The 72,089-nt window shown below is 44.7% G+C and overlaps 1 protein-coding gene and 1 long non-coding RNA gene across 2 annotated transcripts; one reads left to right on the top strand and one right to left on the bottom strand.

Annotated features, from left to right (window-relative positions):
- Nucleotides 1-32,166: 32,166 nt before the first annotated feature.
- Nucleotides 32,167-41,875, bottom strand: DYNLRB2 (dynein light chain roadblock-type 2). The gene is given in 4 exon segments (XM_039227057.1): nt 32,167-32,411; nt 33,175-33,342; nt 38,965-39,040; nt 41,791-41,875. Coding segments are annotated over 4 exon segments (291 nt in total). The 5' UTR covers nt 41,794-41,875; the 3' UTR covers nt 32,167-32,367.
- A 140-nt stretch (nt 41,876-42,015) lies between these two features.
- On the top strand, nt 42,016-65,974 carry LOC120228986. The gene is made up of 3 exons (XR_005527645.1): nt 42,016-42,124; nt 52,102-52,255; nt 65,818-65,974. It is a non-coding gene; the product is annotated as an uncharacterized LOC120228986 (long non-coding RNA).
- The last annotated feature ends 6,115 nt before the right edge of the window (nt 65,975-72,089 follow it).

Below are 72,089 nucleotides of genomic sequence, written 5' to 3'. Positions count from 1 at the left end.
TTTGGGTCTGTCTCATCTTTCCCCGTTCTGAATCTCAGGCTATGTGTTTTTGGCAAGATTGGCAAGAAGTGAAGTTATGTCTTTCCCAGGGCCTCATATCCAGAAGCACACTGTCTACTTGTTCCCGCACTGGTGGTGCTAACTTGGTCCGTTTGGGTTTCAATTTCAAGGCCCCTGTTCTTCCTTTTGCTCCATGTTACATTCTGATTTCTGTCCACTGTACTCAAACCGTCAGAACTGATACTGCCGTCAAAGCAGTGGAAAATACTATTAAATGCTGTTACAACTCAGGATGTTGCCTTCTCACTGTAAGTTTCCTTGAGAGAAAACACCAATTTGGAATTCCTATTGCTTTTATATCTTACGTAGAGAAAGAGCCAAGATGATGTTCATTGAATGAATAAAGAAGTAAAATAATGAACAAATGAATGAATGAGATTCTCAGTTCAGTTTCCTCTTTGAAGGCAGGAAAACAGACCCTATGTCTACTTTTATTTTCTGTAAAAAGTAGGTACTCAATTAAATTTGAGTGAATAACACTAAATCCTCTGGTGGATATTTCCTTACTTATAGGAGGAAGGAAAAAAGGGCTGTTTTATCTAAACAAAAATTTTTTGCAGCTCTTTTTCTTTTCTAAATAAAGGCGTTTCTACTTTGACCCTCAGTGTATAAAAATAAATTATTTTGTCATCTTTGGTTGTTCCTGGTGTTTCTGGTGGATGGAGACTGACTATTTAGTTTAAGAAAGCTACTTAATGATCCGGGGCTGTGGTAGACAGAGTTCTGAGATGGCCTCCAAATTCTCACCCTGTGATGGTCATACCCAGCCCTTCAGTGTGGGTGGGCCTGCCCCAATCAGGTGAAGCTTTATGGGACTCAAGGTTGGAGGTGGAAAGCTGAGAGATTCAGGGCTAAAGCAGATTTTCTCCTGATGGCCTAGAAGGACAGCATGGAGACAGTCCCATGGCAGGGAATGGCACAAGGCCTCTAGGAGATGAGATCAGCCACCAGTTAATGGCTCTCAGTAGGAAAACAGGGACCTCGGTCTTACCAACACAAAGTGCTGAGTTCTGCCAACAGCCTGGAAAAGACTAGAAGAGTGAGACCCAGGCCCGACAGACACCTTGATTTCAGTCTTGTGAGACCTTAAGTCAAGTGCGCAGCTGTGCTGGGCCCAAATTCCCGACCCAAGGAGACAGCAGCATGACAAATTTGTGCCACTGAGTTTGTGGTATTTCGTTACACAGCAGGCGTTATGCCTTTTCCTGAGTGTCACAGAGTTGGAATCGTACAGTGCGTGGCCTTTTCAGATGGCTTATTTCACTCAGCGTCATGCATCTGCATCCTTCCATCCTTCACGTTTTCTCTGTGACTTGGTGGCTAAAGTAAAACCTGGGACTGTGAGTCACCCACTCTGCGAGGGTTCCGCGAGACGAGCGAACGTTCTAATAAGTTTTAACTTGATAAACAAGCATTGTCTTGCAAATATGAGTAGTATGTGATGCCGTATGTCACATGATCTCTCTCTCTCTCTCTCTCTCTCTCTGCGGGATTGTGGGTGACTGTCTCCCATGCTCAGATGCTCCGTCTCAGGCCGTGGTGTTCGGCAGAAATCAGTGATTTTTCAGAGCATTGGAAGGTGCCCACAGCTGGCACTAGTGTGTTTTTTGTCACTTCAAAGCAACTACGGACAGTCCTTTGCTTTTCCAGACAAGAATGAGCTTAGGAATGCTTGGCTTCATTCTAGGTCAGGCTGCCTGCAGATAATAGACCGTTTCCTCTGCAGCCTTTTTGCCAGTTACATCAAATACAACACATGACAGGAGTCTATTAGTACCGTAGGCAACATCCGTGTGAGCATATACAATGGCTCCTGTGCAGAAAATGATTCCATTGAGCCAGTAGATAGCAGTGATACCGTCAGTGATAGTGAAAATTGTCCTACGCGATAACCCTCCTCTCTCTCGTCTCCCTCACACCAGCCATGAAGGATTTCAAAGGTAAGTGCAGGTTAACTTGTTTATTTTTCTTTATATTTTGTATTTTCTTTATTATTTTGTATCCTATTACAGTATTGTATTCATTTTCATATGAATATGTTTTGGGTTGTGGGACAAATTTTCTGAGTTTCCCTTATTTCTTGTGGGGAAATTCACCTTGATATACAAGTGCTTTGGATTACAAGCATGTTTCCAAATGAATTATGCTCACAAACCAAGGCTTTACTGTAATCTCTTTTCACTGCTCAGTAATAAGTAATATCTCCTTGTCTGGATGTGCCGTACTTTGTTGATTTCGCCTTCTGAAGGAAGGACATCTTGGTTGTTTCCGAGCTTCAGCAGTTAGGGACAAATCTTCCGTAAACATTCATGTGCAGGTTTTTGTGTCGATATGTTTTCAACTCACTTGAGTAAAGGTCGGAGCATGTTTGCTGAATAGCATAGTAGGACTACGTTTGGCTTCTTAAGAAACTATCAAGCTTGTCTTCCAAAGAGGCTGCATCATTTTGCTTTCCCACAACGGTGAATGGGAATTCCTTTGGTTCCACATGCTTGCCAGTGTTTGGCATTGTCATTTGGGGGACTTTAGCCACAGAAGGCACTTTTCAACTTCACTACTGCCAGGAGAAGCCCTCTCTCGCCTTCCCATAGTCCCACGTCTGCCTGTAACCTAGGAATCACCAGCGGTGGCTCCCAGGTGCTGTGGTGACAACTTCCACTTCTTTCTACCCCTTGTTTTCAAATTTCTTCACGGGTGAGGAAGGTACCTCCCTGATCAGCAAGAGCCCAACACCTACTGGACTATGTTTTCCAACGAGAGACTGGGTCCCCAAAACAAAACGTCCCTCTCTCCCTCAGGATTGAGTGTGCCCTCTTGGGGAGAGGGCTGCCATTCTTTCAGGGGACAAGGAGTAGGTTTATTTGGGGTGGCAGGTAGGTAGGAGGCACTGTGGTGGCTTCTAGTCATGTTTTATCGGGGGGTTCCGCTTGGAGAGTTGTATCCCACAGTCAATCCTGACAAGCCGTTTTTTACCTTTTGTGTTTCTCAGTTAGGAAACTGAGAGATGTTAGGCTTTCCCAAATCCTCAGTGCTATCCATACCACCACCACCACCAACCGCAATTATTCCTCACACAGTTATTATTTATGGTATGCAAACAACCACTGCCATTGTTGACCATCTGTAGTTATGTTGGGCCCCATAGTCAATGCATTATCTATGCTATATCACTAATCCTTGCAATGAACCCAAGAGTTGTGTATTATTACCCCAAACAACTCGAGGCTCCCAGAGGTCACACAGCTGGGAAATGGCGGAATCGTATTTTGAACATTGCTTTAGTGGAGTCGAAGCCACACTAGTTCTGGACGTCACAGCATGGCAGAGCATGGGGGAAGGAGGTGAGGGAGGGCACTTCTTTCTCTCTCTCTCCAGTCTACCGTACATCCTATCCCTGGGATTCCTCACTCAGAATGGTTTTCCTATCAGCTTCTAGTTTAGATTGTTATCAAGGGAGGGAGATCATGAATTGATTATCTTCCATGTACTGGATGCCAAGCTGCTTTTTTCTTATCACCCATCCCAGTTGGTTGGGTAATATTATGATCTTTTTCATACAGATGAGGAAACAGAGCCTCAAAGAGGTTAAGTAACTTTTCCAAATCCACAACTAAGTCTCAGGAGTAAATAGTAAGTGCCAAGTTTGGAGTGTGGGGTGATCTTATTTTAAACCCCGTGATCTTTATCAGACTATTTTGGTCTCAGGCCCCTTTTATGCTCTTAACATGGACTGAGCTGCAATCCTTAATGAGTTATTAGATTTAAATAATGATTAGCATCCCTGGTAATTTCACCAAAAGGGAGACAATGAAACATTATCCCACACTCCCCTCCCCCCCCCCATGACAGAACACAATACTACTTGCTTCTAAATTGAACTTCCAATGTCCAGGAAATATAGGGGAGAGATATATGGTAAACAAAACTCCATCAATGCAATGAGTCAAATCTAGAATGTGGAACACCACACAACGAAGTATTTCAGCATTTGGTTCCTTTACCAAATGAATTTCAGAGAAAAAAAAATATTAATGGGAGGAGGAAACTAAGAGAGACATTGTCTACAATTCCCATGTGTAGACTACTTCAGATCCTGATCTGAACAAAAAACTGTGTGTGAGATGTGTGTGTGTGAATATTATGAGCTTGTTGGTAATTTTTTGGTGGGATAATGACACCGTGGCTATGCTTTTTAAAAATGTCCTTGGGGAGCCTGGGTGGCTCCATCGGCTAAGCATCCAACTCTTGATTTGGCTCAGGTCATGATTTCATGGTTCGTGGGATCGAGCCCCATGTTGGGCTCTGTGCTGACAGCATGGATCCTGCTTGGGATTCTCTCTCTCCCTTTCTCTCTGTCCCTTCCCCGCCCATGCACACACTTTGTCTCTGCCTCTCTCTCTCTCAAAAAAAAAAAAAAATTAAAATTTAATCAAAGATAGTTTAAAAAATGTCCTTATTGGGGCACCTGGATGGCTCAGTTGGTTAAGCATCCAGCTTCAGCTCAGGTCATGATCTCACGGTTCATGGGTTTGAGCTCCGCTCTGGGCTCTGTGCTGCCAGCTCGGAGCCTGGTGCCTGCTTCAGATTTTGTGTCTCCCTCTCTCTCTGACCCTCCTCTGCTCACACTGTCTGTCTGTCTGTCTCTTTCTCTCTCTCTCAAAAATAAATGGTTATTAACAAAAAAACTCTTAAAAATGTCCTTGTATTCTATAAGTATGTAATTAAACATTTAATTAATTTCTATGTGCTTTACTTCTCACGCCATTTCCCCGATTTTTTTTAGATGAAATGACAAAAACCCAGAGAAGCGATTTGCCAGGTTCACACCTGGTACATGGCAGAGCTGGGTCTGAAGGCAGGGGGGTGGAAGGAAATCGCTGTGCCTAGTTACAGCGTGGCACCAGACATTTACAGTCTCTGGTCAGCCTGGGGCAGCTACAACAAGACTTGTGCATTGAACCACGAGACAAACGTGCAAGTCTTGGAATTTTAAACTGCGGCTTTAGCAGGATTCAGTTTAGGGGTTTTACTATGGAATTCCCTATATACAAGTTCGAAAGATACGCAGAGACAGCTCAATGCCAGGAAAGGAAATGCCAAAAGCAGCCTGATTAAGACCGAAACTCCAGATGTCACCAAATTTCAAGACATGTGCAATTTCGTGGTGAGTAAGAAGCGCTCACCAGGGCTGCTGACTCACAGGCTGGGAGCCCAGCAGCCCGGGTTGTTTCCTGCACAAACGTTCCTTCAGCCAGTTGCCATCTTGATGCTGCTGTGTTGGTCTTGGAGGTCAGGCTCTTTTCACAAGTTTGATGGCTGGCCCACACCAAGGGACACTGCTTCTTTCCAAACATATGCAGAGCTCAAGCACATCTTGCTTTGGTGTTTCTGGTTGATGACTGAGAAGCTCAGCTTCCTTCCAGTCAGCCCATGAGGTTGGGGACATGGAACTGAAGAGGTGAAGGCATGATTCTGACCTTACGTGAGCCCATTACCTTCCTGACGGATGCGTGAATTCATGAGGGAAATGCAGTCTCGATCATTGAGCACTTATCCAACAATCACTCATCACGAACACAGAAGTGCTCCTTATGCTAACCAGCTGCTTCACCAGTGCAGTTTCTGACAATAGCAGAGAGAGGCTGTGGATGAGTCATTGCAAAACCAACCAGGGACTAAGAAGATAACTGAAAGATTTGAGCAGGATTGCAACTCAGCCCCTGTTGAGAGCCTGAGACCAAAAAAAAAAAAAAAAAAAAGGTATGGGAGGCTGAGGACCACCAGTATGGAGTAAAGCTCACGGGGTTTAAAATGAGACCAACCTACACTCTGAAGGATTTGTGGTTGGCAGGTAGCTCGAGCTTCTGAGTGGAAGTCCCAGCTGGGCAGGACACACTGTTGGCGTTTGACATAACTGTTTATGTTTAGGAGTCAGAAATGTCTGGTCAAGTCTCGAAGACGAAGGGGTGGCCTTCCGGGATTATTTGCTTGAGGCCTCTGAGAAAGAGCCAGTCAGAGGGAAGACTGAGTCCAGACCAAGAAACTTGGTGCAAGAAGCGGTGGGTGTGTAAGGAACACACTTACCAGCTGAACTTCCCAAGGACGAGGTGGCCACAATAAAGCCGGGGCACACATTCAGAGACTTGCTGCACATCAGAACTCGGTGAGGCATTGAGAACCCACGGCTGCAGTAGTTTGTAACCAGGGAAACAGGATGTGGACAAATTGGGACAGGTACTTTCCCAGTCAGGGTGACTGTTAAAGCACAGAGTGATGTCACACGAGAAGGCATAGAGCAAGGCAGTGGGATTTGGGGCCCGACAGTGACCCTCCCATAGAGAGATGGAGTGAGGGCTGGCCAGGAGAGAGATATGGGGACTCCAGGGCGTACCCACGACCGGCATGTTCTTGAGCTCATGCACAGTGGCCCCTGTAGACCTAGCTGGGACGTTGAGTAGCGTATCATAGGGCCGATGTGAGGATTAAATGAGAGACTAAGAGCTCTGATACTAGTATTGCTATTTTATATTTTTTATTGTTGTGTCAAATGAATCCTGGTTCTGATATATGTATCTTACTTAATTGAATTAAATTATATAAGATAATTTATGTAAATCCTTCAACCCAGTGTCTATGCATAGTAAGCACCCAATGGCTGTTAGCTATCATTATTAATTATTATTATTACAATTATTAATGGAGATAATGGTACTAGAATAACAGGAGGCATTCAAGAAAAAGACTAGATGCAGGGAGCCTGGGGGGCTCAGCTGGTTAAGCATCTGACTTCGGTTCAGGTCATGATCTCACAGTTCGTGGGTTTGAGCCCTGCATCAGGCTCTGTGATGACAGCTCAGAGTCTGCAGCCCGCTTTGGATTCTATGTCTCCCTCTCCCTCTGCCCCTCCCCTGCTTGTGATCTCTCTCTCTCCCTTTCACTCTCTCTGTCTTTCTCTCAGAAATAAATAAATGTTAAAAAAAAAAAAACAACCCAAACTAGATGCCACTCAGTTGTAGACAGGGGCCAGGGTAGAGAAATACCTTTTGATTATAATTACCATTACCCCTGTTTTTATGCCCAGACTAAAAATAGAGCCTGGAGCATGCAGGTCATATTTGAATAAATGTGTTGTTGAACTCAGTGAAAGAGGGACTTTCAGGTTCCACTTTGCTATCATGGTTCGGCTGCGCGGATTGGGTGCCCCTCCTCCCCACATGCCGCTGTGTTAGGAGCCCTCTCCTTCGCATCAGACTTAATGCTTGCAGGATGTTTCCCCTGTGAAAGGTCGGGAATCTGAAGCTCAGGGACCAGGAGGTGCCCAGGGAGGCCCCTTGTGCCCTTGGAAGAGACGGGGAGGTGAAGGCTCACGCAGGCAAACTCGCTTGCCCAAGGGTCTGCTCATGGTATCGATGCAGTGCCTGAGACAGAGGCAGCCTCGGGGCTGGCTGCAGATTTTAGGCTGGTGAGAGTCAGCAACGAGTGCCAACGGCTGAACCCTGACCTCCGCCTGCAGATCCCCTCCTGCCCCGCGGGGCTGTCTCAGGTGTGAGAAAGGCCCGGAGGCCCTAGGGCTCAGCGTGACGGGAACAAAAATGGAGACAAAGTGGGTTGGGATCTGGGCTCCCATCTGTGTCCCTGGCTCTCAGAAGAATGTCCTGGTCCAGCCAAAGGGAGAGATGCTGGGGGAGCCGGAGTGTTCTAAATTTAGAAGGGGACTTGGATGTGCCCTCTGCGGCTTTTGGCTGGAGCCAAGCTCAGAGCGTGTTGGTGTTTTTCCTCTTTGGTTTCCCTGTGGGGCGGGGAAGCTGTTCCCCTCTCAGGTTCCCGAGGGCTCAGACAGCGCTAGGTTTATAAATACCCTCTCCCTTCCCTGGCAGCTCCGGCCCCAGCTGATGGCTAGTAATTTCAGGGTTTCTCATGGAACCTCTGTGCTCTGATTCCCTGGGGTGATAATCAGGGGTAGTGGGTCACCCCCAACCTCAGGGAGGCTCTACGGCAGAGGCATGGCATGACCGGCCAGGGCACCGCTTCAAGGAGCCGCTTTCCTCCTCACCATGGCCTGGCCAGGCAGTCAGAAGTCATATGGGGAAGCAACACTTCCCTTGGTCCGACTCAAACGTAGGGGTTTGGAGGTTCGTGTCATTAAAGGGGCTGGGGGCATGGAGTAAAGATCCCAATGGGAGCATCCATATGGTGCTGTCCATTTGCCGGACTTGTGCAAAAGCGATTTAATGCTAGTTGATGATGGGAGCTGATATCGAATGTTACACGTGAGCCAGCTCCATGTGACACCTGTCCCATGGACTGTCTTTCTTACTTACCCATGTGATTCCCCATAATCTGTACGAGATCCGGCAACTGAAAGTGTCCTGTTTCATGGGGGAAGTACCTGAGGATCTGAGAAATGCCCAAGTTGCATGGCTGGTGCATGGTAAACACCAAAATGCTTTCTCTTTCTGCACGTCATGTTGAGAGCCACTGTTATCTCTAATCCGTAGCATGCTGGGCAATTAAGCAACTTTAAAGGTTTTAAAGTTTTGTAAACAGGGGCTCAAATCATAGCACTACCACTTGCTCTAAGAATCTGGGCAGATCCTCTAAACTTATCTGAGTCTCAGTCTTCTCATCTGTCAAATGGGAATGAGAGCAGAGTTAGTGTGAAGACTGGGATCATGGAAGACACTAACTTGGGAAGCCGTGTGGCCCAAATAAATGGTAGTGAATAGTTATAAGAGCTAACATGATTCCATCCCTCCCAAGTGTCAGGCTGTGCTCTGCATGTTATGTATTTTGTTTCTACTCTGAGCCACTTTAGGAAGACATGCTTTTCTTGACCTTATTTTTCCAAAGAGAGAGCTGAGGGTCAAAGGAGGAAAGCGACCTGCCCGTGGTCTTGTAAATGGTGGAATGTGGGTTTGAATCCAGAGTGACTCCAAGTCCATATTCTCCCCTCACGTATACTACTTTCGTCAGCATCACCATCATCTCCACCATCACTATCACCTCCACCATCACCACCACCATCATCTTTACCATCATCACCACCACCACCACCAACATCCCCACCATCATCATCACCATCATCACCACTACCATCATCATCACCATCATCACCATCATCTCCACCATCACCATCATCATCACCTCCATCACCACCATCACCACCATCACCACCACCATCACCACCACTATCATCACTGTCACCATCATTATCACCTTTGTCATCAGCACCACCCTGGTCATCATCACTATCATTCTACCATGATTATTGTTGTTCTTTAACTACCCCTCTCAGCCCCAGACTCCTCCAGAATAGGGCCAGTTCAGGCCCAGAACACAGTAGGGTCTCAGCCTATGTGTGTGAATTGGCTAGATGACCTATGACTGACTGGAAACACAAATGGGGTAATCCTCTGTGAACTCAGTTCATCCAAGAGGCTCCCCTACCCCTGTACCCAGAGAAGTCGAGGGCTAGTGAATCTTAAACCTGAACTTATTTAAAATTAAATAAAATGGAAAACTCAGGTCCACAGTTATACTAGCCACATTTCAAATGCACCATTACCTGTGGCTAGAGGCTACCATATTGGATAGTGTAGATATAGAACGTTAGTATTGTTGGAGGCAGTTTTACTGGTACTATTCTAGAAGGTCATGAATTTTGGTTCCCTCTGTGTACACTAATCTTTCCAGGCCAAGAGGCTAATCTGGGGCTTAGGAAATGTGCTCATTGTGGCCAACACATCAGTGGGATGGAGAGAGGAGCCAGAGAGAAGTTTCTAGGGGGCCCATCAGTCTTACTAGTATCTCTCATAAGCACATTGGGCTTGAGGTGAAGTGGTTAGTCATCAGCATTGGGGCACCTGGGTGGCTCAGTTGGTTAAGTGTCCAACTTTGGCTCAGGTCATGATCTTGTGGTTCGTGGGTTCGAGCCCTGTATCGGGCTCTGTGCTGACAGCTTGGATCCTGGAGCCTGCTTTGGATCCTGTGTCTCCCACTCTCTCTCCCTCTCCCTTGCTTGTACTCTTTCTTTCTCTCATAAAAATAAAAAATAAACATTAAAAAAAAATTTTAAAGCCTCCAGCATCGGAGTCAGGGTCCACATCTCCATTTTCCAGCTGTGCGACTGTGGGCAAATTAATAAACCTCCCTGGGCCTCAGTTTCCCCAGTTGTGAAATAGTTATGGTATGCTTCTGCTGGCTTCCCAGGGGCTTCTGGGAAAATCGGATGAGCTTGCACAGAGCAGGTTGTGAGGAAGTGTTAGTTCTCTTGCCCTGCACTGGAGAGAAGGCCAGTTGGGTTGGGGTCAGAGCCGGGTGGCCGTGTAAACTGCATAGAAGCTCCTCCACCCTCACCTCAGCCTGCCTCTTTCGACCTCGTTGGTCCTGTTTATTGTTTTTAAACTTCATAGTTAGAGGTTCGGGTGTTTGTTGAGCCAGAGAATCAGTTGTACCTCACTGGTCCACAAAATATAGCACTTTCTCCAAAGGAAGGAGTGCAGAGGAGAGTTATGGGCCGGAGTCCTGGCGGTCACAGCAATGGGCTCCCTCCACCTCGCCAGGCCTTTCCCTTCCTACCCTCCACCCTCAGCTCACCCCGCTGGCCCCACACCGCCTCCACGTCTCTAAAGAAAATTGGCACCTCTGTGGTTCTGAATTCCAAAGTTGATAAGTAGCAATCGTAAACAGATCCGCTGTTTGTTGAGGTCCTTGCTGAAAGGTTCAAAGGTGTTTACATACACTGTCGTAAAAACCCTCTGGTGCACCACATTAGCAGCCCATTTTACAGATGAGGAAACTGAGGCCCAGAAAGTTGAACTTACACACCCAAGCATGGATAGCAGGTGAAACAGCAGAGCAGGGAATTCACGTGTATAGGAAGCCAGAGGTGCTGCTGTTCCCATCATGCCGCACTTCCTGTGGGGCTCAGAGGATGCTTGTGTGAGAGGGACTGGCACAGGGTAGGGGTTTTATGACTGTGACAATGGTCCAGCTTGGGGGTGAAAGCTCAGGCTTTGTGGTATCAGTTCAGCCTGGAAGTCTGGCTCTGTGCTGCCCTGCAAGGAGATATTGGGCAAGTTGCCTAAAAACTTTTGAAAATCACTTTAAGTTTGAATTTCCCTCTCTGTGAGAGGAGGATGGCAATTAAACCTCATCACAATGTTTTTTAGGATTTGCTGCTCAAGGTCTGTGTTTGACCAAGTGTTTGGCCCACCGTGGGTGTCTGGGGCGCATCAGAAACTTCTGCCTCTTGAGGTTTCCCCTCATCCCTGCCCAGAGCCTGGCCGCCTCGGGACCATTGGCTACTGAGCGGACCGTTCTTTGTGGCTGTCCTGTGCATTGCAGGACATTAAAGATGTCCCCAGACTTTGCTAACTTTTCCTGGGAGGGAACATGCTCCCTCCACGCCCTCTGGGTGGGAACCCATGTCCAAGTCAGACTCATCCCGATCCACTGAAAAAGACACAGGTGCCTTTCCACGCCAGAACGCTGTCTGTGCCACTTCCCGCAGCAGCAGACCGGGGTGGGGCCCCTGGCCGCAGCCTCATCTGCACGTGGCCGGCCGGGGGCTGCGATCAGCCTGGGGTGGCCCCCGCTGGCGCCTTCTGAGAATTGGCACCCGGCTCCCCGTTTCAGCTAGCAATTATCTGAACAGAAGTGCTCTAATTGCCTGAGGATCAGGTTTCCTCTGGGGGTCATTTCTTTCAAGGCTCCTGTTGCTGTTTATTTATATTCATCCCAATAAAAAGCATGTGCTCAGCAGCGTGGGGTATTAATGATGGAAGGGTCGCTCCAGACGGCCCCCCGGGAGGCGCGTCCAAATCCACCCTGCAGAGGGGCTCCTCATATGGTGGGTCTCCCTGGCAGGGCCCCGGTGGGGGGGGGGCGAAGTGTGTGTGTGTGTGTGTCCCTGTGCTGAGAGTGGGTATTTGTTATACCCCCCCCCCCAAGGAAGTTTCTGTCCTCACATCTGGCCACCAGACTGGGTCTCTGCCAGCTCAGACTTTCTGCACCCCCATCTCAGGCCCCTGTGGCTTTCCAACTTGAACTCTTGGGGGATGCTGAAACCCAAAGCCATGCAGCTCCCTGTCCCCCTGGAGGGGGGCTAATGAAGTTAATGAGGCTGCCACACATGTGTGCAGGGCTCCCTTATTAGCAACAAGCTTTCTGCTGGTGATCATCAGGATGAGGATCATATTAAATAAACCGCTACGGAGCACTGACTTTGTGCCAACCACTGAGCTGCTGATTAGTTCGTTCGTTCGTTCGTTCGTTCGTTCGTTCATTCATTCATTCATTCATTCATTCATTCATTCATTCGAACTGACAGATACTGAGTATTTCTCTACCCCCGTCATCATCTATAGTAGCAGAGCAGTGAGGGACAATTAAACAATTAATAGCTCCCAGGGAGGAGCTGACAGTTTTGGGAATGTAGAGTGGCAACCACATAATTGTAGGCAAAAAAAATCAAAACAACGAAACAAAACAAAAAACAAGATAATCTCAGTTGCTGATAAATGCTGGGAGGAAGATGGGGGAATGGGACAGAGATTTGCTGCTTCTTCACCCTGAGGGTGTGGTCAGAGAAGACCTCCGGGCAAGCCCTTAAGGACCAATGGCTAAAGTATTCTTGGAAAAGAAACAGCAGCAGCAAATGCCTTGAGGTGGCAACAAGTTTGAATGACTCAGGGAGCAGGAAGGTGCCCGGGGCAAAGTAGAGCCTGGAGAAGTGGGGCCCATGGCGGTGGGGGGGGGGGGGTCCCAGGAAAGAGGAGGTGGCCAGAGAGACCAGCAGGGGCCAGGAACTTCTTGGGCTACGATAAAACGGTGAAACTCTATTCTAAGCACAGCAGACGCCGTTGGGGGTATTACACACCAGATGGTGTGATGTGATCTGTGCAGTTGAGGCCCAGATCTGCTGCGGCGGACGGACTGGCGGGGGCCGCGGGGGCCTGCGAGGCCAGTGAGCCAGGGGCCGCAGGGAGGTGGGGTAGGGCCCTCTTGCTGCTGCACATTTATTATCCCACTGTCTGGAGGATCCAAGTGCCAAGGAGTCTCCCTGGGTAAAGTCAAGGCTGGTTCCTCTGGACGCTTTCGAGGAGAACTTGTCCCTTGCCTTTCTTTCCCAGCTTCCGGAAGCCACCTGCATTTGCTGCCCTGGGGCCCCTTCAGCATCTTGAAAGCTGGCACTGTCGTATCCTCAAAGCCCCCCCCCCCCCCCCCCCCCCCCGCCATCTCCTTCTCTGACTCTGATCCTCGCACCTCCTGATGTCGTGGGAGCCACTCAAACAACCCAGGGCTGTATCCCCCCCACCCCAAGATCCCTAACTGCATCACATCTGCAGGGCCCCTTTGGCCACGTCAGGTGACACATTCACAGGCTTTGGGAGTTTGGACGTGGGCACCCCTGGGGGGCCGTTGTTCTGCTGACCGCAGGAAGCGAGCCGCGATGGAGGCTGGGTTGGTACCAGTAGGGTGAGAAGAAGCCAGCAGACTCGGGGTTCTTTCCAGGGCAGAACAGATAGGGCTTGTTGATGGATGGGCTGCGAGGAAATCATGGCGTCAAGGAGGCTCCTTTCCTGCTACGGGAAGGCGGCAGCCTTGGGATGGGGACTGACCGAGAGCTTCTCTTGGCCGTGTTTGTGCTGAGGTGCCCACTAGACAGCCAGGCAGAAATATCAAGTGGTCAGGAGTCCGGGTGAGCCTAGCATTGAGGGTGGAGGCTTGGGGGGGGGGGGGATATAAATGTGGGAGTCACCAGCCTATAAATAGAATATAACCATGGGATAGGATGAGGCTCCCTATGAAAAAAGGTTCAGGAGGAACAGAAGGTAATGGGCTGTTCGAGTGCAGTAGAGGGGGCGCCGGGGGGGCTTGGTTGGTTGAGCGTCCGACTCTTGGTTTCGGCTCAGGTCATGATCTCATGGTTCATGGGTTCGAGCCCCGCGTTGGGCTCTGTGTTGACAGTGTGCCTCCTGCTTGGATTCTCTCTCTCTCTCTCTCTCCCTCTCCCTTTGCCCCTCCCCCCAATCTTTCTCAAAATAAATAAATAAACTTAAAAAAAAATAAAGGTGTGGTAGAGAAGGAGGAATCAGCCAGAGAACAAGGCTCCCAAACGCAGAGCCGACCACAACGCCCTGATGCCTGTGCACCCCCGGTTCTCTGGGCCCTACTCGCCGCATCTCCTCTGGGAATAGAGAGGACGCGTCACCCCCATGGGGCACTCACGCCAGACCAGGCAGAGTTCTAAGTGCTAAGTCCCATTTTGGCACCACAAGCAGCTAGTGGAGGGCGTAGTATCAACATTTTACGGGAAGGGGGTCCACCTGGCCGAGCTGGAAAGTGTGTCGCAGGCCCAGGACTGAGCGGCTGCACGGCCTGGGCTCCTTATTCCTCCCCCGGCAGCATTTCGCGTGCCTGTGAGGCTTTAGTTCATTGGTTACCATTCACTTTTGCACGCGTCTCTTCCCCACCACACCCCAAGCCTCGGGAGACAAGGACTGTCATTGATGCTCTGTTCCCGGCACCGCTGGGTGAGTGACTGGCTCCGTCCCTACAATTCTCCTGTCCCGCCTGCCACACGGGCTTGGGGTGGGACCTGACACAGAGCCAGGGCTGCTGTGTCCACTGTGTGAGCTCAGAGGGGGATGAGGGCGAAGTCCCGGCCCCTCCTACAGCTGCTCCACGCTCTGTCCCCGCCCCCCGATGACCTGCACTGCCCACAGCACCCATGGGGACACTTGCTCTGCTCTGGGGAGGCTGCAGGGCCTGTGAGCACAGGTCGTCACGCGCCCGGTCCCTCAGCAGGCCCTTAGAATCTTCCAGGGGCTGGCGCTGAGAAAAGCAAAGCCGCCGCTTCTTTGTGCAGGAACTCACATCCTCCGTAGGCAGACTGCCCCTCCTTCCTGCTCCCCTTTTTCTTCTTCCTTTCCCCCCCCTCCGCCCTGCATCCTTACTTCCCCTGCCTCCTCGTCTCTCCCTCCCTTCCTTCCACAGACACAGGCCATTTGCTCGGCCTACAGTGCGGGCGGAATGCTGACCTCTTCTCTGCCTTTGTGCTGAAGGTCAAGCTCAGTGGTTCTCTTTCCTGGTTGAAGAGCAGATGTCCAGTCATGCCCCAGACTGACTGCATTGGAAAGGGGTGAGGGGGCGGTGTTAGAGTCAAATTGGTGGGGTAGGAGCCAGGCTTCTGCACTGTTTGAAATGTCTCTAGTTGATTCTAATGCCCAATTGGACTGAGAAGCCTTGGTCTAGGGGTCCAATGGGTTAACCTAATGATTCTCTAAATATTGTAAAACTGCAGCCCTGATAACTGTTTTGGGGGTGTGGGGTAGAGTCCAGAGAGGATATCTGGAGGATTTGACTTTAGGAAGTCAGGGTAGACTTCTCAGAGGAAGTGGCTTTTAGTTGAGATCTGAAGGACAGATAAGTAAGAGTGAACAAGGTAAAGAGGTGAGGAAGAAGCACATGCAAAGGCACTGTGGCAAGAGGCAGCATAGTGAGGACATTGACAAGGCCCTCAGGAGGAATCCGTGTGGCTGGAGCCAGAAAATGGGTTCGAGGGGGAGGTAAGGATGAGGAGGAAGGGTAGGGTAGGGGTAAGTTTAAGGTGGGGAGGGATGGGGGAGATGGCAGATGGGACAGGGGGTCAGGAGCTAAACCACTGAGTCTTTGTTGGCTTGTCAGCCAAAGTAGGAGCTTTGTCTTTGCTGAGAGATCAACAAGAAAGCACGAAGGCATCGAGCAGGGCTGGCTCACCTGCACTCGCAAATATGCTGCAGGCTGCACGTGGAATGTGTCAGGAGGGGGTTACAGGGTGCTTTTTAGGGAGACCCATTAGGAGGCCACGCCGCGGCCCAGAAGGAAGGCCAGGAACTTGGATCCCAGTACTAGCGGTTAAGAAAAGTGGCCGGATGCCAGAGGCTAAGTCACTTGGCTGGATTCACATGCCAGCAAGTTCAAACCCAGTTCAGTTGTCCTGCGAAGCCCACGTACTAAGCCACCGAAATTCTAACTGCAGATTCTCCTCTCACGGATTCTTGACATCATTTCTGTGGGTCAGACCAACATTTGCAATAATAATAATTAATAATAATAATAATAAAATAAAGAAAAAAAGAAAAGAAAAAACAAGATAGAATAAAGTATAGGACAGGGTATTATTGCAAATCGTAAAGGTAAGGATGCTTCGCGTGGAGGCGTTTCTATTTGTGTGAGTCGATGGTGTGCCAGGCCGTGATGTCAAGTGTACTTCTTGTGGCGGGTCACTGCCAAGGAAGGATGGAGACCGTGCTCTCGAATTCGCCCTCCGTCTCCCCTCTTGCTGACTCTGGGTCCAGGAATGAGTCACAGCAGAGGGCAGTCCCCCACTCTCTGAGTGCCTCCTGCTTCCTCATAAAGCAGTACTGTGAATGGGGGAAGGCTGGGGTGGGGCAAGTCCGTGACCCAGCCGCCACGTCAGGGGCACCTGGGGTGAGGGGAAGGCCACCAGTGTCCTCCTCTGTAACTCAGGCTCTGGCCGGCTGGACCCTGCTTCCTGGGAGCGCAGCCCCCCCCCCCCCCCCCCCCCCCCCCCCCCCCCCCCCCCCCCNCCCCCCCCCCCCCCCCCCCCCCCCCCCCCCCCCCACCCCGCCGCCCCGTCAGGGGCACCTGGGGTGAGGGGAAGGCCACCAGTGTCCTCCTCTGTAACTCAGGCTCTGGCCGGCTGGACCCTGCTTCCTGGGAGCGCCCCCCCCCCCCCCCCCCCCCCCCAGTCTGCTGCAGGATTCAGCACTTCCAGCCCCTGGCGATGACTCAGAGTCCCGATGGCCCCAGCAACATCCCTCCATCTCCGGCTATGAGGCAGGAGCGAGAGCAGAGCTGAGAGGCCTTTAATTTGTTTGATGTAAGACTTCTCTGCCAGACGACGTGCGATGCCAGCGAGGCCGGGCTTGGCCCGGCCCCTGAGAAAGCACCCGCACGGGTCTCACAGGACAGAGCCAACGAGGGAATGAGGGCCTGCTTCTGTCTCCCTCCCCGGCCACCCTCTCCCTGAGCCTGGCCTGGGGAGGGGACAGAAAGACACTGAGCTTCTAAGTCCCCTGGAGTTGGTTGTGAGCCCCGGCTGTGTACCTTCAGGCCACTTAATCTGCCCCGGCCGTGGTTTCCTTGTGTGCAGGCCTCTGCTATTCACTATCGTAGCAATTATCACTCTGAGAATGATATGAACAATGCTCGGATTCCAAATACAGTCTCAGTTCGGTTGAAAAGAATGAGAGAGGAGACACCTCCCCACCCCCTGCCGAAACTGTATCTGGCTCTAATCATCTATTTATTTGACTCTCTTCTCGTCTATTTAAATGTTCGGCACCTCTTGTAGGCAGTGAATTTCAGACAGAAGTTTCTGGAAAAGGCTTCCCTTCTCATCTAAAGCCTGGCTCAGAGAAAACCACTGGTCACTCCCCTCTTCTTTCTCTAGATGAGGGTATGATGTCTGGAGGCACAGCAGCCATCTTGAGACCACGAGGGTGTGTGAGAAAGATATAAGAACAGAATGTTAGAAGCACATTTGTGGCATTGTGACATAGACTTCATCTGCTCACCTTCAGACTTCTTACCCATTTAAATACTGAAATCAACTTCTATTGCTTATGACAAATACAGTTTTGGACTTATATAGTGTTTCATTCACGTGGGAGCCTTATCCCTGAATTTATTCATTCGACATTTATTGAGTCCCTTCCATGTGCCAGATAGCGGCACCACAAAGGTCAATTCAGATTTTGATACCAACTTGAAAGGGCTCAAAGTCTCATGTGAGGGGTAAGACATGTGGAATCGTCATAGCTGAGGGGGGCTTTCTGCCCCCCAAGATCTAGTTACAATCAGCTGCAATGCCTGTTAATTCCAGGGTAGATTTACAACCTCAAGTTCAAATAAGATCGGATTTCTGGCTTCTGTTAGGAAGCCCCCATCTCTAAATCTTATCTCTGTTGCTTTATTTCTGCCAGCGTGGATCCAAATGGGAAACATCTTTTATCCACCAATCAACCTGTCTGTGCCAAAAAAACCCAAAAAAACCACAAACCAGTTCGTGCTCACCTGGAACCTTTGTTTGTATAGCAGACTCGACTAAAGGTTTGGGGAGGCACAGCCCACAGAGTTAAAAAATGAAAATTAAACACTCTTCTTAAATCATCTGTGTCTCTAGTAGCTCCCCCTCTGCCCCCTTTCTTCCTGCCTTGCCCGCCCCCAGCCTCAGTTCCCCTGATGGAAGGTTACATCCTTGCCTAAATATACTCAAGGAAGCTGTGCTGGTGGGGGTGGCGGGGCTTTGAAGTCAGCCGACCTAGATACCACTCATCTAGTTTGTCTGTGGCTCACTTTTTGCATCTGCAGAAGGGAGGTCGTACCCACCCCTCCCTGCAGAATTGGGGGAGAGGAGTCAGTGAGGTGGCATTTAGCACAGGGGCTAGGGCATTTGGGGTATAATCCATATTCTAGTTCTTGTTTTTTTTCCTAAAGATTTTTTAAAATGTTTTTTACTTATCTCGAGAGAGAGAGAGTTGGGGAGGGATGGAGAGAGAGGGAGAGAGAATCCCAAACAGGCACCACGCTGTCAACGCAGAGCCCAGCGTGGGGCTCCATCCCACCAACCGTGAGATCATGACCTGAGCTGAGATCAAGAGTCGGATGCTTAGCCGACCGAGCCACCCAGGCGCCCCCCGTACTCTAGTTCTACATGACTTACCCTGCTGGGACCCCCACATAAGTCATTTAGAAAAAAAGTTTCCATCTCAAATAGAAAACCGTCACCACTAGGCTTTATATTTGTGTAATCCTGAGCAGAAAGAGCAGAATATGTGTCTTCACTGTGATCCAGTGAGCAGAGAGGTAGAGTATTTCCCCAGAAGAAGATGGGGTGTTTGGGGCCACCGCCATATTTGGCCCACTGCGCTCCATTCCCTAGACCAACACCTGTCCCTCAAATTCTGTTACCATCATGGGAAGATTTGAGGGAATGCTCTTCTCCCCATATGCATGCATCTCAATGCCCATCCCATTTCTTTCCTTTTTTATTTTATTATTATTTTTTTAATGCTTACTTTCCTTTTGAGAGAGAGAGGGAGAGAGAGAGAGAAAGAATGAGTAAGGGAAGGGCAGAGAGAGAGAGGGAGACACAGAATCCAAAGCAGGCTCCAGGCTCTGAGCTGTCAGCACAGATCCTGATGCAGGGTTTGAACCCATGAACTGCGAGGTCATGACTTGAGCTGCAGTCAGATGCTTAACTGACTGAGCCACCTAGGCATCCCTCATTTCTTTTACTCTTTAAATGTTTGTTTGTTTGCTTATTTAGTTATTTAGAGGGAGAGAGAGAGAGAGAGAGAGAGAGAGGCAGAGAGAGAATCCCAAGCAGTGACAGCACAGAGCCCCATGCAGGGCCCAAACCCATGAACCATGAGATCGTGACCTGAGCCAAAATCAAAAGTCAGGCGCTTAACCGACTGAGCCACCCTGGTGCCCCCCATTTCTTTTCTGTAACCAGCAGACATCTTCCTTTTGCAGATTTGAAGAGCCTGGATTCCTCTCTGAGACTTCTTTTTTTTTTTTTTTTTTCCCATTGAGATGTAAGTCGCATAACATAGAATACACCCTATTCAAGTATATACTTGGTTGTGCTATGATCACCACTGATTCCAGAACATTTCTCTCACCTTCAAAAGAAACGCTGTTCCCACGAGCAGCCAGTCCCCATCCACCCTCTGCAGCCTCTGTGCTATCTTCTCTCGGCGTCTAGGAAACTTCTGGCACCAGTGTCTCAGCTTTGGCCCTCACTCCCCATCTCACCTGTGCTCCTCAAGAAGCAGTTTTATTCTCACCTAAGAGCCACTTGCATTGTTTGCCCACCATCTGAATGTCCTCCCCAGATTTGTGCAATTCCTTGGTGAATGGCTTGCTGTAGGAGGCAGCGGCCGCCTCTCTCTATTAAAGTGAAAAAAACCCCAGGCTAGCAACGTGCTTTCCCAGAGTCCCTTGCAGCTAGACCTCAGATGTGTGAGTGAGCTCAGCCAATGGCTTTACATCTGGAGCCCGTGGCCCCAGAAAGCACGGACAGTAGAGAGTCTTTCCTGGTGACCGTGGTGGCCTCAGCTCTCGGCAGCCACGGCAACGGGTCCGTGGCAGTCGAGCCTTGCTCCGTGGCACCAGTGTCCTCACTGGGCTGGCTTTGATTCTGAATGCAGTTCTGGTCACCTCTTGGCTTCCCTCACCCCTGCCTGCTCTTCCCACCAGGCTCTCCAGCCTTTCCCAGCTGTCGGGTGTGTTAGACCCTATCATTAAAATAGACCCCCTGTTAGCTCACATCAGAGTTTGTTTCTACTTGCCTGCAGTTGAGAAGCCGGTCTCGGCTGGATGCAAAGTGTTTCATAGGAACCATGCTCCGAGCAGGTTCACGGAGGTTTTGCCCGAGAGAAGGCGTCACGTTTTAGAAATCCACTGTCCCTCCTTCTTGTTCTTACTCATTCCTGACGCAGTCCAGCGGCGAGCCAGCCTTTTCCTCCGGGGCCGCCTCCTTAGTAGCAGGGGGACCAAACGGAGGTGTTGACTCGAGATCGAAGGCACCCGGTGTCCGTCGTGGGGCCCCTGAGTACAGGAGACAAGCCTCTCCTCACTCTGTCGGCGTCTCTTTCTTTAGAAGCTGTGTTTCCAGGGGCGCCTGGGTGGCTTAGTCGGTTGAGAGACCGACTTTCGCTCAGGTCATGATCTCGCGGTTCGTGGGTTCGAGCCCCGCGTCGGGCTCTGTGCTGACTGCCGGCTCAGAGCCTGGAGCCTGTTTCAGTCTGTGACTCCCTCTCTCTCTGACCCTCCCCTGCTCACGCTATCTCTCTCTCTCTAGAAATAAATAAAACATTAAAAAAAAAACACATTAGAAGCTGTGTTTCCACCTGTTTGTCCTCTGCTGTGAGTTGAGTTGTGTCCCCCAAATACGCTGAAGGACCACAGCCCTACTACCTGAGAATGTGACCTGTGGGCGAACGGTTATTGCAGATGTAATTAGTTAGGAGGAGGGCAGACCGGGCAGGGTACGCCCTTCACCTCGTGTGCCTGGATGTCCTTTTAAAACAGGAAGATGGCACAGAACCCAAGGAGAAAGGCCACTTTATGACGGAGGCCTTGCTGCAAACCGAAGATCCCCAAAGACTCGCAGCCACCGGAAGCTGGGGGAAGGCAAGGAAGGACTTTAGCCTCCATCGCTGCCAGAGAATAATTTCTCTTGTCTTAAGCCTTCCGATTTGCGATGCTTTGTTACAATGGGCCGTAAATAGGAAAGTAAAACCCCCTTTGTACCTACGACCATGGCAATGGCTTTGTTCAAGGCAATGGCCTTGGAGGCTAGGTGGTCTGGAAGAGGCCATTTACGTCCTTAGAGCCTCCTTTCCTCGTCTGTAAATCAAAGGCGAACACACCTCCTTCAAAGACTGTTAAACGTTTGAAGCAGAGCCTTGCACACAACTGGGCACTGTTCACATTAAACAACCAGCCCTTGTCAGTGTCTGGCTCCCTCCATGGCGGGGCCATGAGTCTAAAGTGTTTTCTGAACACAGATCGACGCCATGGCTTTATTAAAAAACAACAAATTTTCTTTTCAAAAGAAAAGATAATTCCATGCGTGCCATGTTTTCTTTCTCTCGCTGTCTCTTTAATATCCTTTTGCACTTCTTAGCTTATGAGGCAGGAAGACCCCCTTCTCAGGAGGATTGAGGCTAGCACACAGGGCTGCCCACCGCTGCCCAAGGACAGAGCCGCCTTCCCTGGCAGCAGGGGGATGGGGTCAAGGGGGGTACAGATCCTGGGGAGTAGCTGGTGAGGAATCTGGCCTCCGATCTGGGGAGGCTCAGTGCTGCCGGGGGCTTTAATATCCGCTCTCCACAGCTTTATCTCCACTCAAGATGGCCGTGCTGATTGTAGCCCAAGAAAGCTGGAGTTCTGCACGGGGGCCGTTCTGTGGTCCCCGGTAATTGCATTTAGAGGCTACCGTCATACTCTTCAGGGAGAGACGGCAGTGATTCAAGGTAATTCAGGACTCCAGGAGTCCTGGGTGTTTACCGTTCCCTCTCTCCCCAGGGATTTTAGGATTCGAGGTGTGTGCCACACAGCGAAGCTGGCCGGCGGCTGAGACGAGGAAGAGATTAAACAGAGGCCAGTACCTCCTGGGTGTCGGGTGGTGTATACACAATTAGCCATGTATACTCCGCAACAAACCTTAGGGTGCCTGAGGACAGGTTCCCTAGAAGGGGGCCCTCCTCAAGGATTCCTGCACTTGTAGTTGATTCAGGAGGAGCTTCAGGGAAACCAATGGGGAGGGGGAGCTGTGTGGGAAGGGGTAGTAGCCCAGCAAAGGTGCGATTTCAGGCCAAGACCATTTTGGGGGCAGCAGTCGGCCTCTGGAGGGTGACCTGCAGCTCTCCTGGGTACGCGGGGGCTGGACTTCCACACTCCTGCACCCGGCCCTCCCTGGCCGACAGCCTTGAGGGTCAGCGTGAGGAAACGCCCAGGCATTAAAGGTTCTCTCTGTGTGCTTACAGAGTGGCTCCAGTAACCCCAGGGCAAAGCAAACTGGCCTCGCAGGCTCGCAGGCTCGGCTCGCAGAAGAATACACGGAAGTGATTAAAAAAAGAAAAGTATCCAAGGGCCTCTGGGTGGAAGCCAGCAGTGTCTGCTACAGGGAACAATTAAGACCTCCCATTTTACAGATGATAAGACTGAGGCTCAAAGAGTGAACCAGAACCAGCACTCCCTGGAGAGGTTAGTGGCTGAGTCAGGATTTGAAACTAGCCTTTCAAAGTGGAGGTCTTTTCCTCTGCATGGCGATGGTGGACCTGTTGGCTGCTGGGAACCAATGGCTGAAAGCATCGACCTTTCTTGTTTGTTTTTATCATCTCCCTGGAATACAACAGCCCTGGCTTCACAGAGCTTCCTGCAAGGAAGAGAGACTCCCTTTGCCACCAAAGGAAAAAAAAAATTGAGTAGCATTTTCTATGTGTGAAAAAGCAATAAGCAATGATAAGGATGAGAGATTTACTGCACACACACAGCACAGACGAGTTGGGAGAAGCTGGACACAGAAGTCAGATTCAACTTATTCAAAGTACACAAAGAGAAAAAACTAACCTCTGGTGCCAGAAGCTAGGCTCTGAGTGCTCCTTGGGGTGGGTGAGAGACCTCCAGGAAGCCCAAAGAGCACTTCATTCCGTTGTTTTTGATTTGGGTGCTGGTTACATGGCTGTGTTCAGTTTGTGAAAATTCAGCGAGTTAGGTACTTTGTGCATGGTGTTTACATGCATATCATACTGCAGTAATATTGAAGTTGCAGGAAAAAGTGAAGGAAGTAGAAGATGAAGAAGGGGAAAAGGGAGAAAATAAACTGAAGCATAATCCCGCCCACCCAGAAATCACCCTTGTTAATGTCTGGTGTGTATTTCTAAAGATCTTTCCACATAACATGTGCGACAGAACTCCTGGCTGTGTTGGAGCCAAATATCTTCATCTTGAGAGTATGATGGGCTGTTTTCGGTACTGACAGCAACAGAAATAATCATGGCAACCCCAATTTGGGAGTCAATATTTTGGCAAGCGCTGGGAAGAAAGAGGTCTGAGAGAGCCCTTCCATACATCTGGGAAGTGGAGGCTCAGTGATAAATCTGCCCTTATTTATTTAAAGTCTGTGCCTTATTTGTCCCCCAGATGAGAAGTGTGGATTATATCCTACACAGTATTCTTCATCCAAGCTTTCTATGCCATGTATCGACTAAATGCTGGCTCTGAATCTTGCACGGGGCTTGTAATGATCAATAACCCTATGGTTCTGACTTCAAGGGGCTATGAGCTGAGTACTGTGACTCTGGGCAAGATACAGCCTTTATCAAGAAAATGGGAATAATAAAACCTACCAGGGGAGAGTCCTCTGTGTGGAAGAGCCATCTGATTGCTGACTGCAGTTTGTACCTGGGTAAGATCCTCGTCTGTAAAAACTGAGAGGGTCGGCTTCACATGGTCCTTGAATAGAAGGACTCCAGAAAGGGGAGTGAGACGTTTCTTTCTACTACTTTTTTTTTTAAAATTTTTTAAAATGTTTAATTTATTTCTGAGAGAGAGAGAGAACATGAGCAGAGGAGGGCCAGAGAGAGAGGGAGATACAGAATCTGAAACAGGCTCCAGGCTCTGAGCTGTCAGCACAGAGCCCAACATGGGGCTCGAACCCACGTACTGCGAGATCATGACCTGAGCCGAAGTCGGATGCTTAACCAACTGAGCCACCCTGGCGCCCCCTCCTTCCACTACTTCTGAGCAGACCTCACGGATGGTGCATTTGTGGCTGGCATGGGAGGAGATGGTGAGGGGTGGTGCCCATCAGTATGGTAGCTCCCAGGGGTATCTGTGATGTTCAGAACACAGTAGTTCTGGTAGGAGTGCCATCGTCCTGGGGACATGTCAGCAAGGGACGGAGCAGGTGAAGGTGAAGGTCATGGGGATGCTATGTGGACACCAGCTGGACTGGCTTGTTGGCAGCCCGAGGTACCCTGGGGACCCCCAGATGCTTGGAGTGGGAAACCTGGCTGGGGAATCAGCTCTGGTTTGATTTTACAGAGTCTCTTTTCTCTGTCTTTTAGTTGGGATTGGAGTTGACACCCTTTTACTTATTTCCCTAGTTTTTCTTGGCGGTGGCTTTGAGTGGCTTGGGTTGGTAATAGAGGAAGATTTCGAGAAGAGAAAAAATAGTACAGTGGGAGTGTTCCTAAACCAATCCAGTCCCCCAGGGCACTTGCTGGGGGAAATAGATTTCTGCGTCTGGGGTAGCACTTCTCAAACTTTAACAAGGGAACAAGAATCTGCTGGAAATCTTCCTAAATGCAGATCTCTATTCGGCAGGTCTGGGCTGGGCCCCCTAAGGACTCTTGTGTGTATGTGTGGGGTGGCGAAGGACAGAAGAGGAAAGAATGGAAGAGGAGGCTGGCCTGCTTTGCTCGCCTCTAAATTAAGGTTGTGTGGTGAATGAAGGTTGCTATTCCTAAAGCAAGGTTTGAAAACCACTGACCTAGAATAAGCCTGGCTCGGCGGTTCCTTCCGGCCAGATCGCTCTCGCCCCGTCCTCCACATGGTTAACTCCTATTCTGCCTTTGACATCCAGCTCCGCCATGTCTGCTTGAATGTAGCGTTCCTTAAACACCAAGCCTTTATCACTTCCTTATCTGTACTGCCTGGGCCTCACACATGCTGCCTTGGTTGCTATTATCTCACTGTATTGAAAATGCATTCTTTGCACACCTATCTCTATTATACACCAGGAGCTTTCAGGGGCAGGGATGACGTCACCCATGCCTACTCCTGGGCACAGAGTGTGCCCAGCGTAAAGTAATTCCGGGTTAAATGCTTGCAGAATGGTCACTGCCTGGTTAATGCTTCCCTGATAAGGAAGCGCACCTTTCCTTTAAATTCTCAAACGGAGCCTGTAGTTTTATTAATCTGAGATTTCATAAATGGTCATTAATCTTAGCTTGCATCTCTCGGAAATTGCTGGGCTTGGCAAGAGCAGGTAAACATATTCAGATAATATCCTCCTTCCCGTCCCCCTGACTTCACTGACGGTATTGTGCTTTTTTTTTTTTTCCCTCTTGGAGACATTAGACATTCACTTTCCCCCCACTTCCCTGAGACATGATCAAATACCCACCGAAAGGCCTGGAGTTTGTGAACGACTTAAAGTTTGTGTTGGATAAAGGATCTGGCTGACAGCAGCATTTGGGCCGTTGTAATTGGATGATGCTGGTGCCAGCCCGTTCCCCGGAGGTGTGGGATTTGCCCATACAGGCCTCCCAGCCCTGCTCGGCAGAGGGTGCAGCTGTGAGTCCTGGATCCTATTCTGAGGAGCCAGACCTTCTGCCCACCTGGCATCGATGGGGAGGCCCCAGGTAGCTCCCCGGAGCTGCTCAGGAAGCAGGAGGTGTGTAGGAGCACAGGACGAAGGAGGCCTGTGAGCATCAGTGACCTGCCTTCATTCATTTCGCAGTCTGAATTGAGAACCCCATTTTGCGATCTGAATTGAGAAGTTCTAAAGCTTCTAATTGGTCAGAATCCCATCTTGAGTATTCTTGGGGGATGTAGGTAATTATGTCTCCTTCAAAGGTGCTCGTTAACGTGGTGAACCCCTTTGCAACCCTACCCGTGATCCAGGGAACTGTGTTTCTAAGATAGGGCTGGGAAGGGATAGAGATATGGACTCTTTGCCCCACAAACCCCGTGTCAGATTTTCGGCCAGGCACTGAGGTGGGAGTGTGTGTTTAAGAATAAGCCAGAGTTTGTATTCTTAAGCCATACAGATTGTCAAATGCACAGCTTCTCTTGAGTGGATTGTTGGGTAAATGCAGCCAGTTAATACGGTCTAGAAATTCAGTCTTATGGATTGGATTGACTAATCGACTTATCAATCCAGACTAAATAGAAAAGCTGGTTAAATGTGTAGGCAGAGTGGGGAGGGGGAAAGAAGGAATGGTTCAAACTGATTACAAGTGTGGACAGAGTGGGGGGTGGGCGGTTAAAACATAGGCTTGGTGAACACACAAAACAGTAGGTGTGCTATCGATGGGGAGGTTAGTCCTCTGAGCCCTTTCCGATATGATGGGATCGCACAAAGGGGATAGTGGTCTGACATCCTGTAGACCCAGACGGACCGTTGACTTCTGGGGATTTGAAGGATTAGGGGCAACTACTCTATCTGATGAACTCTATGGCAATTGTCAACTGTCCACATTGTGACATGGATCACATTTAAAATGATAACCTAACACCCTGATGGCCATCTCCCAGTACTTTCTGGTTCTCCACGTAGTATTGATGAGGGTGAGGATGCTAATTGTGACGACTCTTTGTTGAACATCTGCTAAGTGTCAGGTGCTTTATGTCGTTTTTTTCATGTCTCCCAACAGCTTGCAATGTAGGAGCTATGGTCTGTCCTCTTCACGCAAGGGTTCTAAGGCTCAGCGATTTTAAGTTCCTTGTCACAGGTCTGGTGAGTCAACGATGGAAGGGAGTGGTTCAGAGTGTGTGCCTGAGTCAAGTGTTGAGGTTGCCGGTGCTTCCTCTGACACTTAAAAGGTTGATTGACCTTGGGCAAGCTGTGAGACTTCTTTTAGCCTTGGTGTTCTTGTTCACAAAATGAGTCTGTTGTGAAACCCTAAAGCGCCTGTCACATAGGAAGTGATCAACAAATGTTAGCTGCTGCTGCTCGTTCTCTCTTTTCTTCCCCTCCCCCCTCCTCTTCCTTCCCCTCTTTTCCTTCCTCTTCTTCTTCCAAAAATAATAACATAATAGATTATTATCACCAATATTATTGTTATTGACGGCAAAGCTGGGAGTCACAGAAGACCTGTCTGGCTACAAAGCAGTATCCTCCCTCGACGCTGCACTGCCTTCTGGGCACAAGGGGAGAGTTGGCTGCCGAGTGAGTCTGTGCTGTACTTCTTCATCCCTTTTGTCTCTCCGATGGCTCTCCTGCCACTCTGGACACCCAGGGCCACCTGGAGTGGTGCTTTGAGAATTCATCTGCCCAGAATCCAGGTGGCCAGTTCTCCTTCCAGCCAATGTCCGAGGCAGAGGCCCCGAGGCAGGTGGAATTGAAGTAGAGACCCTATACCTCAGTAAGAGGGAAGTCTCAGTATCTCTTTCCCACCCATGGCTCTGCTCCAAAAGAGCCCAGCAATGGCTTCTCCTTCTGTCCAGCCAAAGCCATGGGGTGTATTTGGAAGCAAGGGAGCGGGTGGTCACATCCATCTGTTCAGGGCCTCTGATTAATACACACTTCCTAGGGAGCCACTGGGCTCCTGGACCAGCTCTGATGAAAGCAGCCAGGGGTGACCCAAATATAGTGCAATGGCTAGGTAAGGACTTTTTGGTTACAGGCCTCAGACGGGCAACAGATGAAACCCACCCCGGTAATCTACACAAGGGAGGAAATTACGAGTGGGCTTTGGAGGCGCTTCATAAACCGAAGGGTAAAAATGTAGCTGAGGACGTGGAACATGGCAGAGAACCCGCGGAATGAATACCCTGTCCTTGCTCTGTGTGACAAAGCATGGCAGCTGCATTCCTTCCTCCTGAGAATGGGCTCTTTCTGCTACTCTCCTGTGAAAATTGGGGCACCCCAGCACCCTTGCATCATTCTAGCCACGTGGGGACTTTCTTTCTGACGGTCTTCCAAATCTAGATACCAAGAAAGCATCTCTCATTGGCCTCCCCTGGGACACTGAGAACCTTGCTAGAATTGCATATAGATATTAAGGAAAACCCCAGATAGGAATCTGGAACTCCCTACTAAATGATAAATAAGGAAATTAGAGAAAATTGTGTGTTGCACAGGATTATAACTCTTTAAATCTATTTATGCATGTGGTTAAAGATTAGAAGAGGCCACAGTGAGGTATCTTAAATGGCTCGTGTTCTGATAAACTTGTTTTATGTTGCCAATATTGCTAATAACAACGACAACAATTGGCATCTATGCTATATAGTTTGGAATGTTAGGCCACTGCAGGTGGATACATTTGTGGGCAAGTAAACTGAGGGCTAGAGAAGTTTGAACCCAGCTAATCAGTAAATAGTAGAGTCAGACTCTGGGTCTCAGGCTGTTCCAATTGCACCATGTTGCACCTCATCTTGTAAAGTTGACCAAAGAATGAGAATTTTTTAAAATCATTTCTGTGTGCAGTAGGGTTGTTTAATGGTGGCGATATCTAGAGAGTGAATCCTGAGGTCATGTATGGTGAAGGGAAACAAAGGCGTGGAAGTTTCCTAGAGAAGGAACCCCGGAGGGAGAAGTTCGGTCTTCTTTTCTCTGTGCTCAAGGAATGGCTGAGTACATGGCTAACTCAACCCTCTGATCACATTTTCATAAGAAATATACAGAAAAGTGTTACTAACCTGCAATATTTAAGATACTAAGAATATTCCAAGCCACCACATGGATGGCTGAGTTTCCATTACTAGAGGTGATTTCCTATTATGGGAGCACTCTTAGCTCCAGGATTTCAGATTCTGATTTATCACTTTCAGGCTCGTAATTGGAGATGTTACCACTCTGAAAGCTCTGTTATACGTTATAGCTCCAAATATGATTTTTTTTTTTTTTAAAGAAATAGAATGTAAGAGGGGCGCCTGGGTGGCTCAATCGGTTAAGTGTCTGACTTCGGCTTAGGTCATGATCTCATGGTTCATGGGTTCGAGCCCCACGTTGGACTCTGTGCTGACAGCTAGCTCAGAGCCTGGAGCCTGCTTCGGATTCTGTGTGTCCCTCTCTCTCTGACCCTCCCTGCTCATGCTGTCTCTCTCTCTCTCTCAAAAATAAATAAAAAACATTAAAAAAAAAAAGAAATAGAATAAAAGACCAAATAGTGGTTGACTGAATGAATATCTGTGGCCATTTCACCTAAACGTACTCTAGTTTTCTATTCAAGGGCAGTAGATTCTTTTCTAATGTCAGAAAAGTAAGGATATTTTGCCCCAGGTCAAAGACATACTAGAGATCATTGTAATTGTCAAAGACTAAGAAAGGGGGGAAATCCAAGTCTTAGTCTATGGTGATTTTTATTTTTGAAGAGGATAGGTAATCTAACTAAAAAACCAAAATGTACCCAGTAAAAGGGACTGTGAGAGGCTGTACTTACAGGAGCTTTGGGCAAGCTCTTGCCCATTCTCTACCAGGATGGCCCTGCTATTCAGTGATGAAGATTTGGGAGCTTGTAATGCTAATGATGTATAAAGGCATTTTCAGCTATTTTATTAAGCTGGCATTTACAGGTTCATTATCATTAATATTTATAGTTGGGATATGTTCCCCCAGAGAGTCTGCAAATAGCTCTCCCATTGTTCAGGTAAAGTTTATAGCAATATGGGGAGGTACCAGTGAGCCCAGGCCTGTACTTCTCATAGGAAACAAAAGCTTTGGCAATGGTTTTACATGGATGTGGATCTCTTTAGTCTATGCATTCAGGCACCTTTTAAATAGAGTTAATTAACGATGCTGTTATGAATCCAGGGGGGGATGTGGATGTCTGTGTGCTGGAAGGCAGAGAGAGGGGTGGGACAAATCCCCCGAGATCATATCCGCCTCCATTGGAATTGGTGTTGGCAAGTTCTACCTTTTGTTGCCACAGTCTCTGTCTCCAACAAGGGTTACAGTGTCCCCTGGCTGCAGAAGTGAGGGCAGGATGAGAGCAGAGTTCCCTGCTCAGGAGGACGGAAGGGGCTTCTTCCCAGGAAGAGCCCACACGGAGCCTGGGCACTAGCAGTGGCGTCATCTGCCACTGCCGGAGACTTCCCACTGCTACATCTCAAATGGGGCTTGAAATCTCTGGCTGGGTCGGGAGGAAGGAAGTGGCTTTGCCACTCAGCCGTGCATCTGCTGGTGAGCTCTGGGCGGGCCGGGAAAACTATGGCGAGATGACAGATTTAGGAATTGGAATCAAATGTTACCTCTGGTACATTTTATAACAATGAACTAATTTTTACTTCCTAAAAACACGTTTTTGGGAAGGGGTAGAGCCAGTCTCCCAAGAGCATAAGCACCAATTCCATAGGCATGACCAGTCCAATACGAACCCACATGCCCAATTCCTGAAAGTCACCTGACCCATGATCAGGTGAAATCCTCACCTGTAAAATCAAGGGGTTGGATAGGTCATCTCTGTGGTCCTGTGCCTCAAAAGTGCATTTTATTGCCATTTGAATTCTAACAAGACCTCGTTTATGTTTGGAACTGTCAGCAGATGCTGAAGCATCTGGGTGAGTGAGTTATGGTACCAACACCTCTTTGGTCTGAAGGATGAGGTTGGGTCCAGGATGGTGTGTCTGGTCCAGGTCAGGATGTGGAAGGAAGGGAAGGTCCGTGACTAAGATCTGCTCTTCAGCTAAATCTTCTCTATTTACAGGCTGCATCTGGGTCCTGTCTGGAGGGGCTTGGGTGTGGCGAGCAGGTGGCACTGGGGATTCTAGGGACAGGAACACAAATTCGATACCACCTAGAGGTGGAAAATAGAGAACAAGGTGTTGTAAAAACAGCTTAAAAATTAGAGACACAGTAACCAAGTGCAACACACGACCCTTGATAGAATCCTGGATTAAAATAAAAAAGGCTGCAAAGGACATTACTGGGACGATTGCGGAAATTTGAATATGACTGTGTATTAGATGGTATTGTATCAATGTTAAATGCCTTAAATATGAAATTGGGGTTATGGTTATGTGTGTGTATGTGTGTGCGCGTGTGTGTATCATGTATATCTAGAGAGAGAAATTTACTTATATCAAGAGAGAGATGAAACAAATATAAAATATTAAAAGTTGGTGAATGTGAATGAAGCTTATGTGAGTGCTGACTGCTGTTCTTTTTACTCTTCTGTAGGCTTGAAGTTATTGAAAATGAAAAGCTGTGGGAAAATTACTCAAAAGTCAAATATGCGCTATAGTTAAGGGAACTGGGTAAAAGGCACACAGAATCCCCATGTTATTTCTTACGAGTTCATGTGACTCCTCAGTTATATCAAAATAAAAGGCTTAATTAAGAAAGGAGAGGATATGAGGCAAATATAGCAAAATATTAACATCTGTTCTAATGGGTCTCGGAAATCTGTTCTATTTGTTCTACTATTAGTTTCATTATTTTCTGAATGTTTGAAATATCTAGTAAAACACACACCCTCTGGAGTTATGGGAGGAGGTGCTCAGCTGTGGGGCTGACCCTGCCGAGGGCCACTCCTCGGACTTTTTATGTCCTGGGTTTAACCTGGAACAGCATCTAGTGTGCCTGTACCTCCTGCGGGGATCCATGGGCCCTCCTGGGCTAATGGAATGGGCAAAAGGATTCAGCCACACACCGATTCTTGGCGTACCTCTAGATTATGAGGACTGTTGCAAGGCAGGCTTGCTAGGATTCTCACTAGAATCCTTCAGTTTGGTGTACTACAAAAAGAAAGAAAGAAAGAAAGAAAGAGAGAGAGAGAGAGAGAGAGAGAGAAAGAAAGAAAGAAAGAAAGAAAGAAAGAAAGAGAAAAGAAAAAAAAGAGACCTCCATATCAGAATTCATTTATTACATAACTAAATCACAGCGTTACAATACACTCGAAAGGGACTAAAAGAGACGTGCGGAATAGTTTAAATGTAAAAATAGAAAATAGTGTCCGAAAGGTCGGTTAGATGGGGATATAATCTTAGTAATAATTAAAGAGTAAAGCATTTTCAACCAGGCATCGCAGGACTGGCTGCGCTGTAGCAGGCCTATTCACATGGATTCTGAATGACAATCAGGAGATATTCCTTATCTGTGGAGAGAGACGGACAAAGGACAGAGTTAATCCACTGGAAGAATTCAACTTACTGAGTGAATACTTCAGCTCATCTGCTTTTCTCTTCAAAACATCGCTTGGACTCTCTGTAGACCAATGGCTTCCCACCCCGGCTGCACGTCAGAATCGCCTGCTAAGCTCTCAAAAACTACCATGACTGGGACCCCGGTTCCAGACGTTCTGATTTCACCGGCCTGGGGGAAGGCCTCTGGTATCAACAGCTGTTTTTGTAAAGCTCTCCAAGTGCTTTTAATGTGCAGCAGGGTGAGAGCACAGCTCACAGTGTATGGGTAATTATGATCTTAGAGATCTTCTCTAGATAAGTTGGTTCTAGACTAGACTCGGGAGCGTGAGTCCTGTGTTACACAGACATTGGCGAACCCTGTGAATGTAACTCCTTCAAGGAGAGAAGTCTTTAGGCAGGCCCGGTGGATGTGTTCTCTCCCAGGGAAGGTTTAAGACCCTACGGGACTTTGATCCACTCCCTACATTATCCCTATTTTGATTACTGGTAATAAATGCAAATGGACAAAACTCAAATTCATCAAAGGTTAAGTCTGCCGCTAATTTCACAAAATTTCTAGGTTGGGTTTTTCGGATTCCACCATCTTCATTTTGTAATTGGAGAATATCACGTGCCACGTTGCATGTTAAAATCTGTATGTCCAGTTCTTTGAAACAAAGCTTTTATCCAGTAAAGGAGAAGATGCTTTAAATACCAAGTGAAATGCCACATTACCTGGGGCTACCATGATTTCATGTTTCTTTGATCGGATCCTAAGAAAGGTGAGGTCGTTCTGAGGATCAATGTCACGGACCGTGCTCCTGGCTTTCATTGTCAGCTGGTGAAGAAGACCCGCTTACTGAACCGTCGTCGAGTTGTCCAGGGTTGTTCGGATAGGAATCCCTGTTACGAGAGTCGCTTTTGGGTTAACATTTTTGCTTATAAAAGGAATCCGCACACTGTGGAAATACTGGAAAATACGGATGATTGTAAAGACGAAGAAAAAGTTATGGCCGATATTACTCACCGGTAACAATTCTAGTTTCTTTGCTTCCAGTCTTTTTGTCTTTACGTGGATCTTAAAATATAGTTGCGTCAAACCATCATTACAAATTTGACTACTGCTTTTTTCCTCATTTAAATGACAGCATAGACAAGCTGTTCTTGTCAGTGATACTGTCATCAAATTATTTTTAATGGCTATGCACTATTTTATAACATACCCTTATTTAACCAATCCCCATATCGTTAGATTGTTAGGTATTGTTTTTTGGTTTTCGTGCACACTGTTTTTGGAAGGTGCGAACTCGTTATTTCAGAACTGAGTTCACATGTTACTCTACATGACGCCCTCCTCCAAGCAGCCGGTCCATAGCCATTTTGCTTTGAAATGCCTGGTCTGTGGCGTGGTGCTGATTTCCTCCCCCGAGACCAGCAATAGAAAGGGACATCACAGCACATATTGAGGAGTATATCAAAAGGGATTTTAAAAATTTTGGGGCGCCTGGGTGGCTTAGTCGGTTGAGCGTCCGACTTTCGCTTAGGTCATGATCTCACGGTTTGTGGGTTCCGGCCCCGCGTCGGGCTCTGTGCTGACTGCCAGCTCAGAGCCTGGAGCCTGTTTCAGTCTGTGACTCCCTCTCTCTCTGACCCTCCCCCGCTCACGCTGTCTCTCTCTCTCTCTCCTAGAAAAAAAAAATTCATTGTGACTCCTCATACAGCATTTTGCAAACCTTAAATTTTATATTAAAGAATCCAGCCGCAAAGGCACTGGTGTTGCTGGGCATTCCCTGGCTTGCGCTCACTCCTGGCTTAAGCATTATTAAATTTAGCTGCTCCTGTGCTCTATTGTTCCATTATGCGAATTTAAAACTGAACCTATTAATTTAACTGGGAAAATCCAGCCAGACAAATATGCAAGTATAATTCAATTCAGTTCAAATCAATCCAGTTCAATTCTGGTCACTCACTCGGTGCTCAGTGCTTACTTTTTAACAGGTGCTGTGTTGGGTATTTTACACATATTGTGTCTCATCTGAGAGGGCTTTCAGATTATTGTGAGAACTACCAAACAGCCAGGGAATTCCAAGGATTCGATCTGCACACGTGCCTTTAATTTAGGGGGCTGTGTGAAGGTGAACTTGGGGTTGCTGTCGAACCCCACAGGCACCTGAATTAAGGCCAATCAATGAAAGAGGCTAACACAACTCTGGGCTGTCCCTCAGAGAATGCAATTCCAGAAACTGTTAAGCAAGAGGGGACGTGGAGAGTGGAACACTATTACAATGTAACGATTTTACCAGCTTTTCATGAAACTCTTCGAGAACCTCCCTTCAGACTGTGAAACAGTCTCTTTTAAGAAAACTGTTCCGTCTGGAATAGGTCTTGCCAAACAATACAAGGACAAGATTTACAGGAAAACCTGCTCAATAAACAAAGTTTTATATCAAGTTTGTTAATTTCTGTATTATTATTTCTTGGCCACTTTCTCCCGAAGTCAGTCATGCCTTTCACACCTGATGAGACGTCACAAGGCACCTGTCTTTAATAGGCAGGGAGCTGAAAGGTAGCAAGCACTCAGCCTTTTAAGAGCCCTTTCTGAGGACTGGTTTTATTTTGCATCCTGAATAGTGACTACCTCCAAAGTGTGCGCTACTCAGTGTCAAAACACAAAATACAGCCAGAATAAATTATTTAAAATGTAGATGACAAGATTATGAATCCAATGCTCAGGCCTATTTAGTTAGTCTATTCATGATCCAAGTCAATAAATAAAACAGCTAGCCTTTCTGAATAGTAAGTGCATGCCGTGGAAGCTCTTGGAGGTTTTCATATCCACTGTAGACCACTTGGAAGAAAAATCAATCAACAAATATTTATTGAGTTTTTGCTTGGTACCGTGGAAGGTAATTAAAAAATAATTTATTAAGGAGCAATTTTAGCACATGGCATAAAATTCACCCACGGCCCCTTCTAAGAGGTGACCACTGCGCCCCGTTTCTCTGGGAACCTTGCAGAGATAGTCTAAGTGTGTTCAAGTATGTTTTCGTTTGTGTTCTTTGTTCTTTAATTCTATTGTTCTCTAGTCTGTAAAAAAATTTTTTCATGCAATACTCTTGGAAAATTGTTCTATTCAGTACACATAGAGCTACGGCTAGGCGTGTTAATGGCTTCATCACATGACTGTTGAATGGATGCCTTGTGATACACGTAACGAGTATATCCTCCCGGTGGGCATTTAGGCTGTTCCCAGGCTTTGACTTTAATAAGCAAGGCTACAGAATATGTCCGTGCGCATGCCATTTCACGTTTGTGTGTATGTATGGTGTAAATCCCCACGATGGAACTTCTAGGACAAAGAATATGAATTTGATATTGCCGAATTTATGGCACTACTTTAAAGTATGACTCTTTATGATCCCAGTAAGCTGGTTCTCTTCAACTGTGTATTTGTACTTGGGTTGAGTGTATTTCAAAAATGTAAGGAACTGGCTGGCTGATAAAGTCTAATGAAATTCAAATGATTGATGGTTAGAAATGTCAAGAATATGTAAAATTAAGAGCCTACGGAAATCAGGCTTATATACATAAGAATATGGGATAGTTATGACCGTCTGAGAAATAGATGTATTCACCAGTATCTGATTCAACAATCAGTACCGCAATACAGTAAACCATGAATGGTTGTATAAATGGGAAACTGATGTTAACAAAGAATCTACTCTAATAAAAACCTATACCGCTCTGCAGTGGGCTAAATTGATAAATCTGTTTTATTGTCATGGACAGGATGCCTAGGTTTTACTAACAGTGAAACTGAAGGACTCCATTTAAGATGCCATATGAGGAGATGTAAATGTATAAACATGGTAGAAGGCCCACCTCGCCACAAATAAAACCTGGAAATATGTGAAAATGATTTACTGAGAATTACAGTAAAATCACCAGTGGTGAACAAGAACACGTGAACACCGTCTTAGTTAATTTTTTTTTTCAGTGCTAAGGTCCCTGGGTCTTCTGAAAGCTGCCAAGCTGCACCGTAATAAATGGGACTTTCATCTAAAATTGAGTAGGCTGCTGAAATGGAATATTTTATTAATTCTGTTCACGCAATTTATACCATATGCTGTTAAGAAACATGCTTGTCGTACACACGGGTTATTAATAATCTGACCACAAACATAAGACCCTCGTTTATATTTTAGGGGGAAATGGTTAATTTGACTTTCAGAAAGGTGCCCTGAATCCTAACATAATCTGATTCCGGTAGGAGTTAATTAGAAGAAGTTAATGGGTTTTAAAAATAATACTTTGCTGCTGTTGGATAAGAAAAATATTGAGAAATTTCAGGTGAATAAAGCAAAATCAATTGTAATTCCAGCACTCAGGGATCATCACCGTAACGTAGCCCTGCCTTTTCTTCCATATTTAAGCATGTATGTGTGGCTGGCTATGTTTACAATTAGAAAATGTTGGCTACTGCTTTGTTCCCTGCTTCTTTTCATCTCATATTGTTTCCCATGACTCTAAATATTCTTCAACATGTTAAATAGAGTAATGGTTCAAGTAAATATTACATAATGAATTAAAAATGCTGGGATAGATTTATTTACTTATTTGTCTGTTTCTTTACTGCTGTTGTGCATGATGCCTCAGTGAGTTTCCTTTGCAGCTAAGTCTTTTTCTTCATCCTAAGGAGTGACGTCACAGGTCGCAGGCTATGGACATGTGATACATAGGGCTAGGATTATGTACTTTTGACTACGATCTTGTAAAGTCACTCGTAAGATGAGTTGTCCTGGGTTAAATAGTATCTTTCTCCCCCAAATTCAAGTCTGTCTTAAACCTTATCATGTGAAATAGCTTCTCTGCAGATGTAATTAGTTAAGATTAGGTCGCACTGGATTAGGGTGGGCCTGAATCCAATGACTGGGGTCCTTACAAGCAGAGAAAATAGACACAGAGAGGAGAACACCACGCGACGATGGAAGCAGAGACTGGACGGATGCGTTTACAAGCCAAGGAACACAAGGACTTCCAGAAGCCACCAGAGGCTGAGAGAGCAGCCAGGCAGGGTCCTGTAGAGCCTTCAAAGAACAGACTGCCCTTGCTGACACCCTTATTTCAACCCCCAGCCTGCACACCTGAGAATACCTTTCTAATGTTTCAAGCCACCACGCATGTGGTACCTTGTTGTGACAGCTGAAGGAAATGAATACATTACTTTTCTGAAGCCCCGCACGTAGCCCATCGTAGGGGGTGTGTGGACTCGAGGAGCATGCCAGGGATGAAAATCATTGCAGACGCAACAATGTGCTAGCGTTGCACCGCTTCCTGGAAATACTGGGCACAACTCTTTCTTACCTATAAGGCTGGGCCTTAAATTCTTTCCCTTCTGATCACTCAAGCTGGGTGAATTTATTCATTTGGTGTTTTCATTTTATTATTTGCAAAAACACCTCCAATGTCTTATTTAAGCATCAAATGTCTTAGCTGTACAAATCGGTTAAAAATGTCCACGTTGTGAGAACTATTTAATTATAATTCTGTTAAGTGTTGGCTACTGTGCTAGGCACCGAGCAATCAGTATTTCATCTAACTGTCATAACCCTCAGTAAAGTAGGTTATATTCTATTTTTAACTGCTAAGGGATTGACGTCTGAGTGTAAACAGATGGTAGTTTGTAGTTGCTCAATAAAAATTTACTGATGGATGTGAGCCAAAATAATGATTAGCTGTGAGATTCTGTTGCAAAGCACTGTGCCTGGCAGTGCACCAATTCTGTGGTTGTGCCGTGAATTCTGTGAAGTAGCTACTCTCATTTCAACGAATGCGCTGGGATTTGTGGTATTTCTTGCCTTTGCAACTGCCTGAATTAGCAGTGAACTAGCGGGAGCCTTTAAGAGATTGCCACCAGAGCTGAGCACGTAGCAATGTGCCAGAGAAAAGGCTTTGTGGGTCCTTAATGAGGATTATGGGATGAGCACAAGTTGCTGGTAAGTCTATGGATCTCCTAGGTGGAAACGCGTTGGGCCTTCTTATACTGCATCCACAAAGGCTATACCATAGGTTGTATTAAGATTGATTCTCAAAGATTTTGTTAAGTGTGGTAAAGGGACAATTTCACTTAACATGAAGACTGAAACCCTGTACCCTTTATAATGTTAAAATAAAAACAAACTGCCAACAATGATAGTCTCTCTATCTTCAATATGATAGTTTCAATGGCATTCCTGAAATATTAGAAGAGTTACCAGAGCTTGAAAAATCACACATGTATAGTGTTTCTGAGAAATACAGAGATATTTGTAGACATGTCTGATTCATATTTATATCTCTAACTCTTAGCAGAGCGCGTGGTATACAGGAGATACTTAATAGATGTTTGGTAAGTACATGTTATACCTAAAACACAGAAAATATATTTTATATTTCAAATTCTAAGATGTCTGTCTTGGGCGAGGCACAGCAAACAAGTCCTTGGTTGGTTTTGTGGGTCGAGAAGGCATCCTGTGGCATATTTACCTTCTGCATTCACAACCATAGTTCCAATAACCCCTTTATGGCTCTGGATCCTCTTTAGGGTTTCCTCCACCTCCGCCTAAAGAGATCAGGAAGGCAATTAACCAAAGGGGGGCACTGTGGTAATCCTAATCCTAAAGTAAATAATGTTTAGAAAAACACCTGCTCCCCCATCTCTTTAACCTAAGGTACTGCATTCTATGATCTCCGACCTTTGGAAGAGCTTTGAAACTGTCGAGTCCTGTCTCCAAGCCTGTACAAGATGCCTGCATACAACCCTGACATATCTCTTGGCCGGAACTCTTTAGGGATGGAGAGCTTACTACCTCAGAAGAGCTCACTCAATTTTTAACGTCTCTATTTGCTGGAAAAGCAGTATCTATATGGGACAGAAGTCTGCTCCCATTCATATTTTACTCATTGATTTTTCTGTATTCATATGAAAAATTCCTTTTCTGTATTATAGTCCTTAATTTTTTTTTATAATTTATTTATTTTTGAGATAGAGAGAGGCAGAGCACAACTGGGGGAGGGGTAGAGACAGAGAGGGAAACATGGAATCTGAAACAGGCTCCAGGCTCTGAGCTGTATAGTCCTGTAAATAGTTACAGAGCTACTGCCGTTATTTCCTTCTGTCTGAAAGTATTCCTTAGGGGTGCCTGGTTGGCTCAGTTGGTTAAGCATCCTCAGCTCAGGTCATGATCTCATGGTTCATGAGATCAAGACCCATGTTGGGCTCCATGCTGACAGCACACAGCCTGCTTGGGATTCTCTCTCTCTGCCCCTCCTCTGCTTGTGTGCTCTCTCAAAATAAATAAGTGTAGGAAAAAAAAAGTATCCCTTAGTGTGAAATCTTATTCTCAGTCCTAAATGTTACCTACTTGGGAATTCAGATAATTAAATTCAGGGTACTCTGTAAACACATCATATCACAGGATTCCAGGATTCTCTTGGTAACTTAACTTGCCTGGGTCTCAGTGCAAGCTGAATGTTCCACCATGAATGATTATGTTGGAGCCCCACTGGGTTTAAAACTCAGCTTTCTGAATTAATCTTATGCATAGACTCTACTGTACCAGTTTTATTCCCTTCTACAAATGCTAAAATCACAAATAATCTTTTTCAGACCTGCATATTACTCCTGAGTTATCACTGGATATTCTGAATTCAAACAGCACCCTGCAGAGTCTCATGATTTACCTTTTACTTCTAACATCAAATGGGTAAACGTTGTGCTACTTTAGTCAAAAGACGGTTTCCTTTTGGAATGCCCTGGTGGCTCAGTTGGTTTGACTCTTGATTTTGGCTCAGGTCATGATCTCACAGTTTGTGAGATGGAGCCCTGCTATCAGCCCAGAGCCTGCCTGGGATTCTCTCTCCCTCTCTCTCTGTCCCTCCTCCTGCTCACACACTCTCTCAAAATATACAAACATTTTAAAAAAGACAGTCTTCTTTTGCATTTGATGTGGACAGGAACACTTATTTCCTCTTTACCACAACTACAGCATTTGTTTTCTGAATTTAAGGCATTCATGTATTGGAGTCACACTTTTTGCCATTACGACTATCATCTATAATATATACCTAGCATGTTCTTTAAATTACCTCACTGCCAAAAACTACTAAAAACAAATGGAGTTTTACAAGGAAACTACACATCAGTACCACAATGGAAATCTGCTATTTGTCCTAAACAGAAATAACCATAAAGATTAACAAAAGGGAGAGAGTGCTTATTATTAAATTCTGCCCCAAAGAAAGGTCTGAGCCTGAGGTCTGATACTCAGGTGAAACATGGAAACTACCAAATGGCAGTGGTACTAAGCACCTAACAGTGCCAGGACCTTTCTCTTGGATATAGCCTCCAGGCTGGGGGGAAAAAAATGGAAGAGGAATAACTTCCTCAGCTGTGATTCATTCTGTGTTATTTGTTATTTCTGAGCTATTTTATGTAGCAACTGCTGTTTGCATCTCACTTTGGGAAACACTGCCCTAAAGCACAAGAGTGATACAGGGGATCCAATATTACATTTCTGCCGTCTTTAAGACAATGTACATAGCTCCTTACACCACTAACCCCTTTTTTCGTTTTTTCTCTTTTTTTCCCAAATGCCTCTTTCTGCTGTCAGCCTTTCCCTCTCTCCTTCCAATAGGTTTTCCCCTGTGATTTCTGCACCCTCCTAATACAATCTTTTAATTCCCATCTCCAATCCCCTTTTCATTCCTCTCTTAAAAAAAACTTTCACCTTACTCCTATTCAAACTATCCCCAGTCTCCGCTCTCCTTATTTATTTATTTATTTACTATTTATTTATTTATTTATTTAATTTACTTACTTATACTCTCTCTTCCCTTTCCTCTTTATTTTCCTTTCTCCTTTCTCAGTATCGCCTCCTCCTCCCCTCTCCTCACCCCCCTGCGCTCCCTGTCGCATCACCCTTCCTTCTCAGGATCTGACTTCTGTCTCGCCTCTTTTCAAATCTCCCTCACTGTGGAGCCCTCTCACTCCCTCAAGATTTTTCACCCCCCAATCTCTCTCTTCTCTTTCTCCGTATCCGCACCCCGCAAGTTCCACTCCCCAGAATCAACCCCCTAGATATCTATCGCTCAAGCTAACTTCCCCTATCTAGACATCTTCTCCCCTCCAAGGTCGCCCTCTCCCTCCTTCAGGGTCTCCCTGTCGCCTTTCTAAGAAGCTTCTAGAGCCCCCGGCCTTCGCCACGGCCCCGGGGCCGGCGGGCCAGGGTCGGCCTCGGGGACAGGGCAGCGAAAGCCTCCGCCTTCGGCGCCCCTGAAGCGCCGGGTCGCAGACGGAGGCTCCAGATTTACCATCGTGCGAAACTCGGCTCAGTCCGGTATCACCGCCGCCCGGGAAGTCAGCAACGCTTCCAGCCGTTGCTAGGAGACGGGGGAGGAAGTGACCTCCCGGAAGTGCGGGTGCACGCGCCTGCGTGTAGGCGGGTCCATCGGCAGCCCGCGCGGCGTCGGCTCTTCCGCCCTAAAGCAGCCTTGACGCCTCCCGGCCGCCGTAGGCGGAGGTTGGGGCCCCTGGCCCGGGGCGCTCACCTGGGTGCACCTAGTCCCGCGGGGCCGTGGGCCCGAGGAAGCTCAGCGGGCATAGGCCTGGTCATTCGTTCGTCCATTCATTCATTCCTTCCTTGAGGTACGCCTTAATGTAACAGCCACTTCCTCAGTTACAAGCGTTTTATTGACCACCTGCCACGTGCCAGGCGCTCTGGGCCGGAGTTCATTCTAGCTGGTTCTCGCTGGGGGTACAGACCGAATGCGACCCACGAAGCAACCCTATCCAAGTGTGATACGTGCCCTGGAGCACAGAAGCCGGGGATGGGTCCGTCTCACTCCGGGCTGGGGCCGCTTTAGCGATTTGGTGATGGACTCAGCTGCTTCGCGAGGCCCAGTGTCCTTGCTTTCGCAGTGTCCTGTGCAGGCGGATACGTGTGGTCCCCGGCCCCCACCGATAGTTTTTTTCCGTAAAGAAAAACATGTTGCGGCATCGAATAGTACAGCTATATATATTACATATGTACATATTAAATATGTTTAATAAAACATGCGTATATACATTATATGTATATACGCATTACGCATTATGTATTATATACATTATATATACATAATTATATACACAATATATACATAGTTATATACATAATTATATACATAATATATACATTATTATATACATAATATATACATAGTTATATACATAATATATACATAATTATATACATTATATATACATAATTATATACATAATATATACATAGTTATATACATAATATATACATAATATATACATAATTATATACATTATATACATAATATATATGTATTATATACATTATATGTATATACGCATTACGCATTAATAAAACATGCGTATATACATTATATGTATACGTATATACATTATTTAGAAACATATACATCATATATTTTATATACACACATATATATTTATATATACAGATATACATTATATATTTATAAATACATATATTTGTATATTATATATACGTTATATAAATGTTGTTGACTTATAACTCCTTACTCCTTACACCCAAAGCAGTATGGTAAGCTACATCTTACACTCATCAAGTGGTCGCATCCCCTTAGCGCTCTTCATTCAGTTGAAGAGTTTATACTCACCACTGTATTTGTTGAATTCATTAGGATCTTTCTTTTTTGGTCATTATCTGTCAGAAGTTCTGAGTCGCTGAAAAAGTGCAGGTGGTAGTGCCGGAGGCCTTACACATTGCCACAGAAGGGCATTTCGCTAGGTATTTAAGGAACTGACGGAAGAAACCAGTTAAAGATCAATTAGGGATGGTCAGAAGTCACTTACTTTTGAAGGGCATTGATAATGTCTTTGCGCCTGGGAGGCAGAGACTGTTTTGTGATGGGCAGCACAACAGTGCGGTGGCTGGAGGCATAAAGTCCTGGGATTTGAGGAGGGCAGACACTCATTACTAGATACAAGGTGTAGGTTGGGAATTCATCCCCCCCAGGTCCATGCTTTAACGACTCTCTGTACTGCCGATGCGGTTTGTGCTTGCATTTCCCGAAAGCAGTCTCCAGCCAAACACTGCACGCTTCCTCCTAAGAATGTCAACTAGAATCTGAATGGGCCCTTGTCAGGGATGCTCTGAAACAATTTTGAAGTTGGTGATTTGGGGCTAATTGGTCCATTTCAACTCAGAGTGTGTCATTTCATGGCATTATGTACAGAAGTACTCTGAGAAGCTCTAGCTGTACTTCCTTTTCTTGGTGGTGGGGGAGGAGTTTTCTGGTCACTGTCATTCTCTCCTCTTTCTCCTGAGAAACTTAATGCCTCTCAAAAATCCAGATCACCATAGCTAAATGATCCTCCTTTTACCACACACCTGCAACTCCAACCGAGATTATTTGGAATGGACAGCTGAGATTGTAGGGGAGGAGTCAGGTGTGCGTGTGCGCAGACCCGGGTCTTGACTGACTGCCCATACCACCCTTGTAAGTAAGAAAAGTATAGGTATTTACAGTAATACTGGCTGCGCTCTGTAAAGACTAATTCTTGGTCTCTCTGGGTGTTTCTGATCAAGGAGACCCATCCTTGATTGTGTAGCCATTTGTTTTGCTTATAAAAATCAGCAGCAGCACCCCATATCTGTTATCTCAGTCAGCTTTAATGAAGGAACCAACTGCATATGCATGGAGTGTGAATCCCTCGCTTCTAGAGTCAGGGTGTCAAACTCGTTCAATAGCTGACAGCTGTGATTAGAGCCAAGAAAGACTCCAGCATGAAAGACACTGACAGGAGTACCCAACTGCCGAAAAAGTAATAAGAAGTAGCCAAACTGACTTCTCACCAACAGTCAAGTTTGACTCATTGTGCACAGGAAATCAATGAGGAGAATATGAGCCATTTTCTCCTTATTGATTTTCACCTCTAATTATTCCTTGGAGGTAGCTTGGTTTAATTTTTATGCCTTTTTTTTTTTTTGGTGAATTATCCCCTTCTCTTCTTCTCCCACCCCCTTGCCCCTCCTTTTAACCTACAGTAAGCGTTAAATAAGTTTGAACTTAAGCAAAAGAATTAATGTATATTCCTTTTTCTCAAGTACTCTGAAGTGACCCCCAAGTTTGTGGTACATACAAAGTCCACTGTTCTTCACAGAATTTTGTCAAAGTGAGATGAGTTTTTTGTCTGAGGTCTTTCTCACTGGTAGGTTGCTAGTACTCTCTGCTTAGCATGAAGAAATCTGGGTAATTTGATAATCTTGAGTTTTCTCTTGGAATTTTCTATAGCACCCCATACATCTATCTATCTTTGTCATTCATGCTAAGTTGGCAAATACTATATATAAACTGGATGATGGAATATAGTTTGTGCCCTTTTTCTCATAAGATAAGGCATTCTTTGTCAACTTAAATAGAACTTCTAGTACTTTTTTCACTCCAGAGAGTGAAATGTTAGATTCTTTCATTAGATTCTTTGAAAATGACCCTCAGTAGTAAGGCAACATTAGAAGATGTCAATGATCTCAATAAGTATTCCACATAATATGACCTGATGCCATAGAGTTACAGAATTATAGGCTTAGGGTTTCAGAAGATCAACTATTTCCTACTTATTAGGACAAGAATTACCTCTAGGGTAATTCTTTGCCTGACTCAAGTGTCACATAAGCATTTATATACATAAGAATTCTCACCGTAAAGGAATTCTCCCTGTTGGAATGAAAGGGTTTTCCTGAGTCCAGAATCTGGAGTTGCATGCAGCCAGGGTGGACGTTCCGAGGTGTGTTTCCTTGAGTAAAATAAATTCTCAGAGCTTTCATTTCCTCATTTATAAAAGAGGAGAGAGAATACCTACCTTACAGAGTTGATATGAGATTTAAATCATATGAGTAAATGCCTGGGCTCTCTCAGATGCCCAATATGTATCCTTTTTGCCACATTTCTTTCTTGTGTCTTTTCCTTTCTTTAGTCCATCCTTCCTTTTTTCCATTCCTTTTCTCTCCTCTCTCCCTCTATCTCATCTTTTCCCCTAGACTCTTCCTCCCTACTTCCCTCCCCTGTTTCTTTCCTCTCTCTTCTTTAACTTCCTTTCTTCAACATCTTTTTCCTTCATGCCCTTCCTAGAAAAAATATCCAGAATTCATATTGTTGGCTTTCTCACCAAAAGACATCTTTCTCTTCCTTCTCTTATTCTTTTTCTCCTGTCGTTCACTTAGAATATTCTTCTCATGTAGTTCATTGACCTCTAATCTCATTTTTCCACAAGTCCCATATTATTTATTTATTTATTTATTTATTTATTTATTTAAAGTAATCTCTACACACAAGTGGGGCTTGAACTCACGACTCCAAGATTAAGTGTCACATGATCTACCAACTGAGTCAGCCAGATGCCCCAACAAGCCTCATTTTTTAACTTCTGGCTCCAGCAGACAGTTCCCACTTCAGTGAATTGCACTTAGTAGAAATTCTCAGTCTCTCAGGGCTGAGGGCAAACTGTAAATATTTCCTCATCTATTAATTTTGTTCAAGGATAGAAGTGCTGGAGGGAGCAATAAATCCCATGTGCTTTATGTACCCCATCTTTTTTCTGATAATCCATTTCCAGAGTCTCCCATCTGATATATATATTTTTAAATTATTTTCTAAATGTTTTATTTATTTCTGAGAAAGAGAGAAAGACGATGTGAGCAGGAGAGGGTCAGAGAGAGAGGGAGACACAGAATATGAAGCAGGCTTCAGGCTCTGAGCTGTCAGCACAGAGCCCGACGCGGGACTCGAACCCACGAACCATGAGATCACAACCTGAGTCGAAGTCGGACGCTTAACCGACTGAGCCACCCAGGCGCCCCACAATCTGATATTTTTCAAGCTCTCACATCTATTTAGTTTCAAAATTACTTTCATTGGTAGGTATCACACAAAAAAGTTAAATGCACGAAACAAGAGTTAGGTTGCTGAGTCACTACAAAGTGAACTTTTGTGTAATCCTCAACCAGGTGAAGAAATATAACACTGTCTACATTTCAGAAGTGTCCACATGGCCAATTCCAGTAATTACTTCCACAGTACCTGGCCTGAAAAGCCTAAAATATTTATCTGGCCCTTTACTGAAAAAATTTGCTAATCTCTATAATAGTCTGTTCCTTCTCTCTTTAGTTTTCAAATGACTGATAGTTGAAAACAAAAATAAAATTATAACATTATTCAGAGTTTGCAAAGTATATAAATATAATATGTAAAATAACTACCACAGAAAGTGGGGGAGGGTGAAGGGAATCTGTCTTAAGAGTAAGGATCCTATATTCCACTTGAAGTATTTAAGTGTGGATTCTAAGTAGACTGAAAAATGAGGGATATAACCCCTAGAGCAACCAGTAAAAAAGGATACAGATATGTCAAAATAAAGTACTAAAAATTGTTCAAATAATCTAAAAGGGAAAAAGGCAAACTGTAAAATGGAAAACAAGTAGAGCAATCAAAAAGCAAGTAGTATATATGTAGCGTTAAATCCTGACATATCAATTATTACATTAAATGATTGTTATAGTTAATTTTAAAAAATGATCATTGATTTTTGTTTCTGGAAATTTGGAGTAGATGTTCCAAACTCCCTGTTCCTCCTACTAAATATAACTAAAACCCCTAGAAATATACAAACACAAGAAGACTCTGAAAGATGGAAAGAATCAGTCACATTGTCTAGCGACCTTGGGACCCAAGGAATGACATGATCATGTTACCTGGGTTGCCTCATCTATTCTAGACTTGGAGCTGAAGAAGCTGGTAACCCCCAAATCTGACAAACATGGAAATTTTATTTTATTTTATTTTATTTTAATGTTTTTTTTTTTTTTATTTCTGAGAGAGAGACAGCATGAGCAAGGGAGGGTCAGAGAGAGAGGGAGGCATAGAATCTGAAACAGGCTCCAGGCTCTGAGCTAGCTGTCAGCACAGAGCCCAACACGGGGCTCGAACCCATGAACTGTGAGATCATGACCTGAACCAAAGTTGGACGCTTAACCGACTGAGCCACCTAGGCGCCCTCAAACATGGAAATTTTAAAAAGCTCCAACAAAAGCCTATTCTTTAGCCAGAGGACCAGGAAAATGCCAGTCAATAAGACAGAAACTTGCAGAAAATAAACATTCTACCCCAGCTAAACACCAAACACACACACACACACACACACACACACACACACACACACAAAGACTAGAAAGGCCAGGTGGAGAGTATAGACTTCCACTCTCACCTTGCTATAACTGCCCCCCATCCTCTACCAGGATGATGTCAAAGAGGGCTGAATAAGGAATCAGTTCTTTTATCCTGCTCAGTGTTAAGTAATTAGGCACCTCCCCACCCCCTGCAACAGTTTCACTGAAGTCTTTTTGGGGACCCTGGACTTCCATATCCACTCTAGCATATGAATAATTACTTTAAATATAAACAGTCAAAATATACCCAAAAAAGGTACAGATAATTAGACTGTATATATAAAAAAAACATGACAACCATATGCTGTCTACAGGTAACTGACTTTAAATATAATAGGCATATAGAAAATAAAAGGATAGAAAAAGATACATCATGCAAACATTAATCCAAAGAAAGCATGAGTGGTTACATTAATATCAGATAAATGGACTTCAGACCAAAGAAATTCATCAGGTACAGAGAGGACCATTATATAATGATAAAATGGTCATTTCACTAAGAAGATATAGCAAATCTAAAAATATTTGCAAACTGTAAAGCAAAAAGTGACAATTGAAAGGAGAAGTGGGCATTACCTCAGTGTTAGTTGAAGATTTTAACACCTCTTTCTCAACAATTGATAGAAGAATCAGACAGAAAATCACCAGGGATAGAAAAGTCAACATCATCAACCAATAGAATCTAGTTGACATTTATAGAACAACGAACATCAGGAGAATCCATATTCTTTTCAAGTGCTTACAAAACATGTACTAAGATAAACCACATCCTGGACCATAAGACACACCTAAACAAATTTAAAAGAACTGAAATCCTACAGAGTATATTCTCCAACCACAGGCAGGCTAGACATCAGTAACAGAAAGATAATAGGAACATATCCAAACATTTGGAAAATAAACAACACTTTCTAAATAATCCATGAGTCACAGAGGAGATCTTAATGGGAAACAAACAAATGAGCAATGAATTAAATGAAAATGAAAATATAGCATATCAGAATGTGGGGTACAACTAAAGCAATGTTGAGAGCAAAGTTTATAGCACTACATGCTTACATTAGGAAAGATAAAACATCTTAAATTAATAATGTGAGCTCTTACATGAAGGGCTTAGAAAAGAGAAAAATCAAAGTAAGCAGAAGAGTATAAATCATAAAGATCAGAAATCGATAAAATTTAAAACAATAGATAAACAAAGAGTCGGTTTTTTGAAAAGATCAATAAAGTTGACAAATCTCTAGCAAGATGGTCAAAGATAAAAATGGGAGAAAATATAAATTAGCATTAGCAGGAATGAAACATGGAATTCCACTACATACTCTGCAGATATAAAAAAGATAGGGAATGCTGTAAACAGCTCCACATACATACAGTTGAGGAGGTAGATGGAGTGGACCAATTCCTTAAAACCGCCTCCCACAAAATTTACTCAGTATGAAATAGTTAATTTGAGTAGCCCTATACTATTAAAGACATTGAATTCATAATTTGAAAATTCCCTAGAAGAAATCACTGGAGATTCACTGAAGATTCACTAGACAGTCCAGTGAAATGTTTCAAAAATACTTAACATGATATATACACAATCTCTTTCAGAAAATGGAAGGGGGAAAACTTGCTAATTCATTTTATGACGTTAGCATTACACTGATACTGAGACCAGACAATGACAGTATACAAAAATTAATAAAGGGAAAGAAGTAAAGAAAACTATGGACCATTATTTTCCACAAAATAGTAGCTAATAATATTAGCAATGTATAAAAAAATTATACACCATTACCAACTGGAGCTTATCCCAGAGATGCAAAGCATGTTCACCATTCAAAACTCAGTGTAATCTGCTGTAACAAGCTAAAGAAGAAAAAAAAAAAAAAAGTGATTCTATCAGTTGAGATAGAAAAAGAATTTGAGAAAATTTAATACTCATGATTTTTAAAAACAGCACACTAGGAATAAAAGGGAATATCTATAACTTTATAAAGGCCATCCAGAAAAAAAGCTACAGATGACATACTTAATGTTGAAGGATTGAATCCTTTCCTCCTAAAATTGGGAGCAAGTCTTCTTTCATACTCTTGTTTAATACAGGGCTGGAACTTTTAGCCAGTTCAGTAAGGCAAGGCAAGGAAATAATTGGCAAACAGATGGAAATGAAGAAATAAAACTGTCCCTGTTTGGAGACAACGTGATTGACTAGGTAGAAGATGCCAAGGAACTTACAAACAAGTAGAAATGAAATTCCCCTGCATAAATATAACAAAACATGAATAAGACTTATATGCTGAAAACTACCAACTTCTGATTAAAGAAAAGGAAGAAGATCAAAATAAATGGGGGAGAGTACCAATTCTTTCCAAATTAACATACAGACCCTTTCTGCCCAAATCCCAGCAAGATGTTTTGTAGACATAGAAAAGATTATTCTAATATTTATATTGAAAAACAAAGGAAATATAATGGGTAAAAATATTTTGAAAAAGAAGAATAAAGTTGGATGCATTATGGTACCCAGTTTGAAGACCCATTACATAGTTACAGTAGTCAAGACTGTGTGGTGTTGGTGGAGGGATAAACATATGGGTCAACGCAACAGGTAGAGAACTCTGAACCCACACAAATATACCCACCCAATTTTTTTAGAAAGATGCAAAAGCATTCAGTGGAGGAAATATAGATTTTTCAATAAACAGTGCTGGAGAAATTCAGTATCTGTAAATAAAATAAGCAACCAAACCAAACCAAACCAAAAGCCTTGACTTATATACAGATTAACTCACAATGGATCACAGACTTACTTGTAAAGGTAAAACTTTTATAGTTTAAGAAAAAAAAAAAAAACATGAGAAAATCTTTATGCTGCAGAGTTAGGCAAAGAGCTTATAGACTTAACACCGAAAGTGCAATATATGAAAGGAAAAACTGATAGATTTAATTAAAGTTAATAACTATGAGAAGATACTGTTAAGAGAATGAAAGACAAGCTACAGACTAAGAGCAAATATTTGCACATCATGTATCTGATAAAGGATTAGTATCTAAAGTAATTAAGGAACTCTCAAAACTCAACATTAAAAAAAAAAAATAGATGATCCAGTTAGAAAATGGGCAAAAGACATTTCATTGAAGAGGATATACTGATGACAACTTAGAACATAAAAAGCTGCTCAACATCATTGGCCATCAGGGAAATGGAAATTAAAACCACAGTGAGGTAGCACTACATGTCTATCAGAATGGCTAAAATAAAAAATAGCGATAACACCAAATGTCAGGACGGATGTGGAGAAACAATCACTAATACACTGAAGTTTCATTTTGTGTGGTTTTCTTTCTTTTTTTTTTTTTTTTTTGGCACGTGTGTGTGTGTGTGTGTGTGTGTGGCTTTGTTTGTATTTATTCCCCTAGGGTTTCATTTTGCCTCTTGAAACTGTGGCTTGATATCTTTTGTTAGTTTTAGGAAATTCTCATTCTGTGTTTTGCTAGTTTCAGGTAATTTAAAAAACTTTTTTTTTTTTTGAATGACCAAAGACTTTGAGATTTGTGTAAGAGAACTGGCTGAAAAAATGTTTCCTTATAGTACACAGCGTGTATGATCCTGTCTACACAATTATAACTATGGAAATAAACAAAATAGCACAACTATATATGCCGTATCCCCTTTATTATGCCCTAAATGATCTCTCCGTGGTTCTTACTCTCAGGATCTACTGATTATCATTTCATATATGTTAGACTAATTTGGCTAGAAGTTTTATTTTCCAATTAAACCTAAGTCAGGATGTTAGAAGTGAAATATTCTCTGCAGACCTTTAAAAATGGAGGATAATGGCTATGGGATGATGGGGCCGTCTGTGGTCCATCTATTAATATTAATAATCTCTCATTTTTTGTTGGGTGGGCATAATTTAACAAGCACTTTGATATGCCCAGTCTCAGTTGCCCCCACAATGACCCCTTGAGTCTGGCAGGTTTACTTTCATTTTGCAGATATAGTCTCTGAGGCAAAGCAGTCAGATGACAGGAAAGGATCTAGAGTGGTAAATCCTATTTCATAACAGCCTGGAACTTCCCAGGCTGCTTCTGACTCTAGTTGGGTGCCTACTGGGGGCATTCTTCAGGTTGCCTAGATGGCCCTATGCTCTTCCATCTCTACAATATCACAGTCTTTCCATGGGCACAGTAAGTAGCCGAACCAGAGACAAGGTTGAACTTTCTTGTTTTCCTTCTGTGCTATTATGTCAACTGCATACAATAGAGAACGAGACTTTGTTACCTGCTTGGAAAGAGGAGGGGGGCTCTTATCTCCCTCCCAATTGGCTCCTGCTTCATTATAGCTCACCAGACGTCCCAGAAAGATCCTTGCTATAAATATTTTGGTTGACTACTTCTCTTGCAGCTGTCTCAGGAATAGAGATGGGTGGTCTGTGGATCCTAGAGCAAGTTCTGGAGATGGTGGAGAGGTGCCAAGCAGAATTGCCATAATCCTCGACGGCAAGAGGCAGCTTACCTTGTGCCTTTCTTCTGATGGCTGTAGGGATTAAGAGACCAAGGTAAGTGAGGAAGCAAAAATGGTGGGTATTGAGGCACGTGTTTTTGGAAGGCAAAGAAATGCAGGCTGTGTGCAGATTACCAGAGTCCTCCCCAGCAGAAATCGTACTTATACAGGGCAATCATTCCTTGATGGAGGCTTTGAGCCACGACTATAGGGATGTGGGAATACGGCTGTGAATCAGATAGAAATATCCCCAGCTTTCATGGCACCCACAGCCTAACGAGGAACATGGTTAGCAAACAAGTAATTACATCAAGCATTCTCATGGGAGATGGATGGGCTGCAAATGAGGCACAGAGGAGGTCATCTTGACCCAATGTAAGGGAGTCCTGGAAGGGTTCCTGGAGTTAGTGGTGTCTAAGCTAAGTCACAAAGGAGACCGGAAACTTGTGAGGTGAATAGGTGTGGACGTAGGATAGAGAGAAAAGCCTGTGCAAGAACATGAAGACATTTGAAAAAACTAAAATTATTGCAGCTTGCCATGACTTTCAGTGATGGCTTGAGCATACAGAATGGAAAAGGTTTCTCTGGGCAAAACCTTGTATTCCTTTGGTCAGTTGGGCCCAAATGCACTTACCTGAAGTGTAGAGAATCACCATGAATGACTCGCTGCCCATCTCTGACCCTTAACTAGGGTGCCCATTTGGGAACCCTGACTTCAGAGTTCAGGTGAACTCAGATTTCTGCAGATTTTGCAGGCAAACTGTGACTTCGTCCCCTCTCATGAGGTGGACAGTAGACAGTGCCCGCCCATGGAAATGAAGGTGAGTGCCCCTCAGGCGCCCCACTGGCCCGGGCATACTGAATGTGCATGTTTGTAATCCCCGTGAAGCTGCACTCAGCTGAGGCTCTGCATGAATGCCTGAAATTCTGAAACCAAATAGCCTAAGGGGAGGGCTAGTTCCTATAAGTAGCAGATGTATTTTATTATCTCACCTGTAATCCTTTTAACATGACTCCAAAGCAGCTCCCTGGTTCAGAAAAGCTACAGAAACCAATAGAATGAGAACTATATAAAACAAAGTGAGATGTTTTGTTATTTCTCTTTCAACCCATCCCCAGGACATTGATTCACCTCAGGCCAATGGAAGGGAATTAGCAAGTGGATGTGGTGGTGTAAACAGTTTTAATAGCAGAAAGCTTATTTTTTTTCCCTCAACTCCTCTAAATGCACACTGGACAGTACTTCAGGAATATTATGGTTTTGAAATGTTACCAAATGTCCAGTCTTTGGCGCGGGTATGTCTGGGATCAAGATAGAATAAGGAGGTGTGTGTGTGTTTGTGTGTGTGCGTGTGTGTGTATGTTTTGGGAGGAGGAGGGAGCCATGGCTCAGGTCACAGTGTCCCAGGGCCCAGTTCCACCTCCCCAGGAGGACAGCTGGGATCCTCGTTCTAATTGTCATGTGATTTCGAGAACTTTCCATCTCATTTAGCTATTCCATAAACATTTCAAGATTTAAGAAGATACTAAATGATGTGGACAGAATTAAAATGCTTTAAAGTGACATCAGATGGTGAACTCTATAGCTGCCTTTCTTTTCGCCTAAACAGGAAGAATGGCAAGTTGGCGGAATGACCCTGTGTTACTTTAAAGAATCCTCTAGGTGGTGCTGCTGTGATAGCTATTGGCCAGACTTTTTTTTTTTTTTTTTTTTTAGCACTTAACTATCAAACCAAATATTTAACTTATTCAATGTCTTATGCTAATATGATATTATTGGTAATTTATACCATCACATTTACATTGTATTCTCTTAACTATAGTCTATACACATAAATCATACAGCAGAGCCATTTTGAGACTTGAAATACATGTACTTCTCTGGTCATTAGTCAGTAAAATTAAAGACTTGCATGTGTGGATGGATTTTTCCACACATATTAAAACTGGCTGTAGCTCTTGTCTACCTCTGCTCGTGTTGGACAGTACAGGACAGTGGCTTGTACATAGTAGTTGCTAAGTTAATGTATATCAGAGGAATTGATTCTAGGTTTTTTTTTTCCCTTCCACTTCTGATTGGAGATGAGTTGACAAACTGGATTAAGCTTTTCAGAACCCTAGTTGGAGAGTGATGCTTATTTTGCTAATGAAAAGATTGGGTGGTCACTTTTTTCTGTATTTCTGAAAATGTCCTGAGGGTGGTGTGTGTGTGTGTATGTGTATGTGTATAAAATCACTTCTTTATTTTAAAAGCAAATTGGTTTTCTGGTTGGTTCCATTGAAATGCAGGAATGGTATGAAAATTGTGTTTGATAATTGCTTGAGTCTTAATCAAGATTTTATTAAAATCAATATTTGATATGCTGCTCAATTTAATTAAATTAAACCATAGAGAAACGAGTAATAAATGAGTTTGAAAATCAATCACGGATAAGGTATGTTTCTTTTAATTAGTTTAACGTAGAGAATGTTGGGTTAAGCAATTGCTGACCACGGAAGGAACAACAACGAAAAAAATCACCACTTTTGTTTGTATAGTATGAACAACAGATAGTAATGAGCACATTCTCTGTGCCAGGCACTATGCTAAACATTGTTTATTAAGTTTCTTCATTTATTTTGGGACAAAATTCTAGGAGGTCTGTCTCCTCTGTTGATGACACAGACCTGGGTTTGAGCCAGCATGAGCGTCCTGGGCCATTTAGCCAGGAAGTGGCAGAGGTAGATTTAACACAGCAATCAAGCTTTTCCCCCTACCTGGAATCACTCAGAAATAGGAAGAAAAAGCATACTTTTATTATGATGAATTTTAGATAAGTGCATTGGTGGTAGTTTTCATTCTAAAAGAAGCGTTGCCTTTTAGATGAGTGATGGGGGGGGCAGGGAACGAAATCCTAAATCAAAACGCATGCATGTTGACTTAGCAGCTCAGAGTCTCATGAAATGCCAGAAAAAAAAAAAAAAAGGAAAAAAGGTTTTATTTTTCTGGATAGACACAGCATACAGTTATTTACCATATAATTTATGCTTATTGGGAACGGCAGAGATTTATGGCTTTAGTAAAAAAGTGTTCTAATTGGGATTAGCTAATGAAAAACTGGTGGCACTGGAGAGGGAGCGAGGAGGAAAATGTGATTTCAGTGGAGGTGTTGCTTCTCTCTTGGGCCACTAACAAAAGGGCTAGTATTCCACACCGGGGCAAGAATCACACTTTTAATTAGGCCGTCAGAGTTTGTGCCTGTGTTTTTTGGTTCGCAGTCTTTTTATTTTATTATTTTTTTTAATTTTTAAATTTTTTAAAATTTTATTTATTTCTGAGAGAGAGAGAGACAGAGAGACAACGTGAGCAGGGGAGGGTCAGAGAGAGAGGGAGACACCGAATCTGAAGCAGGTTCCAGGCTCTGAGCTGTCAGCACAGAGCCCAACACGGGGCTCAAACCCACAAACTGTGAGATCATGACTGAGCTAAAGTCGGACGCTTAACCGACTGAGCCCCCCAGGTGCCCCTGGTACGCAGTCTTTTTAGTCATCCAAGGAATCGGCTCTAGGCAACTAAGGATATTCTAGCAAAATGTTGTCGGCGTTGAGGACGAAACTCTAGCTCACTGAACAATCTCCCTCATTTTTATTCAGTGTTTGTTTGGTGGGATGAAAATAAAACCCCACAACACTTAGGAGCATACAACAGCTGGGTTCCGTGATGTAGACCCAGAAGAATCTCTCTCAAGAGATTGCGAACCCTGCCGTCTGCGCTCGCGGAGAAGCAGGGCTTTCGGAGAGATATCCCACCTCTAACTGTGGGGCTTTCCTCGGACTGGTGGCCTCGGTCTGGCACTGGACAGTGGAAGTTCCCTCCGGGTTAGGTGGTACCCCAGGGACGCAGTCGGCATCAGGAGGAACCAGTTCCCTGCCCTGAAGTGCCTTGGCTTGTGGGATTGCAAGTTGGGTGGCATCATTAACAACGCACGGAGTGAGGGCGTGAGGCACGGGAGACGGCCCGCCTCCTCTGCACCTGTGGCACAGGCTACTTCAAGGAACAAACCTAAAGTGCACATCGTGGAGAGTTCAAAACATCACTACGAGTAGAGAAATAAAACCAAAGTCACAAGAGAGACCAAGGGACACCCTTCAAAGAAGACTTCCTGAACGGCCAGGCCCTGGACAGTGTATGAGCCTCCTTTAATATTAATATAGCAGCACTCACACGGGCAGAACACATCACAAGCTTTTAAAACTAACGAGAAAGAAAGCTAGCCAAAATGACAAAACAGAAGAACTCTCCTCTAAAGAAATTCGAGGGAGAAATAACAGCTAGAGAACTGCTCAAAACCGATCTAAGCAACATAACTGAACAAGAATTTAGAATAATACTCATAAAATTACTCATTGGGCTTCAAAAGGGCTTGGATGACATCCGAGCCATTATTGTTGCAAATACTGATGAACTAAAAAATGCAACACAAAATAAAATGGAGGCGTTGGCTACTGCACGGATTGAAAAGGCAGAAAAAATACGTGAATTAGAAGATACAATTATAGAGAAAGAGGAAGCCGAGAAAAAGAGAGAGAAATTGGTCCAGGAACATGAAAGGAGAGTTCGAAAGCTGAGTGATACAATCAAACGGAAGAATATCCATATCATAGGAATTCCAGAAGGAGAGAGAGAGAAAGGAGCAGAAGGTGTACTTGAACAAATAATACCTGAGAACTTCCCCAACCTGGGAAAGGAAACAGATATTGAAATCCAAGAGGCACAGAGAACTCCCCACAGACGTAAACTGAATCGATCTGCACGACATACAGTGAAACTGGCAAAATACAAGAACAAAGAGAGAATTCTGAAAGCAGTTAGGGATAAAAGGGCCCCAACATACAAAGGGAGACATATCAGGGTAGTAGCAGACCTATCTACTGACACTTGGAAGGCCAGAAAGGAATGGCAGGAAATCTTCAGTGTGATGAACAGGAAAAATATACAGCCAAGAAGCCTTTATCCAGCAAGCCTATCATTCCGAATTGAAGGAGAGATCAAGGTTTATCCCAACAAAAAATGGAGGAATTCATCATCACTAAACCAGCCCTACAAGAGATCCTATGAGGGAAATGTTGCAAGGAACACAAAGTCCCAGAGACACCACTACAAGCATGAATCTAACAGAGAACACAATAACTCTAAACCTGTATTTTTCAATAATAACACTGAATGTAAATGGACTAAATGCTCCAATCAAAAGACAGAGTAGCAGAATGGATTAAAAAGATTAGATCCATCTATTTGCTGTTTACAAGAGACCCATTTTAGACCTGAGGACACATTCAGATTGAAAGTGAGGAGATGGGAAAACATCTATCATGCTACTGGACATCAAAAAGAAAGCTGGAGTAGCCATATTTATATCAGACAAACTGGACTTTATTTTTTATTTTAAAGGCAAAGAAGGGCATTATATAATAATTTCAGGGTCTATCCATCAGGAAGAGCTAACAAGTATAAATGTCTATGCACTGAATTCAGAAACACCCAAATACATAAGACAATCACAAACATCGATAAGAATGTGCTAATAGCCAAATATGGAAAGAGCTTAAGTGTCCAACTGATGAATGGATCAAGAAAATGCAGTTTATATATACAATGGAATACTACATGGCAATGAAAAAGAATGAAATCTGCCATTTGTAGCAACATGGATGGAACTCAAGGGTATTATCCTAAGTGAAATATGTCAGGCAGAGAAAGATACCATGTTTTCACTCATGTGGAACTGGAGAAACTTAACAGGACCATAGGGGAGGGGAAGGGGGAAAAACAGTTGGGGGAGAGGGAGGGAGGCAAACTATGAGACTCTTGAATACTGAGAACAAACTGAGGACTGATGGGGGGGGAGGGGAAGGGGGCTGTTGGCATGGGGAAGGGCACTTGTTGGGATGAGCACTGGGTGTTATACGGAAACCAACTTGACAATAAACTATATTAAAAATATAAAAAAAAAAAAAGAGATTGCGAACCCTAAGCCACTCAAGCAGTCACAGTCACGATTTTTGCCATCTCCCTGTGCCTCTTGTGTTACTTAATATTTTCCTTTAAAATGGCTCATTTTAAAACATCGAGATGAAACATGCCTATTTTAGAAGGAAGCTTTGTTTCAGCGCCAAAAGTGGGAAAGCAGAGTTCTGTTCTCTCAGAAGGACAGGAGTGGAAGGAAACACAGTCAAATCAAAACACGTTATCAAATTTTAGCTCCAGGAAAGTGTCCAGCGGTCATAAAGACATACTTGTACCAAACTGAGACTTCCTCTTTGATTATATCTGAGCAATAGAAAAATATTGGAAAAGGGAATAATTTTCTCATTATGTGAATCAGTTTTATCCAGCAGTGTCTATTTATCACCTAAAATCATATTTCCAGGCCCAGGTGCATCTGTTAGCTTTTGTGATCAGTAGCCCATGTATCTTTGTCTGTTGCTCATGTGAAGCTTTGCCCCCTTTCTTCACTTCCCTGATTCCCCGCAGTCGCATGTGAGTCTTGGTCTCTATGCAGATAATTCCTCTTACCTTATTTCTGAACATTTAGAGAATTCTGTTAAGCTAACACATGGGATAGAGGGCAGATTATAAAATGAATAGTTTCTATTGCTGGCTAACACTACCTTTCTCCATCTATACTGTTTGAGATCATTTTTCTCTAACTAGATGTGGCTAATTTCCAATAATAGTAAAGTAAATGTAATGACTGATATGTCTCTTTATGACCCTGACCTTGTACACCTGGTTCCCCTCCGCAGGCGGCCACCATCATCATGTTTTATGTATTCTGGAGACGGTCTGTGTATGTGAAAGCTTACTCAAGCCTCTGTGTCTCTCCTTAAATTTCACACGATGGGAAGCACACTCTGCGTGTCATTCTACATTTCATTTTTTTTTTATCCAACAATATTTTTTGGATGTAGTTTCATATTAGTATATGTAGCCCTCCTCCATTCTTTTGAATATTGCATAGAAGTACTCCATGCACGTACCTCTCCTTTTGATGAGTACTTAGATTATTACTATTTCTTCTACAAACAATGCTGTAACGTCCCTGCATTATTCTCTTTGGGTCCATGATCTACTACTGGACAGTACTCATTCAGATGGTTAGAGATCTCATTACAGTAGTTAGAGAGGGCAGACGTGGTCATAGAACTTGGCTTTGTCACGGTGCCCACACATCAGCGTGAAGCGTCCCGATTTGCACATGAAGTTATGGCTCTAAGTTTCATTTGTTATGTGAGTCTAGTCCCACTTAATCCTCCCTTGTCGCGATCACATTCGAAATTAGTTGTGTAGTTTTGTGCTTGGCGCCTGTCTGCCTGTCTTTGATGGATGGCAGGCTTCATGAGGCCAGGGAGGGACTTGACGTTATGGAAACATCTTAAAAGTTCTCTGGCCTTAGGAAGAGTGACCACGATATCGTTTTAGTAGCAAATAGAGGCACATTCCTAGGGGAGCTCGAATGGGGAATATGGAGGGGAAAAAAAGAAAAGGAAAACAACCCATGGGAGTTGGAGTTGCTATTTTTGATTGAGTTGGGAAACACCAGGAGTCTCCTAGGAAATGTCTGTGTCACTGGAAGACCATCCTGCTCTGTTGGGCCAAAGAGCAGGTCCGTATTTCTGTGCACATGAAACTTGCAGACCCAGACAGAGGGCCAGTCCACCTTCTGACTTTGGCTGCCATTTATTATCATTCACAAGGTGGTGTTAGATGCTCAGCTTTTAAAAGAACTGGCTTTTCAGCAGTATTTTTTTACCCTTGAGAGTATATAGAGAGAGCTCTGTGTTGTATATTAATCAGAGCTTTCACGACTCACTTTGAATGGTATTCGAAATGTGTCTGGGAGTATGGTGAATGAACTATGCCCAAAGTGTGCTCTATTATTTATTACTCAGGAGTCTTTCCATCTGAGACATAGGCTGAAATTAAAGGAACCTAATACCTACCTTTAATAACTCAGCGTTCTTCCCAGTTTCTGCTCCTTACGCACTCCTGCCCCCAAAAGGTTTCTAGGGTTTGATATCTCTTAAGAGTCAGTTTGTATCTCAAATTGTACTAAAATTCATATTTTCAAATTCCCCACTCTTTTTGTGGATGTGTAGCTCTCAGAGCACACCCTGCTATGCAAACATTTAGCAAACATGCCTGGAAGCCGTTCCTTCTAGAACCACTTCCCTCCCTTTTCCCAGATGGCAAGTCTTACTCATCCTACAAAACCTGGTTCAAATGTCATTTCCTCTTCTGCCCTCCCTGGCTGTCCCAGGCGGTGAGTCACCCTCTTCTCTCTGCTCCCACCGCCTTCTCTGTATACCTCGACCGCGTGCATCTCAAGAGAGCAGTACTGTCCCCAAGGGGACAAACGTTCATTCTTGGGGAACAAAAAATATCATTCCGTTCATGCATAAAACATAGATGTGCACAGCACACAAACAGATAGACAGCATATACATTTCCATGCTGGCGGAGAGATCAGGAAAAAGATCTCTAAATAGGCTTCTAGAAAACACAAAGCTTACAAATGCGCACAGTGCAAACATCTCCCGGCTGCCTTGGTCCACCTGTGTGGTCCGGTGCACCCATCTAGAGCTGGTGGACACCTTCCTCTTGGATTCAGGTGGCCCTGCTTCCTCCACCCCACAGCAGCCCTCCTGTTGCCCATACTGATACAGGCAAACCTCAAGTCTTCAAGCTCAGGTGCCATATTCTTGTAGTGCTTGTGTGTTTCTTTAACTGTTTACCATGTGTGAAACCGTTTAACATGCAACCACTGTTATTAGGTTCCTTTTCTATGTCACTGTCAGAGTCACTCGGTGTTCCACCCTCCCCTTAGGCCCTGTGGTTTTGGTTGTGCGATTTTGTGGAGTGAGCTGACTTTTTAGGAATGTATATGTTGCCTTCTGTCAGAATTGACGGTACTTAGATGCTTGCCTCTGATATAATGAGTTAGTTTGGATTTCAGAGAAGTAAGCGGATCTTCAACCGAATAGTATTGATTTTTCTTTTAAATATATGGGGCATTTTGAAATAAGAGTGAAATAAGTACATTGATACATACGCTAGAATTGCCTTTCTACAGTAAGATGTACAGCCTGATGTGGACCAGTGCAGTCGGGCCCTGCTAGTGACTTAACCAACCAGTAGTGGCATTGTTACAAATGATGCATTTTTCTTAAAAGGTGAATAACCTCTAAAGTTCTGAACCAAAGAAAGTACACCTCTGTAGTCGCTTTCCAGGAAAATTCATTTAAATGAACCCCATGCACTCCCCTTCCGGTATTTATAACTCAGATGGAATTTGCTTCTGGCCAGTTACGTACAAACACGTTTTTCATCTATAGGAATGGGATGGGGGACAGCTGTCTTCTCCTGTAGGAGACCAGGCAAACCCCTGCCCGTTAAATAACCCCTCCCCTTGGGGCGCCTGGGTGGCTTAGTCAGTTAAGCGTCCGACTTTCGCTTAGGTCATGATCTTGCGGTTCGTGGGTTCGAGCCCCGCGTCGGGCTCTGTGCTGACTGCCAGCTCAGAGCCTGGAGCCTGTTTCAGTCTGTGACTCCCTCTCTCTCTGACCCTCCCCTGCTCACGCTGTTTCTCTCTCTCTCTCTCCTAGAAATAAATAAAATATTAAAAAAAAAAATAACCCCTCCCCATCTTGTGATGACCGTCACTAGCCCCACGGATTTCCAGCACACCCTCTGGTGAACCACTTGCCTAATTCTATGCACTGACGATAAGCTCTAACTATGTAAGCTTCTCACTTAGCTGAGAAGAGAACTGTATGGAGAAAAGAAGGGAGAAAAATGATGTAGCACAAGGAAGGGTAGGAAGAGTTCAGATATTTTTGCTGACAGTAAGTGAAATAGGAGTACATAGTTTTGTACTGCCTAATATCCTTAGGCTGACTGGGAGACGTACGGCGAGATCAGTGCCGGCCACTGGAGATGCAGCATGACAGCAGACGTGACTTCCAGTTTTCTGGTCGCCGCATTTAAAGACAAGGTATAAAGAAACACATAAAACCAGCTTTACAAATGAAGACATTTAGCCCAACATACCCAAGGTAGTGTTTTCTCAAGAATGTAAACAGTGTAAATGTATACGAATCAGATGGTTTATATATATTTTTTGTACTAAGTCTTTCTTGTTTTCCGCTTAGAGCACCTTTCACTTTTCACGTGTTCAAGAGTTCTGTATTTGCTCCCAGCCAAGAGGCTCCCAGTCTTACTGGGTCATCACAGTGCTTGAAAGTTAAAACATTAATTCTGTGTTTTCCAGGACACGAAGAGGGGCTAGTTGAGAAACCCCGACTCACGCCCCCGTACACAGTAGGAACATTTTTTCTCTTCCACAAGTCAGGAGGTAGGCCGTGCTCCAGGGGCCAGTTCACTTCCTCATCAGCAATGTTGGCTCTTTCCGTCTTTCTCCATATGGGTCACTCCTCTCGCGGTTGTTAAGATGGCACCTAGGGGCAAGACGGTGGCTCTGGCTTCCTCGTTTGTGTCTGAAAGGAGGGATGTCACTTCTCCCGCAACTTGAAATGTCCCTTCTTTCCTTGGGTCTTATTGGGCCCAGATGCCATGTCCTAGTCGGCTTACACATCACCAGGGCCGGGCCATTGGCTGTTCTTGTGATGGTTGTGGGGGTGAGGTGGGGTGGGGTGGATGCCTTTGGGCATTTTCTCTTCATTTGCTCACAAAAGAGACACCTTTCTTACCATATTCTTGCTTTCTTCATTCATTTACCTTCCCTCACCGTCTCTGAAAGTTGTTTGCATTTGTGACGTCCTCGTAAACCCTGCACTCCAGCAGTTTTTGTCCCAGCCACACGTGCGCCATTGCATTCAATTTTGACTTAAGGGGATAGAAAGGAAGGGATGCATGTAAGGGAGAGAGCTAAGGGGACAACGAGAATCGGAATCATATCAGGAGTGTTGCAGGCAGTGGCGGTGTAGACCCATGAGAGGTAGGGGGTGGGGGTGGGGGTGGGGCACCCTCCATGTCGTAGGACGGTGTACGGGCTCGCAGCAGGACTCTGCTCCCATCAGTGCAGCTGCCTCTAATTTGTTCTGGAACTGGAAGCTGGATAATTAAGCCTGTTAGAATAACGCCTACGATAAGAACAAATAAGCTGTGACTGAGGCCGAGGCGCTTGTCTAAGAAGAAAGCATTTAAACATCAGTCCATGAACTTGGTTACCCTTCTTCCGTCTCTCACCTGATTCCTCATTCCATGGCTTGAGACTTTGTGCTTAGTTCTAGGCACATAGCACAGTTTTTTATCATTTTTTAGAATATGATAACAAATTTACGAATGATCATTAGTAAATGACAGTACTAATTAATCTTTATGGATGATCTGAGCCAAGTACTATTTTTTCTGTTGTCTTCTTAAATTCTCAGCAAACCCTGTGAGGTAGGTGCTATTTGTGTCTCTGTTGTACAGATGAGAAGCTGAGGCTTGTGGAGATAGATGAACTTGCCTAAGGTCATAGAGCTGGGATCCATGTGAGGACTGACCAGCCTCTGAGCCTGGGATCTTAAATAGCCTGGGAGACGTTAGAGCACTCTCTGTCCTCTCGATGTACAAGATGTTAGAGCAAGTGCTTTTCCCAGTTCCCTATGATGCTGCTGCGGCTCATGGCGGAGACAGAGGGGTCATGATTTTGATGTGATGTGGCTTCTTTTTCTTTTTCACTTTCTGAGTGGTCTGCTCCTCTCAGGGATGTGTGGGTTTTTTTTTTTTTTTTTTTTTTTTTACCAGGGATGAGATTCTCAGATCATTGTTTGGGCTCACATTGGTCTTCACTCTTGCCCGATTCTGCTTCTCTGAGCACTGTGTGTCTTCACAGAGGACTGCACACCAGGGAGCTAGTCCATATTTATGAGATCAGGCTTCATCTGAGGGCAGTGGGATGCCAGTGATGCATTTTTGAAGAAGGGGAGCACTTCACAATTTATAAGCATTGCTCTGGCCTGTTTTGGGGAGATGGAGGGTAAAAGTGATCCAGGCTGATAGAGATCAAGAGAAACTCTTCCCTGGGGAATCTCTCTCCATCATCTCCAAATTTCAGCCCTGTTCCATGCAACGCTGACATCCTCTGCATCATATGTCAGGGAGATGGAGAGAATGTGTTCAGAAAAGAACGGATAAACCAGCCAGTGCAAGCTCACTCTGACCTGGGAGATGTGTGTTCATTTCCACAAGGCACTCTTCACATCTTGGGTCTCTGTCCATAAGCCTTGAAGGACCCAGCTTTTCACACTGTCTTGGCAGTACATGAATACCCAGTGAATCCAGTGAGTAATTGGGGAGAAATGAGAAATCAGAAATCCTAGGAATTAGGAGCGCCTGAGTGGCTCAGTCAGTTAAGCATCTGACTTTTAATTTCAGCTCAGGTCATGAACTCACAGTTCGTAAGATTGAGCCCTTCACTGAGCTCTGTGCTGACAGCCAGAGCCTGCTTGGGATTCTCTCTCTCTCTTTCTCTCTGTCTCTGCCTGCCCCACTGTCCCTCTCTTCCTTCCTTCCTTCCTTCCTTCCTTCCTTCCTTCCTTCCTTCCTTCCTTCCTTCCTTCCTTTTCCTTCCTTCCTTCCTTCCTTCCTTTCTTTCTTTCTTTCTTTCTTTCTTTCTTTCTTTCTTTCTTTCTTAAAATAAATAAATAAACATTAAAAAATATCCTAGGTATTAGAAATCCTTCCAGGACAAAACTAGGGTAGGCCATTACTATTTTATGGAAGGAGATTCAGGGTAGAAGGATGAAATCTTGCTCACCTCCAGAGCAGTTATAACAGCTAACGTTGACCATGCACTTACTATATGTACAGCAGGTCATAACATTATTTTACTTAATTCCCAGCATAGACACATGAGGGACTATTCTTATTCCCATTCTACAGGTGAGTGCATTGAGGCCTTGAGAGGTGGAGTGAGGGTCTCAAGGTCACATGATAGTAAATGGCAGAGTGTAATTCCAACCCAATCTGTCGGACTCCAGAGCCAACACTTTACACCCCGGTGACTCTGGATTCCCCGATGTTCAATTCAAGAAACCTGAGATTGTCCCTTTTTGCAAAACAATTGATGCCGTGCCGTGAAATGCATAGCAAGGTCGAGGCTCCTGCCTCACCGCTTGGTAGTAGTGGCCAAGTGTCACGTAATGCAGATCACACACAACACTGACATGCATGTGAACTCATAATGTTGACATTCAAGCGCGAAGTGCACCATTGGGCAGGACTGCCATTTGTTGAACACATGGCCTAGCAGTTGAGCGCTACAGCTTCTCCACAAGGTATAAGTAAATAATAATGTGGAAAGAGAGACGTTTGCTGGATGCAAGATGCCAGCTCTAGTTTCAAGGAAATGTTGATTGCACGCTTTAGGAACAGCTCCACAACCCCTTGCTCCCGTGTGGGTTTTCCTTGTAAGGTAGTGTGAGAAAAAGAGACACTTTCATTTTTGCTTGGTGTTTATTGTTTCCTGCTCAGCAGCTGCACCGATGTGGCATTGATTATGCAGAGAAGAATTATTTTGATTATTGACAGTTGGCATTCTTCTTGTAAACTGGAGTTCTTCATCTCAGATTCGCTTCCTCACCTCGTCTCCTGCCTGCACCGCGTCAGAACCTGGGAAGCTCTGGCCGGATTCTTCCCCAAGGAGGCCGTGAGGAGGGGCCGGTGGAAGTTCAGAGGCAATTTGACATGGAACTCAGCCTGCTGGTTGTTCCCTTCTCTGAGCTTCGCCTCGTCGTGAGTGTCAGGAAGGCCTCTCTGTGAAGAAGCCAGAGGGTCCCTCGCTTCTGCATGTCTGTCTGTGGGCTGGGTGCCCCCTCCCTCCCTGCCTAGTCCACTCAGAGCTGTTGACCAGCAGAGTCCTGGTCGGGTCTGGCTCAGAGGACTCCTCTGTGCTCCTTCCAGGAGTTTTCCATAGAACAAAGCCCCTTGAGGAACAGCAGTGATCTCAGCAAAACAAAAAAGGTCCCCCGTGAAGGTAATCTTCACATGGTGCGTGTGACAGAGTTCTGTGACATCCTCTGTCACATCCCCCTGCCTCCCTGTAATTCATCTTCAGTAAGAGGCACCTCAAGTGGCGGAATCCCACCTCAGGCTCTCTCTACACCCCTGGGAACAAGCCTCGGTGAAGGGGATCAGAAGAAGCCAGTGGCAGATGGCCCAGCTTCTCTTCCTGAGAGGCACTTTATTTGCTCCTCGGAGATCCTGGGCAAATCAAACCATGCTGCCTGCAGCCGTGACACCAATGTATTTCCTTGTCTCGGCCTTTTCTGTTTCCCTGGATCACCCCCAAACAAACGACATGTACCCAAGTCCTTGTCTCAGGCTCTGCTTTTGGGGAAATACGAAATAAAGCAGTGAAAGTGAAAAGATTACTCCTCACTGAATTTATTTCTCTTTTTTCCTTTCCCAGATCTTATTCATTTGTATTGTTTTGGGGTATCTATTCTTTAAAAAAATGTAAGAGTAATATAGGTACATTGAAAAACATTTTCTCTGTACATATGTATATGTAGGTTTTATTTTATATGTGTGTGTGTGTGTATATGTATATGGTATGTATATTATTTATGTTACAATCATCTCTTTGTGGAGACAGTACAGCCTGGACAGAACACAGTTTTGGATCAGACAGACCTGGGATTGAACTGTGGTTCTGTAGCATTCAAGTTTTACGAATTTGGGGTCATTATTTACCTTCCCGAGGCCTTAGTTCAAGCTCCTGTAAAATAGAGCAAGCATCATTTATGGGGCTCTTATGCATATTAATCGGCATTGTATAGGTAGCACACTAGCATGTCTCTGAGCATTTAGCAAGCACTTAGCGTATTTCAGTGATTATTATAAAAAGCAAAACAAAACAAATGTCTCCACCGAACTGAACACCCTCCCCTGCTGCTCCCTGAGGGGTTGGGGCAGGGAGGAGGAAGAAACCACTTTATCTGCTATGTATCTTTCCAGAACTTTTCCCATGTTTATACAAACTTTTTAAAAATGTGCATACACATACATATATATGAATCAACAGGGGGAACGTTAATACATCACCCATTAACAGAGGAGAGGGCAAGGCAGTGGGGTACTAGTCAAGCTTCTGCAGAGACACAGATCATACGTATCTCTATGAGGGGGTGAGTGAGGTGTCTGTGGCCTTGTCATGGAGACTCTCTGACTCTCTTAATTCACCAGAGACTTCCCCATTCCCACCAGCACCTTTAAATAGATCAGCCTTCTTGGGCTCAGTCTTCCTTCTTGATATCCAGGCTCACAGCCTTCCGTTTAAGGACATGATCCCCAAGGATACCCTGGTGATGCTGGATGGAGCCCCTCTTTGGGTAACAGGCCTGGTCCAGAGCTGACCCAGGGCAGCTGTTAGAACAAGCTCTTTGGAAGTGCTTGTGCCTTCTCTCAAGATATTAGGCAGCTAAGAGCCAGACACATTGGCATAACCTCTCAGCAATATCCAGGCCTTTCAGTGTAGGCTTTCTGAAGACTGTAGACAGACCACCCAAAGCCAAAACTATTTATGTGGTTTTAGCTCAAAATTTTGTTCTGGGTGTATCTCGTATCCAGCATCAGCAAGGACTCTGGACATGGGAGCTTTCCACCTCAAGGAAGGCAGAAGTTAAAAGGGAACTATGTGCAATTTAGGATTCCCAACCCCTCTCCTACCTGGAAATACAAGGAGATTCCTGGTGTTGGATGCGCTTAACTGAGGGTCTGCTGGGGAGAGGGGACTCCTCTGCTGTTGAGGGGCCCTGTTTACATCTACTGTAGATGTAACAGAGCATGAGCTCCTATGGCTCTCAGGGACCAGCTATTCAGACAAGCCCTCCTTTTGAATTTTGCAAGTATAAAGAAATGATAATATATCCTAACAGTCAGGTGTCGGGCATCAGTTTTCTTCCAGTACAGTCTGTGCTGTTCTATTTAATTAGTAGACATTCTAGTCTATGCTGTTTCCATTTGAACTTATGACTTTTTATTCTGTATTATTCTGCTCTACTACTTTCTATTTTTTTTTTTAAATGTTTTATTTATTTCTAGGAGAGAGAGAGACAGCGTGAGCAGGGGAGGGTCAGAGAGAGAGGGAGTCACAGACTGAAACAGGCTCCAGGCTCCGAGCTGGCAGTCAGCACAGAGCCTGACGCGGGGCTTGAACCCACGAACCGCGAGATCACGACCCAAGCGAAAGTCGGACGCTTAACCGACTAAGCCACCCAGGCGCCCCAACTACTTTCTATTTTATTCCATTCTGTTCTACAGCCATGTATTGAGTGCTTGCTTGATGCAAGGGGTTTTGCTGAATATTACCAAAAAAAAATGCGTGTGTGTGTGTGTGTGTGTGTGTGTGTGTTGTGGGGGCAATGCACACACACGTGTGTTTGGAGGAGTAGTTTTCAGAGTGTCGTCATATTTGACAGAAATTCCACATTTCTTGAACCCCTCTCTAGAAATACTGAGGAGGAAATCTCAGGTGAATCTGAAATATTACAGAATAAGACTTTACTTAGAAAGCATTGGTATTAGCAGTGAGTTAAGGAGAATTCAAGGTTTTAAGCCCTTTGTGTTTCTCTGCTCATCATTTTTTAGAGACCATATTTACTTAATAGTGCTGATTTACTAACAAAGTAAGTTAAGATAAATTGAAGTCTTTTTTTTAAATTGGAAGCTATCATGTAACAACAACAAAAAAAAGACTATAAGGTGAATAAAGACAACATCTGCTTTCAGATTTATTCAGCCATCCTCCTTCAATGTTGGCTGTGATGTGCACCTTGACATCTTTGTATCAACTGAGAGTCAGGTATTCTGAGAATAATGTGTTCCTGGTAGCCAATTTAGTGTCATGGTTAAGGTCATGGGCTTTCTGAAGAGCTGAGTTAGAATGTCAACTCCACCAACTCCAGCCATATGAAGATGGGAATGTTCCTTAAGCACTGGACAATAGTAGTATCTCCTTCATGATGTTCTTGAAAGAATTAAATGATATAATTCATATGGAATGCTTAGGGTTATACTTGCCAATATTAAGTGGTCAATAAATGTTAATCATTAGTTGGGAAATAGGGACAATACAATACTCTTATGGGGATTTTGTGGATTAACTGAGATGCTTGTAAAGCATTTAGGTCACTATCTGACACAGTAAGCACTCAATAAATGTTCGTCATTGACATCATTGTTTTTGCTATTATGTGTTATTTGCAAAATGTGGATAATGTAATTAACTGAGTATTGTTATAAATTCTAATTGAGAGAATGTGAGTGAAGTATTTAGCACTGTGCCTGGCACAGAGTGAGAACCAAATAAAAGTTAAATTCCTGAAGGACAGGAACTGTATCATTTACTCTCTTTTATTCCCAGTACCCTGGCCAATGCTTATCCCAGAGAAGGTATCCAATAAATATTTTGTAAATCAGTATGTGAATAATTGTATTATTAATTAGGATCTACTCTATTGCGAATGTAAAAGGAAATCTTGGAAAAGAGTCTGGTCTTCTTTAGAAATCTGATGACCCCTGAAAAATGGGGAATAAAATAAACCCGAGGAGACAGGATGTTCCCAAACTCTGAGATCATCGTCATAATCCCCTACATTAGAAAGGTCCTTATGGTTCACAAAGAACTTTCACATCCATTATGTCATTCAACAACAACAACAACAAAAAAAACAGGCAAGAAATGTCCTTAGGGTTGGTCTGGACAAGGAGCTCAATCTCTTACAAATGATTTAAAACCCATTTCGTCTTGCCACTGATATTACTTACAGAAAACTTCAGGCACAGCAATGCTACCCAGCTTGATTTAGCTTAAAGAAACCTTTTGTGACCTTATAAACAAACACAGCCCAGTGGGAACCCAAGTGGAATTTCAGAATTTTGAAGATGAGCTGAGAGAATTTGCTCAGAAATGGGACATATTAAAACAATCTCCACCAAAGGAGTGGAACAATAAAGAGATTGACTCAGAAGAGAACAAAAAGGCCAGGGCCATTTATTGGGGAGCAGTGAGCTCCTGACTCATTATAACTGTTGACGGTGTAGCATTATGTTTGGGAACATTGCAATCTCGAGAGCGGGCTTATAATGATGTTCATCTGCTCATATGGATGGACGGCCTTACATAAACCCTGATTGCTCATGGAAATAGCTGCTTCTCCTTAAAGTACACCACCAGAACTGGAGTGAGCAAGGCTGATTAGATATATTTTTATGAATATAAATGTCAGCTTTTTAATGCCTGCTCTCTGATATAATGCTGTATGCTCATGCATGTGTTGGGTGAATGTGTTTTGACCTTATGTCACGAGTGAGTGGGTTAGGCTAGTTGATTAACTATGAGAATTTCTGAAGTACAGACAAGGGCTATATTGGTCAGGGTCCCAGCAAGAAGCATGGTTCAAATAGAGTTTCAGAAGGTTCAACTGAGCAGAGGGGGTATAGGTCAGGGGTAGAGCATTTGACTGCAGAAGGTTCAATTGGTGGGACTTTCTTAACCAAGATAGGGGCAGGGTTGCTCCCAGATGACTCAAATGGAGGGACAAAATGACTGAAACATGGGCAGGTTACAAAAATGGACAAAGGACAGTGAGTGAGGTAATTTCTGACTTAGCCATAGTAAGAAGCTCTCTGAACCCCTAGGATATACATAACATTATGGGAGTCCGGTGAGAGCTGGCAGTATAGATGGGGAAGCCATCTGGAAGGAGCTGTGATAGTGGAAAGACAGATACCTTTGTAGATTTGGCAAAGCAAGGAAGAAATACTCTGGCTGCCCTCTCCTTCCACTCTCTGATTTCCGATAGGTACTTCCCATTGATCAAACCCAACTGGATGCAGGCAAACAAGGGAATCTGGGAGATATAGTCCGGTTGGTCTCCTAGCACAAATTAGGGCAGAAAAGGGTGGATCTGGGTGTGGGCCATGTCATCTTTTTGCAGCTACTTACCTCTGCCATTGTAGGGTAAAAACAGCCATAGATAATAGGTAAATGAAAAAGTGTGGCTGTGTGCCAATAAATCTTTATTTACAAAACAGGCAGTGGGCCAAATACACAGTCATTGTTTGCTGACCCTCGGTCTCAGAAAATTGTTTATATGTCGAGTCCAGCCTAAACACAGTCATTCAGTTTCTGGGTAGCAGCAGGCAACAACAGCAGCGTCCTCAGATGTTTTTGGTTAGGGCCTGCCTCCACTTGGTTACTGCCCTGAGTGTCACATAAATCAAAACAATTGCCCCAATATAGGCTTAACATACACCAGGATAAATTTGGGTGGGAGCCTTTAGCAAGCTTGAAATGAGGACATGAATAATTTAGTTGAATACATAAATGATTCAAGCCAATCCTTCCAGTAGTGTGTGTGCACACGCACAAGTGTATGTGTTATGTCGTATGTCATGACCTAAAAATTATGTGCGGATAGATCACCAAAGGCAAGTGGTCTATCTCCTGTGTAAGCCAATGGACTTTGAGATGGATGTGGTCAAAATTTTAGGCAGTTTCTGATAGCAGTAGAAATAAAACAGTGACCATGCAAATGAGAACAAACAGAAGCCCAAACTGCCATTGGGCTGAGGCTCCCAGGCAGGCAGAGGAGAAGGGATGTTGTATAGAGAAAAGGAGGGAAGCTTTCAAGTATGCCCTTATTGTAGGCTGTTCTGGGGAAGCTGGAGGCGGGCTAGCAGTGTGATTTTGGCCTTTGTGATTGGTTTCCAGAGCACATGCGGCTTTCTGAAGCTGGTCCTGTGTTGGAGAAGGAGACAAAAATTAAGGAAGCTGGTGCGATTGACCAAGCCCCAAATGTTTTGGATTGATAGTTGCAGACTGTGGTTTGGCTTC

The sequence above is a fragment of the Hyaena hyaena genome, unplaced genomic scaffold, assembly GCF_003009895.1.
Source record: "Hyaena hyaena isolate Hyena2069 unplaced genomic scaffold, ASM300989v1 scaffold_1, whole genome shotgun sequence".
Lineage (NCBI taxonomy): Eukaryota > Metazoa > Chordata > Mammalia > Carnivora > Hyaenidae > Hyaena > Hyaena hyaena.
The sequence above is the reverse complement of the archived record's forward strand: the minus strand, read 5'-3'. Positions and strand labels throughout refer to the sequence as shown.